Here is a 72,089-nt window from a genome sequence, read left to right on the forward strand (position 1 = left end):
TGTGATTATGACTCGCTGAAAGCTGAGATGATGGTTGGAATTTTTTAACAATAAAGTATTTCATAATTAAGGGATACGTATTGTTTCTTTAGTGAAAATGCTAGTGCAAGCTTAATAGACTACAGTATAGTGTAAACATAACATCTATATGCACTGGGGAACCAAAAAAATGCATTATGTGGGGAAACCTTGTCAGGTGCAAGCTGGGGGCATGGGAGGAGAAATAATTCACCCAAAACAGAACAGAGGAGATAGAAGTTTACTGAATACACAGCAAGGGAGTAATAGGCAGGACAGCGAAGGGGAGACTGTCTGTCAGGAGACTGTGTTGGGGAGCCATAGTTATAGGGGAGAGGGAAGAGAAATGAGAGCATATGGAATTTTCCTTTTTTGGGGTATCTGTGCCTGGTTGTAAGTAGCCCTATTGATCAGCTAGGGCCTTTGGATATTTTGAGGGAGGCCATGTAATGAATCTGTTTGCATTAAGTCTGGTGGCTGCTGTGGGCCCTTTTACCTTATTCAGTTTTCACTGTTCAAGACCGTTTGCCTAAAAACATTTGACTTGTTTTATTGTGATATTCGATCTGGTGTGGAACTGAACTCCCAAGATCTCCTATAATTTCCAGATTACATGGAAGAATGCTATACATAAAACAACCAAAAAAATAAAACTTTAGTGTGTGGGGAAGATCAAACTTGAAAACTACAAATGAATCATAATTGATTACATGACAAAAGTAGAAATCATCATGAGATAGAGGATAAAATGAACTCCACCTATTTTATTTTTCACATTTTTGAATAATATCCAACTTTAAGAAATGTGTGGTTTATCCTACTTTGAGAACCACTGATGCATTTATTTCTCATTTTCATATTGACATCAATCAAACATGATGTTATCTAGGTTTTAGATTTTTTTCAATAAAAATCCTTAAAGAGTATGACAATTTTGTTTTTATGAAATGAAAGAAGCTAATATAATGAAAATAAATTTAGGTTTCAAGTCAGGAACAACTGTTATTCTAGCCCTTAATTAGTATGATCATGAGCACATGGCTTACCTTCCCTGAGCTTCAATTGCCATATATCTAAAGGAAGGATTATCCTAAAGGATCTCAATATTTATTTTTTGTCATAAAATTCATTCCATGCTAAAGATAACTGCTTCATTAGAAAAGCTGATTGATTGTTCTGACTGGTTGAATAAAACAAAATCCATTAGTCCACCCTGGGAAAAAAAGAATCTTAGGAGAAAAAAGCAAACCTCTTTAAGTTCTATAATCTGTAATCTTCTTATGTATCAGAAAGAGAAAGGATGAAAAATTGGCAGGTGTTTAATTCTTTAAGACCTTTGCACCAATAATTCTTTCAAGACATTTCACGAGTTTGCTGTGACAGAGCCAATGTGCGCCTCAGCACTGTCTAATCAGACTGCTGTTCACCAAACTGAGACACGTATTTGCACTTTTTTTTTGCCCCTACAGTTTCCTACAGATGTGACACCAAGTTAGGGAAGACTTATAAACAGTTGCTGTAGAAAATCACAGAGCGATAAAACAAAAGTAAAGGTTTTCTTAAGCAGTTTCTCTTTATGAACTTAACTTTCCTAGCTGAAGTTTTTCTTGGCCAAATACTCATAGTTATAAATAGACAGTATGACACAGAGAAGTTGAAGGAGAAAGCAACTGATTCCCAGTGGACATAATTCAAAATGATGAGAGATTTGACCTAACAGGCAGGAGCCATGTCTTCAGTTTGCAAGTAATTTAATAACCATGAGTCCTTTAATCCATAGAAGCTGCAATTTAATATGTGTAAAGTAAGTAGTTCATTTGATTGTTCAGTAAGTAACTGTTGAGGACACAGAGGTGCCACACACCTACACTAGTTTCCTGAGATTACAAATGAAAGAAAGCTGTAATTCAGTAAACTTTTACAATAGAGTGAGGACAGTGACCATTGCAACCCGTGGGAAGGACTGTTACGATAGAGGTAAGTATGCTATTCTATGGAAGTAAGTGGCAAGCATCTAACCCAGGCTGGAGGAAAATGTTTTTGTTTGTTTATTTGTTTGTTTGTTGCTAAGTTTTTTTGTTTGTTTTGGTTTTGGCTTTGCTTTGGTGTTTTGTTTTTGTTTTTGTTTTGATTGGCATTTTGCTGAGTCTAGAAATATATGCATGGCCTATCTGACAGAAACCTCACAGGAAAGCAGATTAGTGCATAGAGTAACTGCTGGGAAAGACTGAGGTGATGCTGGGGTTCATATTTGTGTCCTCTGAGATTTCATTCAAAACTAACGTATTTTAAACATTACCAAATATGTATTTAAAGAAAAGAAACAAAACCCCAGGAGTATTTAGTCTATGAATACTTAGTTAAAAGAAAGGAGAGGAGTATTAGATAAAGATCTCCCCAGCTAGGCATTGGAAAGAATGCATTTTCTAGCCCTGGGCCCTTCCTGGGGTGGAGAGGGAGTACACTGTGCCAAATCTCATTGTGTTCTGTGTTTACCTCCCACCACTAAATATGTTTTAAATTTTCTGGTAAGGTAAATGGAAATAAATATTAGAAGGTACAGAACTCTCCCAGTTTTCTCTGATGTTCTACCAAACCTCTGTCTGTACCATGTGACCCACACCTTGATCTTCTCTACTCTGCCTGCTTTACTTTTCCCTACATAAACACTGGATGTGACCAGTTCACTCTTGGTAAGAGGACAAAGACAACAGAATGTTCTAGTGCTGTAGAGAGTAGTATTTTTCAGTGGGGAAGTGAATGAAGAGCACTGTTGAAGTGGTTGCCACTTACTTTGAGGCATGGATGGTAGCAGCGCAAGGAAAGGGTATCCAGGAAGGATAAGGCAACTCCATCAGAGTAGGTGTGACATGAAGCCACCTGTGCTTCTGCCTCAGAAGTTTTGGCAAAACCTCATGACTTTCTGAGAGAGATTTGAGTTTGAGTTTGGTGAATACATCTACCTTCACAAGGACAGAGTATTTATTGCTTGTAAAACATGATAAATATTATCATGGTTGGGGTCCCCGGCTGAGTAGAATTTTTTTAAGGGGGACAAGGGACAGAAGAAGCAGGAGAGAGAATCTCAAGTGGGCTCCCCACTGAGTGAGGGGCCCCATGCGGGGCTCAATCCCATGACCCTGAGCTCGTAACCTTAGCAGAAATCAAATCAGTTGCCTAACCAACTGAGCCACCCACCCAGGTGCCCTGAGAAACACATATTTTAACAGGGCTTCTAACCTGGCATAAATGGTTGGAAGTTGTCCTGTTCAGACTCCTAGCAGAAGAATTGAGAAAACAGGTTGGGGAGAATTTTCTTACCTGTGTTTGCACATAAGATCAATTAAACACGTGTTTATTTCAAATGAAAACCATTATCATTGGTGAAACCTAATTGATACAGATGAAGAGTGCCTTCTTTCTGTGTGGGGTGAAGGGGAGGGAGGAGGGAGGAGGAACAGTCAGGCAGATGGCTGATTTTTAAATTATTAGCCAATTATCTCCCTCCCCAACTTATATATCATGTCACATTATAAAGAATCCTCTGAATTCTAAGTCCTAAATTAGGTTTTAATTAAAAATCATTCTAAAAATACTCATGCTTGATTTCAAAATAAACATTTAAAATAATTTCCATGAAATGCTATTATTTTCCTTTGTATAGTATATTAAAATTGTTTTTATTCTTAATTCAAATATTTGATCACAGCAATTCAGTTATGTAGTGAACATCAAATATATCATTTGGATGTCACATGTAAATTATGATATTTTTTCCTTAAAAATCAGGGTGTAACTGACTCGATATTTATACAGGCAATAAAACAAGGATTATTTTAAGGAAGGGGAAATATACTTAATTAATTTGAGGATGATAACTACTATAGGTCCACTGTAAATATAGGAAATATGTTTTCTTAAACCCAGAATTATTTTCCTCTTCTGAAATTTATTTTATCTCCTTAAACAAAAGGATAATGCATCACAGTGAGATTTAGATGTCCTTGGAACAAGGCTGTTTTCTCAAATATTAACTTGTCTGCTTTACAAGAAGTTATTCTGTATGTACATTTGAGAATAACATTGACCTTTTTTCACAGTGGCACTTTAACTACCACTTCCTATTTAATTAATTAACACCTCTTGCCTTTCCCTGATTCCTATTTTTTTTAAAGGTTTCTACCCTTTAATATGAAACCATGTCTTTTGGTTTAAGAAATTGTCTGAAGCAGTGATCTACATTAACTTTTTAGCAGGTATGTGATTTCCAGTCTGAATTTTCTATTTTCTTTTCTCCTGGGGGAAAAAAACAAAAACAAAAACCCACAAAGCAATAAATTTGACTAAAAATAATTTCCAATGTTGGCATACACTTCTGAATTCTCAAGAGGTCAATGTCATTTGTTTCACATAATATCCAGGTACATAATTCAACAAATGTTTATATAGCTTGTTATTTAGTGAGCTATTGTCTTGTTGTAAAGAACATAACCTACAAAGATGTAGCACAAATACAATAGAATTATATGTATTGGTCTCTTACACAACACATTGTGGTGGCGTTTAGTTAAGGTAGATGCTTCCAAACCACAGGTGCACTGGTGATGCTGCCCTTACTGTCCTGTTTATACACCTGTCAGGAAAGGGAAAAGAAGGAAGTAGAAGGCAAACAATTCCTTAGGGATGTACATTCTGAGAGTATATACATCACTGTCATTTTCATTTCCTTTGTTATAATTAGTAGCATGGCCACATCAAACTACAAAGAGACTTAGAAATAAAGTCTTCAACATCATAGCTCCATGCCCAACTACAAAGAGGAAGTGGAATGAGTAATTGTGGAAAGCTGTCAGTCTCTGTTGCAGCACATAATCTCATGTGGCCCAGTGATTACAGGCTTTATAAAGAATTGCTAGAAACTTGAAAACAAGCTGTATTTTTAAACTAGAATTCTGAGTCTCCTTGGGCTGCTATAAGAGGGTGCCATGGACAAGGTGGCTTATAAACAATGGAAATGTATTCCTCAGAGTTCTGGAATCTGGGAAGTCCAAAATCAAGGAGACAACATAGTTGATATCTGATGACAGCCTGCTTCCTAGTTCATAGATGGCCTCCTTTGCCCTGTAACCTCACATGATGAAAGGGGTAAGGAAGCTCTCTTTGGCTGCTCATATGAGGGCACTAATCCCATTTATTAGGACTCTATCTTAATGATTTAATCACCTGCAAAGACCCCACTTCCTCATACCATCACGTGGGGGTTAGGTTTCAATATATGAATTTTGCAAGTACACAAATATTCCGTCCATAGCACATAGGACAGCAGATTTTGCTTAGTTATTTACGGTGGAAGTTTCCAAATAGTCAATGTTATTTTAATTAAAATGTCACTAAAGTAAAAATTAGCAGAAATAATCTTGAAATAATGTTTAATTTTTACGAACTGTATTGTTAAAATTCATGTAACTACAAGTCAAATTATATGGATAAATCTTGAGATAGTATTTTTGCTCACTTATCTGAAAAAAAGTTTGTTTTGCTATATACATTATTTCTATCTCATTTTCCTTTAGTAATGAATATTTTTCATGAAGAAACAATGAAGAAAATTATAGAAAATATTCACTTTTGTCTGTATTTACCTTCAAATAAAAAAGAAACTTGTACTTCTTCAATTAAAAAAAAGGTTTTTTTTCTTTAATAAACCAATCAGAAAAAGACAATTATCATATGATCTCTCTGATATGAGAAATTTGAGAGTCAGGGCTGGGGTTGTGGGGGTAGGGAAGGGAAAAAATGAAACAAGATAGGATCAGGAGGGAGATGAACCATAAGAGACTCTTAATCTCATGAAAAAAACTGAGGGTTGCTGGGGGGCAGGGGGTAGGGATAGGGTGGCTGGGTTTTGGACAATGGTGAGGGTATGTGCCATGGCGAGTGGCTGTGAAATGTGTAAGCCTGATGATTCACAGCTCTGTACCCCTAGGGCAAATAATACATTATACATTAGTAAAAAAATAAAGAAAACTGTTTTTCTTAAAAAATATTTTCTTGCACATTGTACCAATATATAAAAATACCTGAGAATTTATGGATAATAGGCCTATCCTCACAGCAACACTAAAGATAGGAATGAGTTAAATGAATTTTTTCTCTAGAAAAATTGCATTTCAGGTTAGATTGATATATAAATTCAAAAATGAAAAAATATATTAAGAATATATTCTAAGTAAGAATAGAATTGAACCATAAATAATAACTAAGTATAAACTGCTCAGTCTTTAGTTTCTTTACCCTGTATTTCACACAGCAAAAAGCTTCCTTCTCTGGTTTAATGCCAAGGTGTCAGGCAAGTAACTGAGACTGAACACATATGCTTTCACAAACATTAAATAGAATTGTATTACTTTCCCAGGGCTGCTGTAACACACACACACGCGCACACATTGCATGACATAAAATAAATGTATTCTCTCATAGTTCTGGAAGCCAGAATTTCAAACCCAAACTGTTGGCAGGTCTGGTTCTTTCTGGAGACTCTGAGGCAGAACCTGTGTTATGCTTTTCTCTTAGCTCCTGGTGGCTGTTGACAACCCCTGGGATTCTTTGACTTGTAGCTGTATGGCAGCAATCACTGTCTTCATCTTCACATGGCTTTCCCTTCTGTGCCTTCTTTCCTGGCTCTTGTAAGGATACCCTTCTTTGGACATCCTAACCCAGGATGGTTGCATTTAGGGATCCTTCCTTAATTACATCTGAAAATATTCTATTTCTAAATAATCTTACTCACAGAGACCAAGGGTTAAGACTTGGTCATATCTTTTTGGGGGACACTATTTAACCCACTACAAAGGGAAAGTTTATTTAAGATGAGATACCTCAGTTATTCTCCTGCCCTTATAAACTGATCTACAACACATCTACCGTAGTGAATTTAAAAGAATGGATGTTAATTTTCTCCAGGTTTCAATGCATAACCTAGATTTAGGTTGACATCCTTCTAAAAACCAGATTTAACTATCCACAACCTCTCCCAGTTACTGTCTCTATTCCCTTGGGCTTTGCCTCTAATCCCTCACTTTAACATAAGTAAACTATCAGCTCCAGAATTCACTTGGCTGATCATTTTCTACCCCCACCCCCTTGTACTTATACTTCCAAGGATTTTTTCACTTGTCATTGGCACTTCCTTAAATTGTCATGTGTCTCTCAGTCTGTCCACTGAGGCTTTCACCTTGCCATTTCACTGAAGCTACTACTGCCAAAATTAGCAGTGTCCTTCAAATTGCCCAATTCACAGATCACTTTTAGTGCTGATTTTAACTTGACCCACTAATGCTTAGGAGCTCCTTTTCTACACTTCCTTTCTTGGTTTCAGGGATACTACTCTTCTACTTTCTTCATGCTTTCCTCCTGTTTCTCTGTGGATTTCTCTCCCTTTTTCCCTTCTTTTTTTTTTTAAAGATTTTATTTATTTGACAGAGAGAGAGAGATCACAAGTAGGCAGAGAGGCAGGCAGAGAGAGAGAGAGAGGGAAGCAGGCTCCCTGCTGAACAGAAAGCCCAATGTGGGGCTCGATCCCAGGACCCTGAGATCATGACCTGAGCTGAAGGCAGAGGATTTAACCCACTGAACCACCCAGGCACCCCTCCCTTTTTCCCTTCTTAATTGCTACTCTACACTAACAGTTTTGGGGATTCAGCTTTTGTTATTTATACTCATGGCTACCACTACCACTCCTATGCTGTCCACTTACAGATATTTAGCTCCAGCCCAATCTTATAGTCTAAGGTTCAGGTCTACTATTGATCTTTCCCTGGATAAGATCCAGGCAACTGAAAACACTCTGTTAAAAACAGAACTCAACTGCAAAGAGTGAGAGTTTGACTTCTTCTTTGCAGATTTGGTTGCCTTTTATTTCTTTTTGTTGTCTGATTGCCCAGGCTAGGACTTCTAGTACTATGTTGAATAACATACTAGACAGCCCTGCTGTGTTCCTGACCTTAGGGGAAAAGCTCTCAATTTTTCCCTATTGAGAATGATATTCTCTGTGGGGTTTTCATAGATGGCTTTTATGATATTGAGGTATGTACCTTCTATCCCTACACTGTGAAGAGTTTTGACCAAGAAAGAATGCTATACTTTGTCAAATGCTTTTTCAGCATCTATTGAGAGTATCACATGGTTCTTATTCTTTCTTTTATTAATGCTTTGTATCACACTGATTTGCAGATGTTGAACCAATCTTGTAGCCCAGGAATAAATCCCTACCTAAAGCAATCTACACATTTAATGCAATCCCTCTCAAAATACCATCAACTTTTTCTCAAAGAAATGGAACAAATAATCCTAAAATTTATATGGAACCAGAAAAGACACCAAATAGCCAGAAGAATATTGAAAAAAGAAAACCAAAGTTGGTGGCATCACAATTCCAGACTTTAAGCTCTATTACAAAGCTGTCATCATCAAGACAGTATGGAACTGGCACAAAAACAGACACATAGATCAATGGAACAAAATAGAGAGCCCAGAAATGGACTCTCAACTCTATGGTCAACTAATCTTCAACAAAGCAGGAAAGAATGTCTAATGGAAAAAGATAGTCTTTTCAACAAATGATGTTGGGAAAATTAGACAGTCAACATGCAGAAGACTGAAACTGGATCATTTCCTTATACCACCCACAAAAATAGACTCAAAATGGATGGAAGACCTCAATGTGAGACAAGAATCCATCAAAATCCTTGAGGGGAACACAGGTGGCAACCTCTTCAACCTCAGCCACAGAAACATCTTCCTAGAAACATTGCCTAAGGCAAGGGAAGTAAGGGCAAAAATGAACTATTGGGACTTCATCAAGATCAAAAGCTTTTGCACAGCAAAGGAAACAGTCAACAAAACTAAAAGACAATCAACAGTATGGGAGAAGATATTTGCAAACGACATATCAGATAAAGGGCTAGTATCCAAAATCTATAAAGAACTTATCAAACTCAACACCCAAAAAACAAATAATCCAATCAAGAAATGGGCAGAAGACATGAACAGATATTTCTGCAAAGAAGACATCCAAATGGCCAAAAGACACATGAAAAAATGCTCAACATCCCTTGGCATCAGGGAAATACAAATCAAAACCACAATGAAATACCACCACACACCAGTCAGAATGGCTAAAATTAACAAGTCAGGAAATGACAGGTGTTGTGAAGGATGTGAAGAAAGGGGAACCCTCCTACACTCTTGGTATGCAAGCTGATGTAGCCACTCTGGAAACAGTATGGAGGTTCCTCAAAAAGTTGAAAATAGAGCTACCCTATAATCCAGCAATCACACTACTAGGTATTTACCCTGAAGATACAAATGTAGTGATCCAAAGGGGCACATGCACCTGAATATTTATAGCAGCAATGTCCACAATAGCCAAACTATGGGAAGAGCCTAGAAGTCTGACTTCTGCAAATTCCCAAACCACAGAATTGTGATTTTAAAAAAAGGTTGTGTTCTGGCCATTAAGTTTGTATCGGTTGGCTAGGCAATAATATGTAAGTGATGCAATTACAAAAGGAGATTTAGTAATGTCCTAAAGTATTTGCTTACTACTATGGTCAAAATGAAAACTATATTCTAACACATTTTAAGAATACTTTAACATATTCACTTCAAACAAGAAAAAAAGCAGGTGATGAAACATATCTACAATCCAAATATTAGCAAAATGATACTCCACTTATATCTATATGGACTTATACGATAGTGCAAAATGAATGATCAGGGAACAATTCATTTTCATAGTGTATGTCTAGTATACTGGTATACATTGATGGTCAGTACATTAGAAGAACATAAGTGTCTATTTCTCAGCCTAAGAAATTTCAATATTTTCACAAGGCAAAATAAGACTATCTATCTATCTACCTATCTATCAACATTTATCTTTCATCTCCATCATCTCTAAATGTACAGCATTGATACTGATTATTAATGGAAAAAGACACAAATAGCTTTCAAGTAACATAAAAAGCACTAAAAAAATTCAGATCCGGGGCACCTGGGTGGCTCAGTCGTTAAACGTGTGCCCTTCGGCTCAGGTCATGATCCCAGGGTCTTGGGATGGAGTCCCGCTTAGGCTCCCTGCTCAGCAGGAAGCCTGATTCTCCCTCTCCCACTCCCCTTGCTTGTGTTCCCTCTCTCACTGTCTCTCTCTCTCTCTCTCTGTGTTAAATAACATCTTAAAAAAAATTTCAGATCCATTTTGCCTTATCACAGTGCCTAGAATGTTCAGTAACCTTTCAATAAATATTAGTTATCATTATCAAGAATATTATCACACTATCAAAATTTCCAAATGCGCTATAAACTATTTTAGTCAATTTCATCTGTACCTAATTCTAATTCTATTCCAAATGTAATTGACTCTTTTATTTATTTTATTCATTCTTTGGCAATCAGAATATGTGTCTGATGATGGTCCTTAAAAACATGACTATTTTTGTAAAAGCACTCTGCAAAGTATGTAAAATGCATTGACAATAATAACTTCATAATAGTGCTTCATTATAATTAATTTGCAACTCAGAAATGCTTTAAAGACAGCTTTTTAGTGATAAATCTCAAAGCATGGCAAGCTTACAATACAGTTTCTATGCTTGTCAAATAAAAACTGAGTCGATTATTGTGATGGTAGTTTTGAAATAAAGTACACCTGTGTGAAGCACTATTATAATGGTCTATCTCTAATTTGCATAATGCCAATCATTTAGCATTCAATGGAAAGTATTTATTTTAAATTGAAATATGTTTCTCAAACTTTAAAATAAGTAAGGTTGTGATTAAACTGGTATTTCCTGATCTGCAGAGCCCTTTTTATCCTTTTCAAAAGTCACTCATGGACATAGCTGCTTCACACATTTAATGTTAGGCATGTGTATCATAAAAAGATACTTTTATTTGAAATGTAGGTAAACACAGTGTTATGTTTCATATGAGGAGGTTAAATCAACAGTTTCTTCTTCTGATTTAACAGTCACAATTTTAACAATATTAAACCTATGCTATTATTTGATCATTGTCCCTTCCAGGGTGACCCACTTTGTTTCCATTCAAAATCTGCTAAACTTTTGCCATATTGGCTATAAGCTATGAAGATTGTTTGTATAGGATAATGCAAAATGTAGCTTATATTATAGAAGCATCATTATTGCTAAATTCAAAGAAAGGCTTAGATATTACCATAGTATGTGTCCTATTTGAGTATACTGATATTTAAGCTAATTCATAAAAGAAGCCCTGATTTTAAATAAATAAATAAATAAATAAATAAATAAATGTAATCTAACCCAAACTGCTAAGAAGCATTAGGATTATTAGTAAAATTTGGAAAAGACAAGAAGAGAATATATGACCACTGTTGTATAGAAACTGTTCTGTTGGTTACACCTAAGAAACTGTTTCCACTAGTTCATCTCTCCAGTCCTCAAATGTATTCCATCTACATAATAGTTTGTTTCATGTTGAGAGTGGATAAATAAGACATAATTCCCATCTTCAAAGCTATTGTAGTCAAAAACATTATGATCACAGTTCAAAGTAATGATGGCCCATAACAGACATATGAATGGGTGCTATGGATTCTTAGAGGAAAAGATTCTTTCTCTGACTTGATGATCAAGCTGTCTTTCCAGAGAAGGTAATGCTTGGACTGCAGTTTTGGAGAACTGGTAAAAAGGTTGAAGAGGAGTAAAATCCCTCAGGCAGTGGTGGGAGAGTAGCACTGTGAATGCATGAAGTTATCCAGTTGATCCTAGTTAGGACTTTCTCTATGTGAAACCAAAGGTGTTTAAGGAGATGGAACACAATATTTTTATTACTCATGTTGTCCTTGCATATCTTTTGCAGTTTTTATTTTAGTAAATGTGATTAAATATATTGGAATTGAGAGAGAACAAAACATGTTACTTATTTTATTTCATCACATTAATAATCAGTGATGACAAATGAAATACATTATGCAAATTGATACAGGGTAAGAAGACAGGAGTTTATAGGGGGTCTGGAGAGAATTCAGAAGAATAAGGGAGAAATGGGCAAATCACGAGGGGTCACATGATTTAAAATGTCATCCTACTTTTATTTAGGTGTGTCACTGGAGAGATTTCGCTGGCTTTAACACTCTGCTTATGTTTCTTGAGTGAGCAGACATCCAGACAAAAGCATTCACACTAATACTTTATATTTTAATAGTGCCTCATTTTTCACCCAAGTAGTCTGTTTCCATTTGGTTGGTATTCATGATTATTTCTGCAAACTAACAGATTCCTTCCATAAAGTGGGTTGTCTTAAAGAATTACATTTGTCCTCCCAGTATAGATAAATATCCTGTGTGAGTCTTCTCTTCTTGACTGCTTCAGGTGATTTACAGATACTCAGAAAGTGACCAATACAGCTAAGAAACTACATTACAGTGAATTCCTTTAATAAACTATCTCCCCCCTCAATATGCTCTATATTCTACATGATAGGGGTAACATATCAGGTCTTCTGTCATTATAATAGATTAATGATATTCAGTAGCTTGATGCAATTTGTATAAGGTTCAAAAACAAGCAAAATTAAATAAGTAGACAAATACAGATATGGTAGCATTAAAAAAAACAAGGTGTTAGTAAAATTCAAGATAGTGAAGATGTTTATCGGGAGGAAGGGGGTAACTTCAGTATTATTGAACATACTCTTTTTAAAATTTGGTCATGAATCACTGGTATTCATTTTCAATTTATTATGATACTTCAGAAACCACATATATGTTACGTACTTTCTCTTAATTGTTTCAATGTAACATCATTTTAAAGTACTAAACTGGGAGTTAAAAGCCCTAATTTCTGGTTTAAATTCATCCATTAGCCAGTTTTGTGATATTTGACATGGAACTGAATATTTTCTTGCTCTAATGTCCTCATATGTAAAGTAGCAGCTAAGGTTCCTATACACCCAACTGTATCTTTTGCATAAAAATTCTGACTTTATGTATTATAGTTAAAATATAATAGAAAATCTATTTCATTAATAATGAGTTCCTGGAAGAAAAATGCAATGTTTAAAATAAGGACTCTGAAGTCAGAGAGATAAAATTTTAGTCATGTTATCTTTTACCTTTGTGGAAATGAACAAATAACATAATTATGCAAAATCTTGGCTTTGCATATGATATTAATGAATAACATTTGCTGGGACCTAGGCATATACCAGATATTATGCTAAATGTGTAGATTTCTGGGTCACCTGAGGGCCTCAGTCGGTTAAGCCACTGAATTCTTGATTTTGCCTCAGGTTATGATCTCCTTGCCTTGAGATTGAGCCCTGCATTGGGCTCCATGCTAGGCACTGAGCCTGCTTAAATCTCTTTCTCCCTCTTCTTATTTCTCTCCCTGCCCCTGTCACACTCTCTTTCTGTCTCTAAAATAAATATACACATAAATACATAATAAATTAATAAATTAGTTAATTAATTAATTCTGGTTTACATTTAAATATCACAAGACAAATAAATAAATATTATCACGAGGCAATGGAATAAGAGCTACAATAATTTCCATATAAAAATAAAAACTTAGAATGGTAAGCTCCCATCAGGAGGAACAATTCAAACCCAAATTTTTCTTCTTCCAGAAACCTTAATTAATATAATGGTTCTTTCTCAATGGTAGTAAGATGCTTAGAAAAGTGTGTGGCACATAGCACTCAGAAATATTTGATATTAGGTTTGCCAATTATTCTGATTGTAATTGATGACAGTGAAGCATTGTCTGCAGGCAGTGGCACTAGAGGTCATCACAGGAGCAATCATGGAAGTATGACATCATCCTGTGTGATGTAATTACTCACCCATGCATGTAATTACTGTGCGTTTGGCCAAATAAACAATTACATGGCAAGATATGTTTAGGAAACTAAAAAAAAAAAAAAAATGTGAGCAGAAAAGGGAGCAACAATTCAGCATTGTAGCGGACATTAACTGTTTTGTTTTCCCAGAACAGTATTTTCCCACTTTGGGAGTAAGATTGTTTCTATATTTCGATGGAGTTTAACCTGCCTGACGCCTTGGTTTCAGCTGTGCACACATGACTGTGATGGGGCCATTCACTGTACTCTGACTTGGGGGAGGGGGAGGCATGTGTAAGCCAAGCTTGTCTAGGCCTATTTCTCAGAGATTCTTGACATTTGAAACAGTTTGTGTCATCACCATAGTACTCATAAAACTCGTTTAATAAGATAGAACAAATGAATAAAAAAACAAATAGCAGAATCAGACCTATAAATACAGAGAGCAAACTGATGGTTGCCAGACAGGATGAGGTAGGGCAATGGGCAAAATGAGTGACGGGAAGAGAGAGATACAGCTTTCCAGTTATGGAATCAATAAGTCATGGAAATGAAAGGCACAGCATAAGGAATGCAGTCATTGATGTTGTAATAGCTATATAGTGGGGCAGATAGTAATTAAACTTGTGGTGAACATAGCATAAGGCATAAACTTGTCAAATCACTAAGTTGGTTACCTGAAACTAATATAAGATCGTATGTCAACTATATTCAAAAAAATAAATAGAGATAGGAGATAAATGATAGATATAGATAAAATGGTATTTGGGAATTCCTAGTGTGTTTTGTTTTGTTTTGTTTTTATGTTAGTGTCCCTAAAATTGCCCACACAATCAAAAGACTGGATCAACAAATTGGGCTTGAGGAAGGAATACAGTTGACCCTTAAACAACACAGGAATTAGGGGTGCCAACCCCTTTGCAGTTAAGAATAAATTTTGACTCCACCAAAGCTCAACTACTAATAGCCTACTTTTGACTGGAAATGTTAAAAAAAATCTGCATATAAGTGGACCTGCACAGTTCAAACGCAAGTTTTCAAGTGTCAGCTATAATTAAATCTAACTGCAAATAATGAAACTAAGGTTAAGTAGCCATCAAACAGAGCACACCTCTCAGAAATACTACAGAACTAAACTTCCACCACTAAGACCCATCCATTTTATTTAATAATCAGAATTTATGGTGCACATTACCAGCCTTAGAAATGTGAATTTACATGGCTGTTCATATTTGCAAATACTTAAAATTGTGTTGAGAGATAACATTTACTATCGTGTATATGAAACCTAATAAATCCCTTGTTTTTCCAATCTTAAGTGACCTTATGTGACTCACCTATGTATTGAGAGAATTTTATAAAATCTTCACTTGTTTTCTTTTTAGACATTTGCATTAAAAAATAAAAACTAGCTTTAAAACAAAACAACAATAAACTAGACTGAAAAATATTTTTCAAAGTCATTTTGTGGCCAAAATCTATCTTCTCTTTATAATGATATCTGGCAATTCTGGAAATTCATTGTTAGTCTTTTACTAATAGATCCCAATCAGTAGAGATTTCTCAAACAGATATGAAATGCCAAACTTTGTCAAAGAAGTTGCACCTTTGCCTGAGATTTATGGGTGATGTGGTGACGAGCGTGGGCACCTGCCAGGATTTACTTTTTAATTATATGATCCTTTGCTATAAGAGTCTACAATGAAGAGCACCCCTGACTCCTGTTCTCTGTTCTTCAGCTATGGTTGACTCATTATATTTCTTTCCTGCATGACTATTGGCAGGAATAGGCATAATATTTTAACATGCATTGAGTCTGCTTCAAACATTTTAATTGGTTTAAAACTGTTGGTACCATCTTTTACTGTATTAATTTATTGCTTCAGCATCAGTCAGCTGAAGCCTTTGGCAGATGGTAATGCAGCCACTGCATACAGACCAGAAGAGTGAAGGTATTTATATGATGTAAATATCTTTCGTTAAGTATTCATGAACTTTCTCTTAATGATTATATTGTAAAAGTACCACAAAGTTTGAGACTCATTCCTTGGGAAAATTAATAGCCCAATTTTGCAAAATGACAGTTTTGTTTAAGTATGATGGAAGAGAGCTTTTGAGCAGATACTGACAATTATAAAGGAAGACTACCACTTCAGTGGTGTTGTTTTGTTCAGATTCAGTGAAATTCAAAAGTGGCAACCTTAAAAACAAATGCCCCTCATAGCATAGATTAAAAGACTATAATGTTGGTTTAAATGTTTGTTTATGCCGTTACTTTAAAGCATTGCATGTTTATTTATTTGTTTTTGGCAAACACACTGTGTAGTAGTTACACAATAGTCTGTGTGTTTCACAACAGTATTCACAGGTAGAATGTGATACTCTAAAATCACACATGCACATGTATACCCACACACAAAGGACACCAAAATAACATCAAAGCTATTTTCAATTTCAATCAAAATCCTGTGTCTTTTAGAACCTATTGTTCAAGGCCACATATGTAACTTAAATGCAAATTTTATTGGCAGCCCTTAAGGGAAGTAGAATGTGTACTTTTATTTTTTTTAAAGATTTTATTTATTTATTTGACAGACAGAGATCACAAGTAGGCAGAGAGGCAGGCAGAGAGAGAGGAGGAAGCAGGGTCCCCACTAGGCAGAGAGCCCAATGTGGGGCTCAATTCCAGGACCCTGAGATCATGACCTGATCTGCAGGCAGAGGCTTTAACCCACCTAGCCACCCAGGCACCCCGAATGTGTACTTTTGACTACCTTTCCTGCTGAAAGTAGATCTACCTAGCATCACGAAATCAAAAGTATGTATTCAAAACTGATCTATGTACAGATTTATATGCTGTACCCAGATGACCAGGGTCAAAACACTCCTGACTAAAACTCTACCTAAATGCTGCAAACATTCATGTATCCATCAATTCTTATTGTCTACCAATACGTATCTTTATGATATGGTCCATTAACTGTACATAGAGCAACACTGCCAGGATCTCTGCCTAAAGGCAGAAACTTAGCACGAGGTATTTGCTTACAGGTACTTCTACCTGTAAGCCTTGCCTTGTCAGGGGGAAAAGTAAGACAAAATTCTTAGTAATAGAAATTAACTTCCAGAGACCAAAAGAAACATGAAAAGTTTTAATTTGTAACAATGGATCAATTTTTCATTTAAAAATAGCAGCAGCATGTTGTATATAACTTGCATTAAAATGAGAACACAGGGGAACAATCCAACCTACTGACAAAAAATTTCATTATTAATAAAAAGAGGAAGAAAGAGAGGGAGAAAGAGCAAAAGAAGGAGAAGGAGATACATCTGAGGGGAGATGTTTTACAAAATTCATAATTTTCACAGGGCCATAATTTCAAGCTAAACTTGATCTTGTTGCTAGAGAGTTCACTTATTCTTAGTCAAGCATGACATGTTTTGAAGTAAAAACTTGTCTGGCTTTCTCTTATTACTCCAAAGGTCTAGCTATTCTTATTAATATTATTTGTATGTTTTCAAATCCAAAGTGATTATAAAGCAAAGAAAAGATAAAGCCTATTAATCTGTGTATCTCCCTTTTTTCTTCTGCCTCTGCTATCTGCCAATAGTGGCATCCTAAAAGCCTCAAGCTTCCAAAACTTTTCCATTAATTACAATATGTGAAACTAATTTTTAAAATTTTTATAAACTATGAAGTGTGTAAAAGTGTTTGGTTCCCTGCTAACATTAATTGTTTTCAAGCGTCCCAATTTATTTAGGATTTGTAAGATCACTTTGGGCTACTATGTGACAAAGAATTATAGCTCTGTACTTCACAAAGTCTGTTTTTTAAGATTGTCTGTTTTTTTTTATAATCCATTCATTGAGCTGATTTTCATAAAATAAAATACACAGATTTAAGTTTACAGATCAATATGTACTGACAGATATAAGCCTAATTTAAGTACCACCTCAACAAGATACATATTCCATCATCCCCAAAAGTTTCCTATACCCCATTGAATTTTCTCTCTCTGTCCCTCAACCCCAGACAACCACTGACTTGATACTTGTCTTCAAATCTTAATTCTCCTGACTGAGGACTTAACATATTTTTTAAAGATTTTATTTACTTATTTGACAGAGAGAAGAGAGAGAGCGAGGTATAAGCAGAAGGAGGGGGAGAAGTAGGATCCCCATTGAGCAGCGACCCTGATGCCCTCCTCCATCCCAGGACCCAGGATCATGACCTGAGCTGAAGGCAGACCCTTAACCAAGTGTCCAAGCCACCTGGACACCCGGAGAACTTAATATTAACTGTAAATATGTAGGGCACATTTTAGTGTGTGTTGGGTTTCTTTAGTATGTGTTGGGTTTCTTTTACTCAACCAAATTATACTCTTTCTTCATGCTTTTAGAAAAGCTTTAGTTTGCTCCTTTTGCTAGGTGATATTCTATTATATAAATGTATAACAACTTACCTGAAGATGGACAGTCTTTCACCAATTTTTGTTTTTTATGATTAAAGCTTCTGTGAACATTTCTGTACATTTTTTTCATTCCATTAAGGTATATACTTAGGAATGGAATTACTGGGTTATGTTACTGGTATATATTTAACTTTGTAAGGAAATGTCAACTATTTTCCAAATTTTTATGATTTCATACTCTTACATCCTCTAAGACACTTGGTATTATTAATCCCTTTGATTTTAGACATCCTTAGGGGTGTGAAGTATAATCTCATTATGGTTTTAATTTTAATTTCCCTCTAGACTAATTGTGTCAAGTGTCTTTTCATTGGCCATTTATACATTTCCTTTTTTGAAGTCTTTCTTTTTCCAAGTAATCCTCTGTGCTATTGGATTGTAATTTTGTCGATCATTTTCAAGATATCTATATCTGTCTATATATATTTTCTGGATATAAATATATCATTAGGGATATAAGTTTTAATTAGATATTTATATGGTAAATATCATGCTATATCCTAGCACATGGTTTTTATTTTCTTTTTATTAACAGTGACTTTTAAAAAGCAAATGTTTAGTTTTGATGAAATTTGATGCATTATTTCTGTTTCTATTGTTAGTACTTTTTATCTAAGATACTGCTTTTTAGTTTCCTGTGGGACCTTTATAATTTACATTTACCTATATGATCCATCTGAACTTAATTTTTTGCATAATATGTAAAATTTGTCCATATTCCTTTTTTTAACATATTGTAGATATCTAATTTACTTATCACCATTTGATGGGAAGTCTATCCTTTCCCCACTAAATTAGCTTGCCACATTTGTTTTTAAGAAAATGACCATATATGAGTGAGTTTATTTGAGTGCCCTTATGTTCCATTAGTAGATCTGTCAGTCCTTTCACCATTAGTAAACTATAGCTTTACAGGAAGGCTTGAAATCTGGTAGCATAATCCTTCAACTTTATTATTTGTCAAACTTTTCTTAGCTATCATTTTCATATATGTTTTAGAATCATTTTGTCGACTTCTAAAAAAGAAAAAGCCTGCTGAGGATTTTGACTGAGAGATGGAAGGAAACAAATCTGTTCCTGGAGCATACTCGCTCAAAAATTCAGGGAGGTTCAACTGAACATGCTCAGTCCATTAACATATATACATACATATATATATATATAATATATATATATATATATATATATATATATTAGATGTCACTCTTCTCACAATGTTTTTTTTTTTCCTTTGAAATCTGTCAAAAATAAATAGAATTCTTGGAATTTCTTTAGGTCAGACTACGCTTTAGTCTTTTAGTGGCTCTGAGCTCTTTGGCACCTTCTGACTTCCCTCCCTCTTTTGATTCCACACATTCATTCTCATTTTATCTTTATGGGGAAAATAAATAACACATTTCTGGACTTGCTACCTCAACCCCACTTTAGATTATGACCCACAACTCTATGTTCATGCACTTCAAGGTTAGGGAAGTAGTGTTTAATTCAGTTCTTAAGCCCTGCTCTAATTCCATGACATTTTCTAATATAGTTGATTATTTAAACATTTTACACTGGCCCTTATAAAACCACTTTTGATTCTGTATGTATCCCTATTATTTTGTTGCAACTTGTTTAAACCTAAATATCTTGCTGGGGGAGTAATGGGAGTCAGGAGGGAATATCATATTTTATTGAAATATGTGTGCTTATTTTTGATGCCCCATTGAGTCAAACTTTTTTTTTTTCCTCTTTCTGTGTGGTTCGCTTTTCATCTGTTCTACAAGTCTCAGTGTACTGTCAGTGTTTCATATAAAGTATCAAATATTCATTAACATGTCCTTCACAAAATTCTGACAGCACCAGCAACTGAGATACACAATATTTTCAATTACATTATTTTCTTTTTCTTTCTCATCTCTATCTTCCCAGTTCTTTACAGAAACAATATCCCATTATTCAAGCAAGTTCTCAAGGATTTTAGCTGTAACACTGCAACCAAATCTCACCCATAATTTATCCCAATTTCATGGCTCACTTTGTCTCTCTGACTGAGAAACAGATACAAAATATCCAGCATATCTCAACACAACAATCACTTCTCAACGACCTCCTTATAAAAAGAACACTCAGTTGGTTAGGCAGAATTAACTTCACATTCATTTTCAGAATGATGTGGAACCCCAGTCACTCAGATTCTGAGACAATTAGATTATTATGGTAACCAGACCAATCTAATTATCCCATATCATTCCATAGATAATAAGCATTGAATAAATAGTTTAGTAAAATCAAAGCCTCGAAACTTCTTTCCATGCTAGTGAGGATGGATGATTTCTAATCATCTTCAACTTTAAGGGATCCAGACTGAAAATGAAGCCAATATCCAAACAGAGGCAGATACATGAGAATTGGAGAAAAACAAAGCTAGATTTTAGATCAAATCAAGTCTGTTTTCTGAATTAGATCTAGCTCTTTCAGTTGAATGACCCAATAAGTCTTGATTATTTCAGATGATTTACTTGCATTTTCTGTTAGTTACAACTAAGAGCAATCTAATTGACAATAAACTGTAAATCAAAACACAGATAATATTGCTTAGCCTCCTCCATTGCCTTCAGGAGGAAAGTAACTCTTCATTTGTCTTGTTTTATCTATAAACATCAAACTGCTTCAGCATTATTTGCTGAAAAAAAATTACTGTTTTTCTCTAATGAACTGTGCTTTAGGACCTTTGTCAGAAATCACTTGGGCTTATTTGTGAGGTTCTACTTCTGTGTTCTCTTCTCTCCCACTGATCTCTAAGTAAAGTAATAAGAGTATAGAATAATCACACAAATATTCCTCAAAATTATCTTTTGGGATTTCTTCCAGACACCAAATGTTTAATATACCAAGATCATTGGTCTCAGTATTATTTTTGTTTGTTTGTATTCAGAATTGTGCTCTACCATGTTGCAGATAGTATGCTTATAATCTGCTATTTCCTCAGAAGTAAGAATATCAAAGGAGTTGGCAAATACATTTAAAGGCTATTATAATTTTGACAGTTTTGTCATACAAACTGTTGTTAGAAACTTATTTTAACTTTATAATTATTGGTTCCCATACCTATGTGTTCTTGAATTCTTATCATTAATGTAGATCTCAGGAGACTGAAAGCTGAAGATCAAGGAAGAGAGCCAGGAAAGAAAACAGTATGTCTTACCTGAAACAAAAATAATTTAATTTCTTTTTCTTTTTTATTCACACACAATTTTTCACATCTGATTCATTTACTCATAAGTTGTATTTGATGTATGTGTGTAAAATTAAATTCAAAAGTAGTTGGAAACTATTTTAATCCTTTTCTTAAGTGTACATTATAAATTTAAAAGGACAAATTTTCTTGGGACTTCTGTGATTTTATTCTCTTAGATTAAATTTAAGAGTTACATATATGATACTAAATTTCAATCTGTACTGAGCAGTATCACAATGGTGAATCATTTTAAAATTTGGTGTATATCTTCATTATTATAATTTTAAAAATATTTATTATTATTTATTTTATAAATAAATAAATTTAAATTTATTCATTGTTATTTATTGTTATTTATTTAATAAATAATAAAATTATTTATTATTATTTGTTATTAAAATTTGATGCATGTCTTCATTATAATTTAGTATCAACTTAGTTTTTGAAAATTTTTTAACATTTCATTTATTTATTTGACAAAGAAAGTGAGAGAGAGCACAAGCAGGCTGAGCTACAGGCAGAGGGAAAAAGCAGGCTCCCTACTAAGCATAGAGCCAAATGCAGGGCTCTACCCAAGGACCCGGACATGATGATCTGAGCTGAAGGCAGATGCTTGACTGACTGAGCCACTAGCAGCCTCTCTTTTGAATTTCATTATTGAAATATATAAATGGTGTCCTATAGTCTCATGACAGAGCCTGCAATGAGAAATTTTGGACAATTTCACTAGATGAAATCAGAGATAAAATAACAAAAAAGACAGTGAATTTAAAGACATTAGTACAGAGTATACTTAGAAGATATAATTAATCTTCTCTAGTATTTTAAAGCTTTCTGACTGCATAAATTAAGAGTTTCACCTGTAATGGGAGAATTTTCTCTACCTGACCTCAAGATATACTATAAATCTACAAAAATCATGAGTGTAATACTGTTTAGAGAACCCACACATAGATTAATAGAATAGAGTTAGAAAGTTATAAGATAAACTCAAATAGAATGGGGGAAATTATGTTATTTTAATTGATACATTTGTCTTGATTGTACAGTGAAACAATATTTGGCCTGTTGGATTAAATATTAAATTAATTTCATGTTTTAATTTATTTTTGCAATCTTTCTTTTTAGAATAATTTTAGATACACAGGAAATTTCAGAGACCCAATATCAAAACTGGGAAATTGACATTAGTACAATGTCTATGAATAGTTCCAAGTCATTTTACCAGATGTGTAAAATATTATCAGCCCTGCAATCAAAATGCAGAATAATTTCATTACCACAAAGATCTCTTTCATTATTTCTTCACAGTCATATCTATCTTATCCCACTATACTTGAACCCCAGCATTGACTAATTTATTCTTCATCTCTATAATTTTGGCATTTGGAAAATATTTCATGAATGAGTTCATACAGAATTATTTTTCTTTTAATCTTTACTTTTCTCCTTGAAAGATAATTTAGGACTTTAAGTTTGCTATGTTTACAAGACAATATTTCAGTAGCAGCTCATGTTTCCAACCCAGTTTTATTGAGAAATAATTGATATACATAACTATATACATTTAAGGTATATAGCACACTGGTTTGATTCACATATATTGTAAAATGATTGCACAGTAGGTTTAGTTAGCATTCATCATCTTCATACAGATAGAATAAAAGAAATTTAAAAAATTCTCCTTGTGATGGGAACTCTTAGGATCTACTCTCTTAATGGCTTTCCCATGTACCATGCAGTAATGTTAACTATCGTCATCATATTGTATATTATATCCCTAGCACTAGAAGTTTGTACCTTCCTTAGTTCTGCCTGAAGGCCAGGATTGCGGCGGGGGGGGTAAGGAGGGTGGGGCATATACTTAGGTTGCTGTCATTACTTGGTCATTGTAAATAATGCTTGGATGTATCTCAAGGGAATTTTATAGATAAGATAGATATGATATCTATATAGATATCTTATCATAGGATAAGATAGATATGAATTTTTATAATTTTATTAAAAGCCAGTGTCAAAAGTTCCCCCAAAATTAAAAACAGAACCACCATATAATCTGACAATCCCACTTCTAGGAATATATCCAAAGGAAATGACAGTTAACTTAGAAAAGATATCTGCAAACCCATGTTCATAGAAGCATTATTTACAATGACCAAGTGATGGCAACAACCTCAGTATGTGTTGAGGGATGAAAAGATAGTAATGTGGTATTCATATACATAAGGGAATATTATCCAGCATGCCTCCCACCAACCCTGGCCTTCAGGCAGAACTGGAGGAAGGTACAAAGAGAGTAGATCCTAAGAATTCCCACCACAAGGAGAATTTTTAAATTTCTTTATTCTATCTGTATGAGAAGATGGATGCTAACTAAACCTATTGTGTAATCATTTCACAATATGTATAAAACAAACCATCATGCCATATATCTTAAACTTATAGAGTGATGCTTGTCTGAAATTCTCTGTACTTTACACTCAATTTTTCTGTGAACCTAAAACTGCTCTAAAAACTAAGTTTATTAAAACAAGAAGTTGAGGGACACCTGGGTGGCTCAGTTGGTTGACTGTCTGCCCTCGGCTCAGGTCATGTTCCCAGTGTCCTGGAATTGAGCCTCACATTGGGCTGTCTACTCAGTGAGCAGCCTGCTTCTCCCTCTGCCTCTGCTCTTCCACTGTATGCTCTTTTTTATTCTCATATAAATATATAAAATCTTTTTAAAAAATAAGTTGAGGATATCTGTGTGGTTCTATTTCTGGATTCTCTATTCTGTTCTATTGATCTATTTCATTGGCAAAAATGGCATACTCTAAATTACTTTAGCTATGTAATAAATCTTAGAATCTTAAATCTCGATTAAGATATAGTCAATACTTCCATCTACTTGTGATCTCTCTGTCAAATAAATAAATAAAATCTTTAAAAAAAAAAAGGGGGGGGGGCGCCTGGGTGGCTCAGTGGGTTAAGCCGCTGCCTTCGGCTCAGGTCATGATCTCAGGGTCCTGGGATCGAGTCCCGCATCAGGCTCTCTGCTCAGCAGGGAGCCTGCTTCCCTCTCTCTCTCTCTCTCTCTCTCTCTGCCTCTCCATCTACTTGTGATCTCTCTGTCAAATAAATAAATAAAATCTTAAAAAAAAAAAAAAGATATAGTCAATACTTTCACCAAATGTTCCATGGATATTATGTCTATCAACCTTAGAGCTACCCAAAATAATATACCTAAACAGTGCATAAATGAAGACAACTTAGTATTGCCAGGTCTAATATTAATCAATATTATTAGCATATTTCATGCCATGTCATTTGACAGATTTACCCACAAGTAATAACATACCCAGATTTTAAGGTGGGCTTTTTATAACTTAATCATAAGAAAAATTACAACTTTATGAGTAATATAAGCCAACATAGTATGGAAGTAAATGTCCAAAGATTTCACATGTTTTTATCAGTCTCTGTGATTTTATTAGTCTTAATACTACTTACCTTAGAAAAATAACATTAGTATAAAGAAATAATATGAATTTTCTTCAATCACATGTCTCATATAATCAAATCTCATTAAAACGTAAGATTCTTGACTTCATCATAAAACTCTATTTATTCTAGAATAAAACTGCTTATCTAGATATTTACTGAATATCCAATATTCTCATTAAATACTCCCAATTGCCAGCTTCCCAACATGTCTTCATTATTCCTATTGTTTCAGTTTCCCAGCCATTTATGGCTCACATCTCCCAATGATATAATTTCCTCTGTCCAATATTTGCAATGTTGCTGATAAGTATTATATATTACAAGAGAAATGTCACTGATTTTTTACGGGGAGTCTTTTAAAAACTGGTTGTTCTCTCTAGGAACTCTGTGCTCATAATTTGGCAATAAAAGTACTCCTGTGGCAATTTGTTCTCTTTTTTTTTTTTCCTTTTTTTTCTTTTTTATAAACATATAATATATTTTTTGCCCAGGGGTACAGGTCTGTGAATCCCTAGGTTTAAACACTTCACAGCACTCATCATAGCACATACCTTAACCCCAATGTCCATAACCCCACCCCCCTTCTCCAACCCCCCTCCCCCCAGCAACCCTCAGATTGTTTTGTGAGATTAAGAGTCAGTTATGGTTTGTTTCCCTCTCAATCCCATCTTGTTTCATTTATTCTTCTCCTACCCACTTAACCCCCCATGTTGCATCTCCACTTCCTCATATCAGGGAGATCATATGATAACATATTGACTTATTTTGCTAAGCATGATACCCTCTAGTTCCATCCACGTTGTCACAAATGGAAAGATTTCATTTCCTTTGATGGCTGCATAGTATTCCATTGTGTATATATACCAGATCTTCTTTATCCATTCATCTGTTGATGGATATCTAGGTTCTTTCCATAGTTTAGCTATTGTAGACATTGCTACTACAAACATTCGGGTGCACATGCCCTTCAGATCACAATATTTGTGTCTTTAGGGTAAATACCCAGCAGTGCAATTGCTGGGTCATAGGGTAGTTCTATTTTCAACATTTTGAGGAACCTCCATGCTGTTTTCCAGAGTGGTTGCACCAGCTTGCATTCCCACCAACAGTGTAGGAGGGTTCCCCTTTCTCCACATCCTCGCCAGCATCTGTCATTTCCTGACTTGTTCATTTTAGCCATTCTGACTGGTGTGAGGTGATATCTCATGGTGGTTTTGATTTGTATTTCCCTGATGCCGAGTGATGTGGAGCACTTTTTCATGTGTCTGTTGGCCATCTGGATGTCTTCTTTGCAGAAATATCTGTTCATGTCTTCTGCCCATTTCCTGATTGGATTATTTGTTGTTTGGGTGTTGAGTTTGCTAAGTTCTTTATAAATTTTGGACACTAGCCCTTTATCTAATATGTCGTTTGCCAATATCATCTCCCATTCTGTCAGTTGTCTTTTGGTTTTGTTAACTGTTTCCTTTGCTGTGCAAAAGCTTTTGATCTTGATAAAATCCCAATAGTTCATTTTTGTCCTTGCTTCCCTTGCCTTTGGCAATGTTCCTAGGAAGATGTTACTGTGGCTGAGGTCAAAGAGGTTGCTGCCTGTGTTCTCAAGGATTTTGATGGATTCCTTCCTCACATTGAGGTCCTTCATCCATTTAGAGTCTATTTTCGTGTGTGGTATAAGGAAATGGTCCAGTTTCATTTTTCTGCATGTGGCCGTCCAATTTTCCCAACACCATTTATTGAAGAGGCTGTCTTTTTTCCATTGGACATTCTCTCCTGCTTTGTCGAAGATTAGTTGACCACAGAGTTGAGGGTCTATTTCTGGGCTCTCTATTCTGTTCCATTGATCTATGTGTCTGTTTTTGTGCCAGTACCATGCTGTCTTGATGATGACAGCTTTGTAATAGAGCTTGAAGTCCGGAATTGTGATGTCACCAACTTTGGCTTTCTTTTTCAATATTCCATTGACTATTCGAGGTGTTTTATGGTTCCACATAAGTTTTAGGATTATTTGTTCCATATCTTTGAAAAAAAAAATGGGATTTTGATAGGGATTGCATTAAATGTGTAGATTGCTTTAGGTAGCATAGACATTTTCACTATATTTATTCTTCCAATCCAGGAGCATGGAACATTTTTCCATTTCTTTGTGTCTTCCTCAATTTCTTTCATGAGTACTTTATAGTTTTCTGAATATAGATTCTTAGTCTCTTTGGTTAGGTTTATTCCTAGGTATCTTATAATTTTGGGTGCAATTGTAAATGGGATAGACTCCTTAATTTCTCTTTCTTCTGTCTTGTTGTTAGTGTAGAGAAATGCAACTGATTTCTGTGCATTGATTTTATATCCTGATACTTTACTGAATTCCTGTACAAGTTCTAGCAGTTTTGGAGTGGAGTCGTTTGGGTTTTCCACATATAGTATCATATCATCTGCGAAGAGTGATAGTTTGACTTCTTCTTTGCTGATTTGGATGCCTTTAATTTCCTTTTGTTGTCTGACTGCTGAGGCTAGGACTTCTAGTACTATGTTGAATAGCAGTGGTGATAATGGGCATCCCTGCCGTGTTCCTGACCTTAGCGGAAAAGCTTTCAGTTTTTCTCCATTGAGAATGATATTTATGGTGGGTTTTTCAGAGATGGCTTTGATAATATTGAGGTCTGTGCACTCTATCCCTACACGTTGAAGAGTTTTGATCAGGAAGGGATGCTGTACTTTGTCAAATGCTTTTTCAGCATCTATTGAGAGGATCATATGGTTCTTGTTCTTTCTTTTATTAATGTGTTGTATCATATTGATTGATTTTTGGATATTGAACCAACCTTGCAGCCCTGGAATAAATCCCACTTAGTCGTGGTGAATAATCCTTTTAATGTACTATTGACTCCTATTGGCTAGTATTTTGGCGAGAATTTTTGCATCTGTGTTCATCAAGGATATTGGTCTGTAATTCTCTTTTTAGATGGGATCCTTGTCTGGTTTTGGGATCAAGGTGATGCTGGCCTCAGAAAATGAGTTTGGAAGTTTTCCTTCCATTTCTATTTTTTGGAACAGTGTCAGGAGAATAGGAATTAGTTCTTCTTTAAATGTTTGGTAGAATCCCCTGGGAAGCTGTCTGGCCCTGGGTTTGTTTGTTTGGAGATTTTTGATGACTGTTTCAATCTCCTTACTGGTTATGGGTCTGTTCAGGCTGTCTATTTCTTCCTGGTTCTGTTGTGGTAGTTTATATGTCTCTAGGAATGCATCTATTTCTTTTGGATTGTCAAATTTGTTGGCGTAGAGTTGCTCATAGTATGTTCTTATAATTGTCTGTATTTCTTTGGTGTTAGTTTTGATCTCTCCTCTTTCATCCATGATTTTATTTATTTGGGTTGTTCCTCTTTTCTTTTTGATAAGTCTGGCCAGGGGTTTATCAATCTTATGAATTCTTTCAAAGAACCATCTCCTAGTTTCGTTGATTTGTTCTATTGTTTTTTTTGTTTCTATTTCATTGATTTCTGCTCTGATCTTTATGATTTCTCTTCTCCTGCTAGGTTTAGGGTTTGTTTCTTGTTCTTTCTCCAGCTCCTTTAGGTGTAGGGTTAGGATGTATACCTGAGACCTTTCTCGTTTCTTGAGAAAGGCTTGTACCAAAATATATATTTTCCTCTCAGGACTGCCTTTGTTGTGTCCCACAGGTTTTGAACTGTTGTGTTTTCATTATCATTTGTTTCCATGAATTTTTTCAATTCTTCTTTAATTTCCTGGTTGACCCCATTCATTCTTTAGAAGAATGCAGTTTAGTCTCAATGTATTTGTGTTCTTTCCAAATTTCCTCTTGTGATTGAGTTCTAGCTTCAGAGCATTGTGGTCTGAAAATATGCAGGGAATGATCCCAAGCTTTTGATACCAGTTGAGACCTGATTTAGGACCGAGGATGTGATCTATTCTGGAGAATGTTCCATGTGCTCTAGAGAAGAATGTGTATTCTGTTGCTTTGGGATGAAATGTTCTGAATATATCTGTGATGTCCATCTGGTCCAGTGTGTCATTTAAGGCCTTTATTTCCTTGTTGATCTTTTGCTTGGATGATCTGTCCATTTCAGTGAGGGGAGTTTTAAAGTCCCCTACTATTATTGTATTATTGTCGATGTGTTTCTTTGATTTTGTTATTAATTGGTTTATATAGTTGGCTGCTCCCACATTAGGCTCCCACATTAGGGGCATAGATATATAAAATTGTTAGATCTTCTTGTTGGTCAGATCCTTTGAGTATGATATAGTGTCCTTCCTCATCTCTTATTATAGTCCTTGGCTTAAAATCTAATTGATCTGATATAAGGATTGCCACTCCTGCTTCCTTCTGATATCCATTAGCACGGTAAATTCTTTTCCACCCCCTCACTTTAAATCTGGAGGTGTCTTTGGGTTTAAAATGTGTTTCTTGTAGGCAACATATAGATGGGTTTTTTTTTTTTTAATCCATTCTGATACCCTGTGTCTTTTGATTGGGGCATTTAGCCCATTAACATTCAGGGTAACTATTGAGAGATATGATATTAGTGTCATTGTATTCCCTGTAAGGTGACTGTTATTGTTTATTGTCTCTGTTCTTTTCTGATCTACTACATTTAGGGTCTCTCTTTGCTTAGAGGACCCCTTTCAATATTTTCTGTAGAGCTGGTTTCGTGTTTGCAAATTCTTTCAGTTTTTGTTTGTCCTGGAAGCTTTGAATCTCTCCTTCTATTTTCAATGATAGCCTAGCTGGATACAGTATTCTTGGCTGCATGTTTTTCTCTTTTAGTACTCTGAATATATCATGCCAGCTCTTTCTGGCCTGCCAGGTCTCTGTAGATAAGTCTGCTGCCAATCTAATATTTTTACCATTGTATGTTACAGACTTCTTTTCCCGGGCTGCTTTCAGGATTTTCTCTTTGTCACTGAGACTTGTAAATTTTACTATTAGGTGACAGGGTGTGGACCTATTCTTATTGATTTTGAGGGGGGGGTTCTCTGAACCTCCTGGTTTTGATGCTTGTTCCCTTTGCCATATTGGGGAAATTCTCTCCAATAATTCTCTCCAATATACCTCTGCTCCCCTCTCTGTTTCCTCTTCTTCTGGAATCCCAATTATTCTAATGTTGTTTCGTCTTATGGTGTCACTTATCTCTCGAATTCTCCCCTCCTGGTCCAGTAGCTGTTTGTCCCTCTTTTGCTCAGCTTCTTTATTCTCTGTCATTTGGTCTTCTATATCGCTAATTCTTTTTTCTGCCTCATTTATCCTAGCACTGAGAGCCTCCATTTTTTATTGCACCTCATTAATAGCTTTTTTGATTTCAACTTGGTTAGATTTTAGTTCTTTTATTTCTCCAGAAAGGGCTTTTAATCTCCCTCTTTAATCTCCCTTTTTAATTTCTCCCTTTTAATCTCCCAAGAGGGTTTCTCTGATATATTCCATGCCTTTTTCGAGCCTGGCGAGAACCTTGAGAATCGTCATTCTGAACTCTAGATCTGACATATTACTAATGTCTGTATTGATTTGGTCCCTAGCCTTCAGTACTTCCTCTTATTCTTTTTTTTTTGTGGTAAATTTTTCCGCCTTGTCATTTTGTCCAGATAAGAGTATATGAAGAATCAAGTAAAATACTAAAAGGGTGGCAAAGACCCCAGGAAAATATGCTTTAACCAAATCAGAAGAGATCCCAAATCGTGAGCGGGGAGAAAGGGGATAATAAGAGGTTCAGAAAGAAAGAAAAAAAAGAAAAAGAAAACGAATAAAGGAAAAATATAAAAAAGAAAAGAATATATATATATATATATATATTAGATAAACTAGTTAAAAACGTTAAAAAAGAAAAGGGTAAAAGTTAAAAAAAATTTAGCAGAAGAAGAGAGAAAAAAATTGAAAAAGAAAAAAAATTAAATTAACTTCAAGACTCAAGAATCATAGGGAGAAAGCCATGAGTTCCGTGCTTTGCTTTCTCCCCCTCTGCAATTCCGCCGCTCTCCTTGGTATTGAAACTGCACTCCTTGGTAGGTGAACTTGGTCCTGGATTTCTTGTTGATCTTCTGGGGAAGGGGCCTGTTGTAGTGATTCTCAAGTGTCTTTGCCCCATGCAGAATTGCACTGCCCTTACCAGGGGCTGGGCTGAGTAATCCGCTCGGGTTTGCTTTTGGGAGCTTTTGTTCCCTAAGCACTTTCTGTAGAGGTCCAGAGGACGGGAATGAAAATGGTGGCCTCCCGGTCTCCAGCCCAGAGGATCTGAGACCTCAGGGCCCCAATCCTCAGTGTGCCCTCAGAGAACAGCGCCCATTTACTCCCATCTGCCTGGCCTCCAGCCATGCTCTGAGTTCACGGAGCCTGCCACCAGTTCAAGGTAACCCCAAGCTGTGAGCTCACTCCTCAGCTCTGTCTCTGTAGCCAGCTTCCCTATTCTAATACCTGCAAGCTCTGTGACACTCAGCCACCCCCGATCCTCCTGTGACCCTGCGGGACCTGAGACCACGCTGTCCCCACGTGGGCTTCACCCTGGTTTAGCCACTGGAGTGATGTCCCTCAGCAGAACAAACTTTTAAAAGTCCTGATTTTGTGCTCTGTTGCTCTGCCGCTTGCTGGGAGCCGGCCCCTTCCCCCACAGTCTATCTTCCCGTCGCTTTGGATTCACTTCTCCGCCAGTCCTACCTTTCAGAAAGTGGTTGATTTTCTGTTTCTAGAATTGCTGTTCTTCTCTTCAATCTCCCGTTGGATTTTTAGGAGTTTGCAATCTTTAGATAAGCTATCTAGCTGATCTCCTGCTACCTGAAGTAGTCTCAGCCTGCTACTTCTCCACCATCTTGACTCCTCCTGGCAATTTGTTTTCTATACCAAGTATTTATTTGCCATTTTATTAAAGTTACTTTACTGATGTTACTCTCCAATGTTATCAGTCATGCTTTGTCATTTTGTACCCAGTACTGAGCTGTGAGGAAACACACTTCAAAGGTTTATTAAGTAAAGAATGAAAGAAACTGAGTACAGACAAGGAAAGATCTGATTCATTAGGTACATTATTGACTTCTAAAGGTGCCTTTTCTTAAGAATTGCCAACTGTATTGTTTTTCTCAAAACAAAATATTGGATAGAAAATTAATATTCATTAATTTATATTTGCATATGTAATGTATTATGGTATATATGTATTATATACATATATAGGACAACACCATAAGAAATGTCTCAAATAATATTTTCAAGATTAAATCAATTTCTGTGGAACTTTTGCACAAGTTATTTCCTTTGATTCCCCACCAACTTTAAACCACATTATGTACAAGTTCATGTCTGGTCTCTTCAAAGTTCATGAACATTTTTTTCTGTTCTCCCATGCCATTACATAAAGCCTTGTCAAGTCTACTCAACGTATTGATATATAAGGCATAATAGTTTTTCTAGGTGTCCCCATCACTACCAGCTGTTAATACTATGTGACCCAAAGAATACTGTTAATAGTACTAGGCAGTTAGTTGTTGTTACATTCTCTAGTCTTATCAATGTACTGAAATACACTGGGTCTTTCTCATATTGGGTCATTCTCAAGAGCTTGACCACTAACCCATCACAGTACATTATTCTGATAACAGTGATACTTCCTTTCACTTCCACCTGTAGTTCTCTCTGTTTAGAAGAAAAAAAATAAGATTAAGAGTATAGTTTGGTCCATGTAAATACATCGTGAAACAGATTCCCCAAACAGCTTTGTATTTTTTTCTGTTTCTTTTCTTATAAACATTGTCTTCTTTCCTCATATTCTGTTTGGCATAAAAGCTGTTTATCTGAGGGAAATTGGGTTACAATGGGAAATATTGTGGTATCACTATATTTTATTTTACGATCTTTGTCAGAGCTGGGTTAGGTACATCTATCAGAGATAACTTAATATGAGGATAATTTGAGAGGTCGACTGAAAATTAGTCATTAGAAAATACCACAGACTTTCCTGCTTATGTTCTTTATTCTGATTCCAGCATCATTACTTAAAATGAGATTACATGAATAAAACCAAGAGCAGCTCCTTAGTTCATCCTTTTATTGTAGCACCTGATAATAATCTTCATTTTCTTTTTATGACAAAAAGCTTTTTTAGGTTGAAAGAAAATATGGGGATGCCTGGGTGGCTCAGTTGGTTAAGCAGCTGCCTTCGGCTCAGGTCATGATCCCAGCGTCCTGGGATTGAGTCCCACATCGGGCTCCTTGCTTGGCGGGGAGCCTGCTTCTCCCTCTGCCTCTGCCTGCCATTCTGTCTGCCTGTGCTCGCTCTCTCTCACTCTTTCTCTGACAAATAAATAAAAAAATCTTAAAAAAAAAGAAAGAAAATATGTATGTTATATAATGTTCATAATGTGTTTTTCTAAAATGAAGCTCCAGTGAGAGGCCAAACACTTTTGTGTGCTTTTACCAAGAATAAAATGGTAATCAAACAAGGTGTCCCAAACCTTCTTTTTTAAAGATTTTATTTATTTATTTGACTGAGAAAGATTACAGGTAGGCAGAGAGGCAGGCAGAGAGAAAGGGGAAAAGCAAGCTCCCTGCTGAGCAGAGAGCCCAATGCGGGGCTTGATCCCAGGACCCTGAGATCATGACCTGAGCCAAAGGCAGAGGCTTAACCTACTGAGCCACCCAGGCACCCCCAAACCTGTTTTTAAAATTATTAATTTTAAATAATTTTAAAATAAAATAAAAATTAAAAATTAAATTAAATTAAGTTTTAATTTTAATTTTTAAAATTATTGCAATTGCAAGATGCCTCTGCTACAGATACCTCCACCCAACTGACTGTTATAAATTTATAACCAATATAGATCATATAAAAAAGAAGAAATTAAAATCAATACTTTTTTTCTCCTTAACACTAACAAAATAATAAAAGAGAAGTCCACTAACCACTTATACAAACTATTATATGTATGTTTATTTTGTTTCATTCATGATATTTTAACTTATGAAATTAAAACCTCAAGGTATGAAAGAAATAAAGAAATTATGGTTTTGTTTTGCTTTTTTTGTTGTTGTTGTTGTTGTTGCTGTTGTTTTTTGTTAGTTTGTTTTGCTGTTTTATTCATTTATTTGTCAGAGAGCACAAAGAGGGGGAACAGCAGGCAGAGGGAGAAGCCCGCTCCCTGCTGAGCAGGGAGCCCCACGCAGGACTCAATGCCAGGACCCTAGGATCATGACCTGACCCAAAGACAGAGGCTTAACCAACTGAGGCAGTCAGGTGTCCAGAATTTATGTTTTTGATGTGATTTAGTTTCACCAGGAGTTAAGATCCCTATTTCCCCAATGTGAAGACACAATGAGCAGCACACTTTTTTCCTTTTCCCTATGACATCCTCTCTGTCATACAAATGTCCTTCCTGAGTTTTTTTTTTTTTTTTTTTCTTTTTCCATGGTGGAGAGAATGCATCCCACAGGCAGAAGATACTCAAAGCTGGCTGACAGGAAGAAGTTTATGTTTGTTGAAGGATATAGAAAATAGCTCAATAGAGTTGAAGGCATATTTTTTTTGAATGTTAAAAAAAATAGTAACTTTTCTTTTTTTTTTTTTTTATTATGTTATTTTAGTCACCATACAGTACTTCATTAGTTTTTGATGTAGTGTTCCATGAGTCATTGTTTGCATATAACACCCAGTGCTCCATGAAATATGTGCCTTCCTTAATACCCATCACCAGACTCACCCATCCCCCCACCCCTCCTTCCTTTTAAAACTTTCTGTTTGATTCCTGGAGTCCATAATCTCTCATGGTTCATCTACTACTCCAATTTCTCCTTCATTTTTCCCTTCTCCTAATGCCCTCTGTGATGTTCCTTCTGTTCCACAAATAAGTGAAACCATATGTTAATTGACTTTCTCTGTTTGACTTATTTCACTTAGCATAACCTCCTCCAGTCACATCCAAGTTGATGTAAAAGTTGAGTATTCATCCTTTCCAGTGACTGAGTAATATTCCATTATGTATATGGACCACATCTTCTTTATCCATTCATCTGTTAAAGGACATCTTGACTCTTTCCACATTTTAACTACTGTGGAGATTTCTGCTATGAATATTGGGGATGCATATGTCTTTTCTTTTCACTACATCTGTATCTTTGGGGAAAATAACCAGTAGTGCAATTGCTGGGTCATAGTGTAGCTCTATTTTTAATTTTTTGAAGAACCTCCACACTGTTTTCCGAAGTGATTATACCAATTTGCATTCTCACCAACAGTGTAAGAAGGATCCTTTTTCTCAACATCCTCTCCAATGCACGTTATTTACTGTCTTGTTAATTTTGGCCGTTCTAACTGGTGTAAGGTGGTATCTCAGTGGGGTTTTGATTTGAATTTCCCTGATGGCTAATGATGATGAATACTTTTTCATGTGTCTGTTAGCTATTTGTATGTCTTCTTTGGAGAAGTATCTGCTCATGTCTTCTGCCCATTTTTTGACTTGATTGTTTTTTGTGTATTAAGTTTGAGAAGTTCTTTAAAGATCTTGGGTATCAACCCTTTGTCTGTAGTGTCATTTGCAAATATCCTCTATTCTATGGGTTGCCTCATCATTTTGTTGAAAGTTTCCTTTGCTGTGCAGAAGATTTTATCTTGAGGAAGTCCCAAAAGTTCATTTTCTTTTTTTTTTTTTCCCAAAAGTTCATTTTCATTTTTGTTTCCCTTGTCTTCGGAGACATGTCTTGAAAGAAGTTGTTGTGGCCAATGTTGAAGAGGTTATTGCTTATGCTCTAGGATTTGGATGGATTCCTGTTTTACACTGAGGTCTTTCATTTAGAGTTTATCTTTGTGTATGGTGTAAGAGAATGGTTGAGTTTCATTCTTCTGTATATAGCTGTCCAACTTTCCCAGCACCATTTATTGAAGAAACCGTCTTTCTTCCATTGGACATTTTTTTTTTCCTGCTTTACCAAAGATTAGTTGACCACAGAGTTGAGGCTCCATATCTGGGCTCTCTATTCTGTTCCATTGGCCTATGTGTCTCTTTTTGTGCCAGTACCATGCTGTCTTGGTGATCACAGCTTTGTAATATATCTTGAAATCAGGCAACATGATGCTCCCAGTTTTGTTTTTCTTTTTCAACATTTCCTTGGTGATTTAGGGTCTTTCCTGGTTCTGTACAAATTTTAAGATTGTTTGTTCCAGTATTTTGAAAAATGCCATTGACATTTTGATTGAGATGGCATTGACAGTATAGATTGCTCTGGGCAGTGTAGTCATTTTAACAGTTTATTTTTCTGATCTATGAGCATGGAATGTTTTTCCATCATTTTGTGCCTTCTTCAATTTCTTTCATGAGTGTTCTGTAGTTCCTAGAGTATAGATCCTTTGGTTAGGTTTATAAATCTTTGGTTAGGTTTATCCAAGATATCTTATGGTTTTTGGTGCTATTGTAAGTGGAATCGATTCTCTAATTTCTTTTTCTACAGTTTCATTGTTACTGTATAAGAAAGCAACTGATTTCTGTGCATTGATTTTGTATCCTGCCACATTACTGAATTTCTGCATGAGTTCTAATAATTTGTGGGTAGAGTCTTTTGTGTTTTCCACATACAGTACCATGTCATCTGTGAAGAGAGAGAGTTTGACTTCTTCTTTGCCAATTTAAATACCTTTTATTTATTCTTGTTGTCTTGATTGCTGTTGCTAGGACTTCTAGTAATATGTTAACAATAATTGTGGGAGTGGACATCCTCATCATGTTCCTGATCTCAGTGTGAAGGCTTTCAGCTTTTCCCCATTGAGAATGATATTAGGTTTTTCATAGGTGGATTTTATAAAGTTGAATAATGACCCCTCTATCCCAAACTCTGAAGAGTTTTAATCAGGAAATATGCAGTATTTTGTCAAATGCTTTTTCTGCATCAATTGAGAGGACCATGTAGTTCTTGTCTCTTCTCTTAATTTATGTGTTCTATTACATTAATTGATTTGCAAATGTTGAACCACCCTTGCATCCCAGGGATATGAAGGCATATTTTGATTTAATCAGAAGCAGAAGAGAAACACAAATTTTTCATCTTCTAACTGCATCTGTTATCACATCACTTTTAGGTAATCATCTTAAATAATTAAATTCACATATTAACTGTTCTTCGATAAGAAAATTATTTATTGATACCTATCAAAAATATCATAATATTTTATATAACTTTAATAAACCAACTCCATATTTAGACAATATTAGGGTTTCCTTTTTGCAATATCACAGTGATATTAGGTCATGCTGACTTTCTAAGTGGTTCAGAATAATAAATATAAAGAATATAATGAATCTTTTGATTTATGTACATTACATTTCCATTGCACATGTCCACTGAACATGTCGGATGAACATATTTTTTTATCACAATATATACTTGTTACATTAATCACTTGTATATGCTTGCTGAGGTTGTTTAATGGAAAGAGGCAGAGGCACTTTCAAGTGGTTTTAAAGGATTAAAAACTAATCAAAAAGCATACTTTCAAATTCCCTTGGTAATAAATATTGAAAATTAATCAGGATAAACTAGGCACCAAGAAAATTATGTAGCTTATCATAATACTATTGTGACGTATTGCCATTATTATCTCCATTATACAGATGGAACAGCTGTAGCTTAAAGAAACTAATAAATAGTACAAGGTCACACAATTCCTCAAAGGTACTAGGATTTGAACATAAGTAGTCCAAAGGGACCTTCCAATAAGAGTGTACCCATGTATTGCTTTTTAATTAAAAATAACGCCTTTAAAATAATGAATGATCATCATTATAAACAAATGTTTTTAAAGGACCTTTTGGTTATTTGAACCAAAAGTTATGTTCACTGTGGTTTTAATTTTCACTTCCTGATGGCATGTGATTCAAAGAATTTTCCAAATGCTCACTTGCCACCTGTATATCTTCTTCGGTGAGGTGTCTGTTAAGGTGTTTAGTGCATTGTTTAATTGCTTTTGTTGTTGTTGTTCTCTTATCATTGAGTTTTAAGTGCTCTTTGTATATTTTGTATAACAGTCCTTTATCAAATGTATTCTGTTGCAAATATTTTCTCCCAGTCTGTGGTTTGTCTTATTTTCTTGATATTGTCTTTTGCAGAACTGAGGGGTGTTATTGTTGTTGTTGTTGTTGTTGTTGTTGTTTTAAGTTTAATGAACTCTAGCTAATAATTATTTCTTCCACAGATTATGTCTTTGGTGCTGTATCTAAATATCATTTTTGGGGCGCCTGGGTGGCTCAGTGGGTTAAGCCGCTGCCTTCAGCTCCGGCTCAGGTCATGATCTCAGGGTCCTGGGATCCAGCCCCGCATCGGGCTCTCTGCTCAGCAGGGAGCCTGCTTCCTCCTCTCTCTCTGCCTGCCTCTCTGCCTGCTTGTGATCTCTCTGTCAAATAAATAAATAAAATCTTTAAAAAAAAATAAATATCATTTTTATATTCAAGGTCATCTAAGTGTTTTCCTGTTATCTTCTAGGAGTTCTATACTTTTGCATTTATATTTAAAGCTTTGATGTATTTTGAGTTAATATTTATGAGGGGTGTAAGGCCTTTGTCTAGATTCACTGTTTTGCATGTGGATGTCCAGTTGTTCCAGCAACATTTGTTTAAGAGATTGTCTTTGGGGACGCCTGGGTGGCTCAGTTGGTTAAGCAGCTGCCTTCGGCTCAGGTCATGATCCCAGCGACCTGGGATCGAGTCCCACATCGGGCTCCTTGCTTGGCAGGGAGCCTGCTTCTCCCTCTGCCTCTGCCTGCCACTCTGTCTGCCTGTGCTCACTCTCGCTTCTCTCTCTATGACAAATAAATAAATAAAATCTTTAAAAAAAAAAAGAGAGATTGTCTTTGTTCCATTGTATTGTTATTGCTCCTTTATCTAAGCTCAGTTGACGATATTTATGTGGTTCTGTTTTTGGGTTCTCTATTCTGTTCTATTGACCTACTCATCTATATTTTCACAAATACCATGCTGACTTGATTACCATAACTTTATAGCAAGTCTTGAATTTGGGTAGCATTACCCCTCCTACTTTGCTCTTCAATATGGTGTTGGCTCTTCTGTTTGTTTGTTTTTTCCATGTAAACTTTAGCATCAGTTTGCCAATACCCATAAAATACAAAGAATATTCTTGATATTTAAATTAAAAAAATATTCCTCAGGTAAGTTTTCCAAAAATCCTTTTATTTTGGGGTGTCTTGGTGGTTCAGTTGGTTAAGTGCCTGTCTTCAGCTCAGGTCATGATTGCAGGGTCCTGGCCTTGGGTGCCATAATGGGGGGGTTCCCTGCTCAGTGGGGGGTCTGCTTCTCCCTCCCCCTGCTCTTGGGGTCTTAATCTCTCTCAAATAAATAAATAAATAAAATCTTTAAAAAATATATATCGGATAATTGAATACTATAAAAATGAAATAAGATAATCTATAATTAAAAAATATTATGACTCAAATTAAAATACAACAGAAGCATTTACTGGCATATTAAAGATAGAAAAAAAGAAAGTAGGCAAGATGTGCCCAGATTACTCAGTCGGTTAAGCATCCATCTCTCGGTTTTGGCCCAGGTTCTAATCTCATGGGTTGTGGAATCAAGCCACACATCAGGCTCTGTACTCATCCAGGAATCTCCTTGAAGTTTCTCTTTCTCTGCCCCTCCCCCTTATCATTCTTTCTCACACACAAGTAAATAAATAAATCTTTAAAAAGAGAGAAGTAGGCAATTTGGATGACAGTCAGAAAATTTGACAAAAAAATGACATGTCAGAAATTCACAGAGAAACAAAACTTGAAAGTTCTTAAGAGAAAGAAAGAAATACAGAGTATAGTAAAATATCAAGCATATTTTGCTTCCAGAGATGATGAAAGTAAACAGATTAAAATCAACATTTTACTTTACTTTCAAAGAATTTTCCAAACTGAAGAAACAATGAAATATATATATATTTATATATAAACAATTGTTCATTATATATATATATATTAATATATATATATATATATATATATATATATATATATTAACAAAAGCAAAAATAAAGCAAACAGTCCCCCTCAAACACTATGAACCCCTACTGGCAGTTCTATTCCTATTCAAAATCTAACTTTAGAATAAGATTATTGTATCCAACACACTATTACCTATTTTATAGATGTTTTCTTATGTATGGAGTAAGTATTTGGTGAATTAACTTCTAGAATTATTTAGGTTAAATATTCTATCATATATATATATATATATATATATATATATATATATATCACATACTGCATTTTAGCAGTTATTTTTTTCCTCAATATTGTATGTTGACTTCTGCTTCTACATTTACCCTCTTATGTGAAACACCTAAAAAACTTTATAAAATAAATAAACCAACAGTTCCATCAATCAGTGAAAATTAGTGATTCTTAAGGAGCAGGAAACAAATTAAATGAGCTCTACAACTGCTTAAGCTTACACCATGAATTTTCAAGCCAAATTTCTAGAATAGGAAACTAAGGAAGGACTAGTAGGTGGATTGTCTGGGATGAGGAAATACAGATGAGAATTAGAGGAGATCAAGGTGGCTAGAGATCACATAGAAGAATATAGAGAGGTGTTAGAGAGGGTAGAGATGTACAGAGAACTGGCTAGCTCTAGATCTAACTGGATGAGTAAAGATAATTTGAAAAGATATACACACTCCTATGTTTATTGCAATATCATTTACAATAGCCAAGATATGGAAACAGCCAAAGTGTCCATCGGTAGATGAATGGATAAAGAAGATATGGTATGTATACACAATGGAATATTGTTTAGCCATAAAAAAGAATGAAACCTTGCCACCTGCAATGACATGGATGAATCTGGAGGGTATTACATTAAGTTAAGTAAGTCAGTCTGAGAAAGATGAAAACCATATGATTTAACTCACATGTGTAATTTAAGAAACAAAACAAAGAAAAAAAACCAACAACAACAAAGAAAAAAAAAAAAGAAAACAGACTCTGAAATATAGAGAATAAATTGGTGGTTACTGGGGGAGATGCGTAGAGAGATGGATCAAATACATGGAGGGGATTAAGAATACACAGTACCCTTGTCATGATGAGTACAAACTAACGTATGCAATTGTTGAATCATTATACAGCTGAAACTAATATAACTCTATATGTTAATTACACTTGATAAATAAATAAATAAACCATATCCTGAACTTAACACAGGATGAGAGCAGTGCTTAATGACACCAGCCAGACTGGAAAAACTGAATCATATATACAGTACTCAAAAGTCTTCTCTCCCTATTGAGGAATAATTAGCTCTAGAATAAACATTACCCAGTCTGCCTATAAACCTCAAAACAAAATCCAGAAAAACAAACTGTTTCCAATTTTCTTAATTTCATGTCAGAACAAAAATTAAAGAATATAGATACATATAAACTACTAAACATACTAAACTACTAAATATAGGAATATATAAACTACTAAACTACTAGTAGTTTGCATATAAACTACTAAACAAGCAAACATTAGCAATCATAGAATCCAATAAAAATTACCAGGAAGGCAAGGAAGAAGGAAAATATGCCCATAATGGGGTGGGGCGGTGGATTCAATAATTTTTTTTTAAGATTTTATTTATTTATCTGACAGACAGAGATCACAGGTAGGCAGAGAGGCAAGCAGAGAGAGAGGAGAAAGCAGGCTCCCTGCTGAGCAGAGAGCCCAATGCGGGGCTCGATCCCAGGACCCTGGGATCATGACCTGAGCTGAAGGCAGAGGCTTTAACCCACTGAGCCACCCAGGCACCCCTGGATTCAATAATTTAAAACCAATCTAGAGTTGATACTAATGTTACTATTAGGAGACAAGTACAATAAAATTATTGTAACTGAACCCCATATGCTGATGAATCTAGAGGAAGATCAAATATGTTAAATATAGACCCAGAAAATATTAAAAACATCTCATGATCAAACTTATTGAAATGAGATTTGTAATGTCTCTATACAAGGAATGGAAGAAAAAAAACAGACATTGCTGAAAAAAACTCATGAACTTGGAGACATAGCAATAGAAGCTATCAAAAAACAAAGACAGAATAAAGACCACCTCCAAAAAGAATTTTAACTGAGTTTCAATAAACTGGAAATGACGCCAAACAAATTATCTACATAAGTAATTTGAGTACCTAAGAGAGAAGGAAGGGCAAAATATGGAAAAAAATCATGCTTAATATTTTTCCTAATTAGATTAAAACTATAAACCCAGAGATCCAAGAATCTTGACAATCTAAAGCACTAGAAACACAAACACAAAAATTACATCAAGCTGTATCATAACTATAACCAGGTTTCACAAAATTAGTGAAAAAAAAGTCCTAAAGGGAATAAAAACAATGAGGTATTCAAGAATAAATATAAAGATGACAGTGTATTTCTTGTCAGGAACAATGCAAGTGAAAAGACAGAGGCACAATGTCTTTAAAATACTGAGAGAAAAAAATAAAAAAAAAAACTGTAATTCTATATTCAGCAAAAATATCTTTCAAAAATGATAAAATAAAAAACCCTCCATTTCTAATAAACATTAAGCAAACTAGAAAAATATTTAATTCTGATGCCATGATATAAGTGTGGAATTCTCTAAAGAGCCCATAATTTTCCCAGGTTATATCCTAAAAAAGTACAGTTCTCATTGACTATAGTAAAATCCACAACTCTTTAGTGTAGTCATTGATTAATTTTTACATGTACAGATATTCATGTAACAGATCAAGATATAGAATATTTACATTCCCTGGAGGTCTTCTTTACATATGCTAGTGTTAGTCCTTAGTAAACACTCAACTATCATCATAGGTCAGTATGACCTCTTTCTGACTCCGTATAGCTAGAATCATACAGAATAGATTCTCAGGTATTTGATTTCTTTAACTAAAATATTATGAATGTGAGTTTCCTCTTTGCTTTTACGTGTACCTGTATGGCTGTATGGTTGTATAGTATTCCTTTGTGAAAGAAAAAGAAAGAGAGGGGTGCCGGGGTGGCTCAGTGGATTAAGCTGCTGCCTTTGGTCAGGTCATGATCTCAGTGGCCTGGGATCAAGCCCCACATCAGGCTCTTTGCTAAGCAGGGAGCCTGCTTCTCTCTCTCTCTCTGCCTGACTCTCTGCCTACTTGTGATCTCTCTCTCTCTCTGTCAAATAAATAAATAAAATCCTTAAAAGAAAAAAAAAAGAAAAAGAGAGAGAGAAAGAAACAGGGGAGAGAGAAGGGAGAGAGAGAGAGAGAGAGAAAGAGAAAAAGAAAGAGAAAGGAAAGAAGGAGGGAGGGAGGGAAGGAAGTTTACCTATCCCAATGTTGATAGATTTGGACCATTGCTTAGATTTCCAAGCAATGGTATTTTAAAATTCCTGGGGATAACTAAGAGGCAGTTCCCTATACTTTGAATAATTTTGAGATCCATATGTAGCAAACTGGAGAGGAAATAGCAAACTCAATTTTTTTTAATGTATTTATTTATTTGAGAGAGAGAAAGAGCTTGTGAGTTGGGGGAGGGACTGAGGGAAAGAATCTACAAGCCAAATCCAGATAAGTCAAAGAGCCCCACCCAGTCTTGATCTCAAGATCCATGAGATCATGACCTGAGCTGACACCAAGAGTCAGATGCTTAACCAACTAAGCCACCCACGAGCCCCAACAAACTTAATTTTAAGTAAGTATTTTTAATATGGAGCATTATAATCTAGCAAATAATTCTTCTAAGCATGTGGCTTAATATCAAGAAATTAAAGAAAGAGAAAATTAGGGGCGCCTGGGTGGCTCAGTGGGTTAAGCCACTGCCTTCGGCTCAGGTCATGATCCCAGGTCCTGGGTTCAAGCCCCGCATCGGGCTTTCTGCTCGGCAGGGAGCCTGCTTCCTCCTCTCTCTCTGCCTGCCTCTCTGCCTACTTGTGATTTCTCTCTGTCAAATAAATAAATAAAATCTTTAAAAAAAAAAAAAGAAAGAGAAAATTATGACTAAAATGTAAAATATCCAGTTGTATTTCTTTCTAAGAAAGTAATGTTTCTCTATTTTCCATCTTAATTTTATTGTTTCCATAGTTTCTAACAAGAAGCATTTTATCATATTTCCATAAAACCATGTAATAATTTATTACTTATAAAGAAATTATAAATTAAAACCCCTATTGCCATAAATATGTGTACATCATCAGGTTCTCTGTGTGTGTGTGTGTGTGTATGTGTGTTTAAATTTATTTTTTAATTTTTTTTTATAAACATATAATGTATTTTTATCCCCAGGGGTACAGGTCTGTGGATCACCAGGTTTACACACTTCACAGCACTCACCATAGCACATACCCTCCCTAATGTCCATAACCCCACTACCCTCTCACGACCCCCCTCCCCCCAGCAACTCTCAGTTTGTTTTCTGAGATTAAGAGTCTCTTATGATTTGTCTCCCTCCCGATCCCATCTTCTTTCATTTATTCTTCTCCTACCCCCCAAACCCTCCATGTTGCATCTCAACTTCCTCATATCAGGGAGATCATATGATAGTTGTCTTTCTCTGATTGACTTACTTCACTAAGCATAATACCCTCTAGTTCAATCCACATCATCGCAAGATTTCATTTCTTTTGATGGCTGCATAGTATTCCATTCTATATATATACCACATCTTCTTTATCCATTCATCTGTTGATGGACATCTAGGTTCTTTCCATAGTTTGACTATTGTGGACATTGCTGCTATAAACATTCGGGTGCACGTGCCCCTTCAGATCACTATGATTTTAACTTTAGGGCAAATACCCAGTAGTGCAATTTCTGGGTCATAAAGTAGCTCTATTTTCAACTTTTTGAGGAACCTCCATGCTGTTTTCCAGAGTGGTTGCACCAGCTTGCATTCCCACCAACAGTGTAGGAGGGTTCCCCTTTCTCCACATCCTTGCCAGCATCTGTCATTTCCTGACTTGTTAATTTTAGCCATTCTGACTGGTGTGAGGTGGTATCTCATTGTGGTTTTGATTAGTATTTCCATGATGCCGAGTGATATAGAGCATTTTTTTCATGTGTCTGTTGGCCATCTGGATGTCTTCTTTGCAGAAATGTCTGTTCATGTCTTCTGCCCATTTCTTGATTGGATTATTTGTTCTTTGGGTGTTGAGTTTGCTAAGCTCTTTATAGATTTTGGACACTAGCCCTTTATCTGATATGTCATTTGCAAATACCTTCTCCCATTCTGACAGTTGTCTTTTGGTTTTGTTAACTGTTTCCTTTGCTGTGCAAAAACTTTTGATCTTGATGAAGTCCCAATAGTTCATTATTGCCCTTGCTTCCCTTGCCTTTGGTGATATTCCTAGGAAGAAGTTGCTGCAGCTGAAGTTGAAGAGGTTGCTACCTGTATTCTCTTCAAGGAATTTGATGGATTCCTTTCTCACATGGAGGTCCTTCATCCATTTTGAGTCTATTGTCATGTGTGGTGGAAGGAAATTGTCCAATTTTATTTTTCTGCATGTGGCTGTGCAATTTTCACAACACCATTTGTTGAAGAGGCTGTCTTTTTTCCATTGGACATTCTCTCCTGCTTTGTTGAAGATTAGTTGACCACAGAGTTGAGGGTCTATTTCTGGGCTCTCTATTCTGTTCCATTGATCTATGTGTCTGTTTTTGTGCCATTTCCATATTGTCTTGATGATGACGGCTTTGTAATAGAGCTCTAAGTCTGGAATTGTGATGCCACCAACTTTAGCTTTCTTTTACAATATTCCTTTGGCTATTCGAGGTCTTTTCTGGTTCCACATAAGTTTTAGGATTATTTATTCCATTTCTTTGGGAAAAAAAAAAGGATGGGACTTTGATAGGGATTGCATTAAATGTGTAGATTGCTTTAGGTAGCATAGACATTTTCACAATATTTGTTATTCCAATCCAGGAGTGTGGAACATTTTTCTATTTCTTTGTGTCTTCCTCAATTTCTTTAATGAGTACTTTATAGTTTTCTGTGTATAAATTCTTAGTCTCTTTGGTTAGGTTTATTCCTAGGTATCTTATAGTTTGGGGTGCAATTGTAAATGGGATTGCCTCCTTAATTTCTCTTTCTTCTGTCTTGTTGTTGGTATAGAGAAATGCAACTGATTTCTGTGCATTAATTTTATATCCTGACACTTTACTGAATTCCTGTACAAGTTCTAGCAGTTTTGGAGTGGAGTCTTTTGGGTTTTCCACATATAGTATCATATAATCTGCAAAGAGTGATAGTTTGACTTCTTCTTTGCTGATATGGATGCCTTTCATTTCTTTTTGTTGTCTGATTGCTGAGGCTAGGACTTCTAGTACTATGTTGAGTAGCAGTGGTGATAATGGACATCCCTGCCATGTTCCTGACCTTAGCAGAAAAGCTTTCAGTTTTTCTCCATTGAGAATAATATTTATGGTGGGTTTTTCATAGATGGCTTTGGTAATATTGAGGTATGTGCCCTCTATCCCTACACTTTGAAGTGTTTTGATCAGGAAGGGATGCTTTACTTTGTTAAATGCTTTTTCAGCATCTATTGAGAGTATCATATGGTTCTTATTCTTTTATTAATGTATTGTATCACAGTGATTGATTTGTGGATGTTGAACCAACTTGCAGCCCTCGAATAAATCCCAGTTGGTCATGGTGAATAATCCTTTTAATGTATTGCTGGATCCTATTGGCTAGTATTTTGGTGAGAATTTTCACATCTGTGTTCATCAAGGATATTGGTCTGTAGTTCTCTTTTTTGATGGGATCCTTGTCTGGTTTTGGGATCAAGGTGATGCTGGCCTCAGAAAATGAGTTTGGAAGTTTTCCTTCCTTCCTTTTTTTTTTTTTTTTTTTTGGAACAGTTTCAGGAGAATAGGAATTAATTTTTCTTTAAACGTTTGGTAGAATTCTCCTGGGAAGCTGTCTGACCCTGGGCTTTTGTTTGTTTGGAGATTTTTGATGATTATTTCAATCTCCTTACTGGTTATGGGTCTGTTCATGTTTTCTATTTTTTTCCTGGTTCAGTTGTGGTAGTTTATATGTCTCTAGGAATGCATCCATTTCTTCCTGATTGTCAAATTTGTTGGCATAGAGTTAGTCATAGTATTTTCTTATAATTGTTTTTCTTTGGTGTTGGTTGTGATCTCTCCTCTTTCATTCATGATTTTATTTATTTGGATCTTTTCTCTTTTATTTTTGATAAGTCTGGCCAGGGTTTTATCAATCTTATTAATTCTTTCAGAGAACAAGCTCATTGGTTTCATTGATTTATTCTATTGTTTTTTTGTTTCTATTTCATTGATTTCTGCTCTGATCTTTATGATTTCTCTTCTCCTGCTGGGTTTAGGCTTTCTTGGTTGTTCTTTCTCCTGCTCCTTTAGGTGTAGGGTTAGATAGTGTATTTGACACCTTACTTGTTTCTTGAGAAAGGCTTGCACCGCTATATATTTTCCTCTCGGGACTGCCTTTGCTGTGTCCCACAGATTTTGAACCATTGTGTTTTCATTATCATTTGTTTCCATGAATTTTTCAATTCTCCTGTAATTTCCTGGTTGACCCATTCATTCTTTAGAAGGATGCTGTTTAGTCTCCATGTATTTGGGTTCTTTCCTAATTTCCTCTTGTGATTGAGTTCTAGCTTCAGAGCATTGTGGTCTGAAAATATGCAGGGAATAATCCCAATCTTTTGATACTGGTTGAGACCTGATATATGACCCAGGGTGGTCTCTATTCTGGAGAATGTTCGATGCACACTAGAGAAGAATGTGTATTCTGTTGCTTTGAGATGGAATGTTCTGAATATATCTGTGATGCTCATCTGGTCCAGTGTGCCATTTAAGGCCTTTATTTCCTTGTTGATCTTTTGCTTGGATGAGCTGTCCATTTCAGTGAGGGGAGTGTTAAAGTCCCCTACTATTACTGTATTATTGTCAATGTGTTTCTTTGAATTTGTTCTTAATTGGTTTATATAGTTGTCTGCTCCCATGTTAGGGGCATAGATATTTAAAATTGTTAGATCTTCTTGTTGGACAGAACCTTTGAGTATGATATAGTGTCCTTCCTCATCTCTTATTATAGTCTTTGGCTTAAAATCTAATTGATCTAAGGAGTGCCACCAGAGCTTTGTTTTGATATCCATTAGCATGGTAAATTGTTTTCTACCCCTCACTTTAAATCTAGAGGTGTCTTTGGGTCTAAAATGAGTTTCTTGCAGGCAGCATACTGATAGTTTTTTTTTTTTTTAATACATTCTGATACCCTGTGTCTTTTGATTGGGGCATTTAGCCCATTAAATTCAGGGTAACTATTGAGAGATATGAATTTAGTGCCATTGTATTGCCTGTAAGGTGACTGTTACTGTATATTGTCTCTGTTCCTTTCTGATATACTACTTTTAGGGTCTCCCTTTGCTTAGAAGACCCCTTTCAATATTTCCTGTAGAGCTGGTTTGGTGTTTGCAAATTCTTTAAATTTTTGCTTGTCCTGGAAGCTTTTTATCTCTCCTTCTATTTTCAATGATAGCTTAGCTGGATATAATATTATTAGCTGCATGTTTTTCTTGTTTAGTGCTCTGAATATATCATGCCAGTTCTTTCTGGCCTGCCAAGTCTCTGTGGATAAGTCCGTTTCCAATCTAATATTTTCCCGAGCTGCTTTCAGGATTTTCTCTTTGTTGCTAAGACTTATAAATTTTACTATTAGGTGATGGGGTGTGGACCTATTCTTATTGGTTTTGAGGGGTTTCTCTGCACCTCCTGGATTTTGATGCTTGTTCCCTTTGCCATATTAGGGAAATTCTCTACAACAATTCTCTCCAATATACCTTCTGGAATAAAAAGTTATTTATTTATTTCTAGAATAAAAAAATATTCTAATGTTGTTTTGTCTTATGGTGTCACTTATCTCTCAAATTCTCTCCTCATGGCCCAGTATTTGTTTGTCTCTCATTTGCTCAGCTTCTTTATTGTCTGTCATTTGGTCTTCTATATCACTAATTCTTTCTTCTGCCTCATTTATCCTAGCAGTACAAGCCTCCGTTTTTTATTGCACCTCCTTATTACCTTTTTTGATTTCAACTTGGTTAGATTTTAGTTCTTTTATTTCTCCAGAAGGGGCTTTTATCTCTCCACAGAGGGTTTCTCTGATATCTTCCATACATTTTTTGAGCCCAGCTAGAACCTTGAGAATTGTCATTCTGAACTCTAGATCTGACATATTACCAATGTCCATATTGATTAGGTCCCTAGCCTTTGGTACTGCCTCTTGCTCTTTGTTGTTGTTGTTGTTGTTGCTGTGCTCTGAGCTCACCCAGCCTGTGACCGGTTCAAGGTAACCCTGAGTTGAGTGCTCCCTCCTCAGCTCTGTCTCTGTAGCCAGCTTCCCCGCTCTAATACTCTGATCCTTCTGTGACCCTGTGGAACCTGGGGTCATGGTGACCCCACATGGGCTTCAACCCAGTTTAGCCTCTAGAGCAATGTCCCTCAGTGGAACAGACTTTTAAAAGTTCTGATTTTGTGCTCCTTTGCTCCACTGCTTGCTGGCAGCCGGCCCCTCCCACCATAGTCTATCTTCCCGTTGCTTTGGATTCACTTCTCCACTGGTCCTACCTTTCAGAAAGTTGTCAATTTTCTGTTTCTAGAATTGTTGCTCTTCTTCTCTTCGATCTCCTGTTGGATTTGTAGGTGTTTGCAATGGTTTGATAAGATATCTAGCTGATCTCCTGTTACCTGATATAGTCTCAGCCTGCTACTTCTCTGCCATCTTGACACCTCCCCCATCAGGTTTTTTTTAATCCCACTTTTTCCCTTCAAAGGAAAAATAATCTCTTCTTATTCTGGAACTGGGAATGATGAGCCATGAATGAAAATATTAATATCAAATAGATTGAGATTAATAAATTTTGAAATGCATTAAATTAAACAATTATCTGTTGGTACTATATAATGCATATAATTTTATATCATATAATACTGTAATGATGGCCAGAAATAATAATTAATTAAAATAAGAAACAGACTTTTAATGTTTAAATTATCAATGTTCTATTTATTTTGAAAATATAAGATTTTTTGTAATTTACTTTCCATCTAGGAAATATTAAGATGATATGAAAAACCCTGTCCAGAAAACTCATAAATTGATAATTATTCCTAAATAAGTCAGCTATGAATTTTCAATTTGCAAAAAAGCTATAATAAATATGAGAATGATGGGATACTTGGGTGGCTCAGTCAGTTAAGCTGCTGCCTTCAGCTCAGGTGGTGATCCCAGGGTACTGGGATCAAGTCCCACATCAGATCCCTTGCCTGCTTCTCTCTCTGTCTCTGCCTGCCTCTGCCTGCTGCTCTGCTTACTTGTGCTATCTCTCTGTCAAATAAATAAATAAATATTTAAATAATAATAATACATAAATAAATAAATATGAGAATGACATCTGGAAATAGTAAATTTGAAAGTATAGTAAAATGGAGTTATATGAATTCCATTTATGTAAAGATTTATTTGGTAGATTAGAAATTTATTCATTTAAGCACAATTGAAATACTCTCTCCAAGATAATATTTCACAATTTTTATATCGATCTCCTCACAATTATATACATGTCCCATGAGAAAAGAGGCTAAACTAGTAAACTACTTTTTAACTTAAAGGAAATTACTTATATTATTTTAATTTATAGATGTATTAATACATGGAAGATCAACTACTACACTTTTTACATTATACAATTTATTTTACTGTTATTTTATATTATTTTACTATTATTTTGCTATTATGTTTATTTTTGTCTTCCCAACATTATCCGATAAAGTTGACTATGCTATCATCTCACTATATTTTCAGGACTCCATGCTTTGTGAACACCTGAATGGGTTCATCCTTTTGCCCTCTGTTGACATATTTATAATAAGTCCCTTGGAGAATTTGTGCACTCTGAGAACACACCTACCAAGAGACAATTCCAAAACCTGCCTCCAGTCCAGATATCCTCCTGTCACAATTTTATATTCAGTTCCATCTGTGACTTATCTAAGAAGTAAACTCATCATTTTTGCTCCAAAATATGTTTCTTTTTCTTGCCTACCACATTAATACCTCAAATATGCCAAGAACTTTTGTCCTCCCAAACTTCTTTTCAATTTATAGTTTCCACTTCTACAGCCAATTATCCTTGGCAGATAGTAATCTTCTCATGGCCAGACAATCACAGTAGAGTTCTTTGTAGTGTTACTGTTGCTTCTGTTTCTAGTATAGTCCCCACCAAACAGAATTTTTCAGATACGATTTATACAAATATCACTAAATGCACATCTCATAAAGTACAAAACATAAAAAATTGGATTTCGTACATTTAAGCTTTTCTGTAAGTTTGGTTGTTTTTTGTTTTGTTTTGTTTTGTTTTGTTTTTTCCCATCATCCCGATCCCCACGCATGTTTGGCTTGCCTTTTTCCACATTCCTGTCTTGGTTTTGTTTAACAAACCAGTCATTTCGCACAATCCATTATATTTGTTTTTCTTTCAAGAAATTTTGTTCATTCAGTTTTCCCATATACAAATGTCTCCTAGGTTTTGCACTTTTGGCTAGTGCTTCTGTTGGAATTTGTGCTGGTTTTTTTTTTTTTGCCTTTTGAAATAATTCTGTGACCATCTCTGCAGTACACTGAACCTATGAAATTGGTCCCTCCAGTGGCTTCAAGTGGACCATCTTCCCCTCAGCTAAAAGAAAGCCCTGGCAGGAAATCAGCTGTCAGCATGGAAGAGCTCAGGGTTTCAGTCTCCCCCACTTTCTCTCTGCCATGATGTAGAGTGAACATTGGCTGTGTTATTTTTGCTCACAGACACTACTCTTGTCAGAAAGCTCTTCTCACACAAACACAGATTTTTCCAATTTCTAATGGTACCATTCCCTCTATTGGCACATAGATGGGGGTAGCGATGCTCACTGGGCTCTTCCTTATTTCTTCTTGTCATCGTTTTGTCCTGAAGAATCATAGTTTAAATCAAAACTTACCTTCTTGGGTCGCCTGGATGGCTCAGTCGTTGGGTGTCTGCCTTCAGCTCAGGTCATAATCCCAGGGTCCTGGGATTGGGCCCTGCATCGGGCTCCTTGCTCAGTGGGAAGACTGTTTCTCCCTCTCCCACTCCCCCTGCTTCTGTTCCCTCTCTCGCTGTGTCTTTCTCTGTAGAATAAATAAATAAAATCTTAAAAAAAAACCAAACTTCCTTTCTTATTGTAACTTTTAGCTTCTTTTTGTAATAGTCATTTTCTTTTTTTCCCTGCCTATGTTTATGTAGTTTGTAAGAGCTTCGAGTTCTGTCATGTAAACTTCACACTATTTCACATCATACACCAAAACCAAATTCAGGTGAACACTGGAATTAAATAATGATAATGCAGGAGAATGGATATCTTCATCACTCTGGATAGGGAGAATTCTTAAACAGACCCCCCCAAAAAAGAAAAAAATGACTGCAATAAAAGAATATGTTTTGTATGCTTCATTTGTTTAAAAGTCAACATCAGGTGAAACTACACTGGAGTGATAGGACTTAGGAAAGCAGCTGCCTGTGGGGAAGAGGTGTGAACACTGACTGCTGGTCTGACATGCTGGCAGTGTTCTTTCCGTCTCATTATCTAGTGGCTATGCAATTGTTACCTTCGTATCAATCTCAATGGTTTACAAATACTTTTCGCGTGCTTTTCTTTCTTTTTTATGCCTCAACTGAAGGAAAAACTTAAAATCTATCTATTATAATTACTGATAAGACAGAGGGGATAATAAAACCATGTCCCTGGAAATGTTAAAGAGAATGCAGTCAAAGCAAGAATAGAAACAAACAAATGAACAAACTGGCTATAAATACAGGTAAATATTTTGGAGGCAGGAGGAATCAGATCTTTGTAGAGTCCTCATGTAGTAACTATTTTCTAAATGAGGAGTAAGTTGAAAATTCAGTTAAAGGATAGTGAAATTTGTAAAGAATGAGAAAGTTCTAAAAATAAATAAATAAATAAATAAATTAATTAAAAAAAGAATGGAGAATTCTGACCATTATGAGAAATAGAAAATTAAGCAGATAGTAGCAAGTGACAGTTGTTGATGTAATAAAGAGTTTGAGTTGTTTTTGATGTTTCACCACTGACCCTTTTAAGCCACCACTCCTCCCTCTTTCCCTTCTGCTCCACATCTACTAAGCTAAGAAGGAATCCTGAGTACTCCCTCCTTTGACTTTGTGCAGAAGTTTAATCATGCAAGTTCTGCCTAAAGTACATATGTGGAAGTGTCACCCTGGACCTCTTTAGCCACCATGAAAACCTCAGTCCAGTTTCCTTTCTTGATTTCCTGAAACATTTTCAGACCAACTTCAGAGGGCTGCAGCATTTTGTGAGTAATGAAACTTTCATACTCTCTTGGCGCCTGTCAAGCATCATCCACTTCAACATCCAAACCAAATTTTGGATGTGGGAGTGGGAATTGATCCCATCTCTGTGGGGAGATTATTATGATAGGATTGATGAGTAGCACTGACAGCCCATGCAACATATAACCATACAATGACAGCGGTCCCAATGGTACCAATTTACTGTATGGAACAAGAGTCATCTGTCTAGATTTGGGTAGGAAGGCAAGTTGAATACACCTGCAGTTGAGACTGTATAAGACAGGTATACCTAAAGGACAAGTAGCCCTCTGGAAGGTTAAACTAAACTTATATTTAATAACATCTAAAGATTGAGTAGAGTGAGTATAGAAATTGACTGATGGGGGTGCCTGTGTGGCTCAGTCTGTTAAGCACCCTACTCTTGATTTTGGCTCAGGTCATGAGATTGAGCACTGAGTTAAGCTCCTCACTGGGTGTGGAGCCTGCTTGAGGTTCTCATACTCCCTCTCCCTCTGTTCCTCACCCGACGCATACACACTGTCACTCTCTCTCTCAAAAAATAAAAAATAAATAAAAAATACAATAAATAAAAATTGACTGATGAATACAGAGAAAGTAGAGCATCAGTGGAATTAAAACCCCATGAGACAGAAAGCTGAAAACTGGAGTATGTGCTACAGCTAACAACTTCAAACAATGTGCTACAGCTACCATCATCCTGAAATATTTCTCTAAAATGTTAAATATAAGGGCACCTGGGTGGCTCGGTCATTAAACATCTGCCCTTGGCTCAGGTCATGATTTCCAGGTACTGGAACAGAGCCCCGCATTGTGTTCCTACTCAGCGGGAAGCCTATTTCTCCCTCTCCCACTCCCCCTGTTTGTGTTCCCTCTCTTGCTGTGTCTCTCTTTGTCAAATTAATAAATTAAAAAAAATCTTAAAAAAATAAATTGTTAAATTTAGACATCTGAATGTATATCGGCAAGACGAGATGACTTAATATTCTACACATGACATATTTGTAGTTATTGGCAGCTACAGCAGCACAGAAGAGGTCATAGGAGTTGAGAAAGAAGAAGCTGAGAGATGAGAATTTTGGTAGAGCATTACTTTGGACTTTGATGTCATATGGCATGATAACATATTTACAAAACAGATCCTCAAGTCTTTCTATGTATGAAATGAGCAAACAAAAATATGGGACATGAGAGTGGTCCACTTGAAGAAAAAAGGTCTTCAAAGCAGCGGGTTATGTGAAAATGGTGAGGGGAGGTCTTAAAGGGGAGTTAGGAAAGGAAGGACTGATGAATGAACGGATACATGTGTAGCATGGTAGGTAAAAAATGTGTCTTTGGAAAAGATGTGAAGCTGAAATTTGGGAAAAATAGTTTTCATTTGTGTTTAGGAATATTACAGAAGATTGTAAGAAGTGTTGAGAACATAGAGGAGTTATTAGTTGATGATGGGTAGTTATAGAGGGCATTAAAAGGGATTATGGAAGGTAAAAATGATTTGAAGGATAGGTCACAGGTGTGAGAAACACAAAGCAGTGTGGGAATGGCTTGTAACTAATTACAGAGGCTTACATGTGAAAGCAGATTGAAGAATCCAAGCATGTAAGCCATGAAAGGTTTAAGTGGTGAGTTACAATATGATTTAAATAAGTAATCCTGTTTCCTAGGGGATAGGAACTTGAGTGCTATTGAGAATTGTAGAGTGGCCACGCAATGTGCTTTGCAATGTGACACAGTGGTGTCATGACCTGGCATTCCTTAATACCCAGCATAATGGACGTCCTCAGAGAGTCAAGGCATATGCCATTATTTCCGGAATTGTATCAGGAAAAAAACTCCACCTTATTTGAAGGGATTATCAGTAGCATGTAGAGGCACTTCAGCCTGGGGGTTTATTGTGAAGCTGAGACTCCGTTTTTTGCTTTGCAGGATGGGCTCCTTGCCATGTGACATTAAGACAGGGTGGGAGAACAATAGATACATTGGAGGTAAAGAAGAGGCTTGACTGATCTATTTGTATTGCCAGAACCCAGCACAGGTCCATTTGGTAAACAAATGATCTGAGAATTCTAAGACACTTACAGATTAAAGAAATAAAGGAATGTGTATATCAGGCTTACGTTCATTACATTATAACAGGAAAGCTTTATTTGTATTTCAGGTTTGAAAAAAGAAAACTGTTAAAATATTTTTTTTAATTTTTAAACTTCAGTAGAAAGAAGAAAAAGGAGTAGACTGTAGTCTCAAATAGCAAGTATCATGCTAAGATTTATTATTTTATATATACACACGAGAGTGTTATGTATGTATCTGTGTATATGCCTGCACACACATATATGCGTATGGTTCAGAAAACGATAAAATAACATAATCTCTAAACAGTTTAAGAAATATTCTATAACCAGTGTCTTTGGGCTCCAAACTGTGCCTCAATCAGATCTTATTCCTCTCATTTTTCTGTTCTGAATAATGTGTGAATGATTCCAGCTTGGTTCTAGCTGGCATCTTAGTTTTACATGAAAAAGTAGCAGCTGTTCCTTTGGGAGAAACATGTCCCCCACTAAATTGCCTGAACCAAAGCCCATGATTCAATAAGTTTTCTCCTAAATGCCTGGTCCTTATCTGGAAAATTGACTTTTGAATGTGTCCACTAGGCGGCTGTGGCCAGCTATGCAGATCTGAAAGGAATGTAGTTGCTTTGCTCTATGGGCATAACTCAAGCACATTCTCATAGCGCTGACCTATGTTCCCCTTGATGAATCTGGTGATACTTTCATTGGATCTCGAAATGTTGCCAGTAACCTAGCTAGCTCTTTGGTCTACTCTTCGGAAAACAACAGAGTAATGATTAAAAACATCCTTTTTTTTTTTGGATCACGTGAACTGTGGGGGGTAAAAATCAGCAGATACTGATTGAACCACATGAATCTCTCATGTAGATGCTCACAGAATGGACCTTTCCTATGAAAGCATCAACTGGAATCAAGCTGTGGATGGAAACTGAATGACTCATATTGCTTCCACAACAGCCTGAATCTATCTTTGTAAGGTATGTGACAATACATCTACTATCATAGACTGGGCACAGAGTAAAGGACTGTTGGTTTCAAATGTATAGGTTACCACTGCATGCCAGACTTAGGATTCCTGTGGAAGTTGACCTGGGTGTCCTGCAGTGAGGGAGGCTTCATTGCACAGTGTCTATCCTTGCCTGCTTCTGACAGATTGACCTTTGATCATTTCTCAGAATTATCAGTAGTATGTCACTGCTGTTGACAGCTTTTCTGATTAATGTTGCTGTTTTAGTCTGATTAGTCAAATTGATAAGGAATACTTACAGGAATGATTTTTGGTAGGTATTATTTTAGATAAATTTTATCAGTAATAACTTCCCTTTGAGTCCAGGTACACTAAGGGTAAAAGGACTCCTTCATGTCAATCTGTATTGCCAGTTATACTACTTATCAGTCTGCTAAAGGAAAGATTTGGATAAGATTATGTGTACAACCAAGAAACATTATTTTACTCTACATATATTAAAAACTTCATTAATTTTTCATATGTAATTTTATTTTTGCCTTTACTTTTATTCCATATAAGCAGAGGCCATATTTCAGGTGATTTCCCCTCTATTCGGAAAAAAGCTCTATTGGATTGGGGTGCTCATGGGTCTCCTTTGTACTAAGTTCTCCTTTGCTAAGGTAAATCAGCAAATAGTAACATCCTACTATCTGATTTTACAAGGATGAAATTCAGACTCAAAATCCTGATTTTGACTGCTACTCACCTGTGGTCATAAGAGTGGCTCCAAGTAGAATGATCTTCTTTAACAGCTATCTCTTCCTAAAATAATGACGCAAATCAAATTACCATTAAGTTTTGCTGACATAAAACAACAGAAAGTTATTTAGTTCATGAGTCAGTAAGATTCAGTAGATCTGGGTTAGATTTTTCTAACCTGATCTGTGCTTTCCCATAATCAGCAATAGTCTATTAAGGCAGGTACACTGATATTAACTGGGTTTATTCACATATGTAAAGCCAACTATCTCTTGCTTGGCATAGGATGGCTTTGACTGTAACACTTCTATTCCACATGTTTTCATCCTTCACCAAGATAGCTCATACATGTTATCATGGAAAAGGCAGAAAGCTGGAGTGAAAGCAAATCCAATCACTGAAGTGCTTCGTAAATGTTGCTTGTGTAAAAATCTACTAACATCCTATTGACCAAAGCAATGCCTAAATAGCAATATTCGTAAAACTGGAGTCAGAATTGTAGGCACTACAAAATTACACTGCGTCAGAGCTGCTTCTGAACTCTATTACACTCCCTCTCAGACATAAATGTATATTCTTAAGAATCCGTGTTATAGATTGATTGACCAACTACATAGGCATTTATTTATTCATTCACTCAGTGAACATTTATTGAGCTATTAGCATCTACTAGACATCTTTCCAGGAAATTAAATACAGTATTGAACAAAAGATTTCTAAAAACCAAAAACTTTATAGTACATAAGTTTTATTAGATTGTCACAGATAATAATAATAATAACAGTCATAGTCTCATTACTATGAGAAAAATAAAATAGAACAAAAAGTTTGTGTGGAAGAGTTGTAACTAAAGTAGTGTCAGTTGCTCTTACCTATGCAAAGCAGTACAGAAAATGAAGAAGTGAAAATTGAATTTGGGAGAATGAAAATGTTATTTACAGAAATGTGAAAAACTTGTCAAGAAGGAGGTTGTCCATTCTTCTAATGGCCACAGCATTCTGATTTCAAGGTCTGAAAATGCCAAGAGTTAATGACAGCAAATTTTATATATTGCACGTAGGCTTGTAGGCATGTAGGCATGCATTTGTATAATAACCTTGGAAAATATTTTGGCACCTATCAAAGCTGAAATTGTTTATAACTGACAACATACTAAGTCCATTCCTGGGTTAATCCCAGGAGATATCTTGTATATGTATCCTAGGAGCAGGGCCAGCTTCTAGAGTGTTGTTGGTTCACAACATATGGAATTCTCTGACTTACATATGAAATTGGCCTCCTCACACAGAGGGCAAAAAGAGAATCAAGAAAAAGGTAGTCCACTCTGGATAAGAGAAAGAAATGAAGGGACAAGAAGGAAAGGAAAAGGAGAAAAGAAAATAAAGGAAAAGACCTTAAGCCAAAGTAGAAAATGGTGTATCTCCTATAACAAGTTTCTATCCCTCCTCAAACCAGTTTGAATTTCTGCCTTCTTTCTTGTCTACTCACTGCCCCCTTCCTCCTGCTGGGCAAAACTCCATCACCTGTGAACTATATCCTAGCATTTTATACTGATATACTAGTGTTAAGAGTATAATCATATAGCACTTTCCCTTGGAATTTACAATAAGCTCCAGCATTCAAAGCTTTTAAGAGTATGCTTCTTAAACAAATTGTTGCTAGTTAATTTAGAAATCAGAGCTCGCCATTTAATATGACTATTATTTTGCAACTAGCTTTCTACAAAACATAGTTTCCATTTCCCTGAACTGAGTACAGTAAAAATCTCTTCACAGGTTTGTTCTAAGAAATAAACAAGACAATGAAAGTTTATTTCCTGGAAAATTCTAAGGTAATATGTAAATGCAGTGACTATCTATGGGAGTTTTATGACTGTGGATGTATATGTAGGTTATATGTGGATGATGTAAGCATGTGGAGTATATGATCATGATGTGAAATGAGAATTTCACTGTGAATTTGTAGATCTATATTTCATAAAATATAAACAGAGAAATGCACAAAGATGTTTTTGGGCAATGTGATTTTTTTTTTTTTTTAATTAATACTTGAAAGTCCTTTGGAGAAATATAGGGTTAGAGAACTCAGTAAAAAAATAAAATAAATAAATAAAATAAAATAAATGCTAAAACTGAGTCAAGATTTAGATATAATAGTATTTGCGTGGTATGAAAATAATGACTTAGTCTTATGAAAGTATTTCATAGAGAATCAGATCCCCGACTTACAGTTAAGCTGTCTATTCTGAAGTCATAAGTAAAAGTGTTACCACCTTAACCAACCCTTTAAGCAGAAAAGTTGTTCTGCTCTTTTATCTTTTGTTTCTGTTTCTTTCTCTTAGAAAGAGGCTTTACAGAATTTGGGTACCTTAAAAATTAGTTATTTTGGGGGGATATCAATATTCCAGCAGACATTAAATGTTAAAAATGTAACTCATAACCCTAAAGAAAAGGCCTAAGCAAAATAAACAAGCACACAATATCTACTTCTCTAACTTTTTATGCAAAGTGACATTATTAATTTATATTTAGTATCATTATTTGTGTTTCCCCTTGATTATCCCAACTTATACACAGTCTGGTCTAATTTACTGATAGTGGTCTTTAGCAGAAAATCTTGCTAATACATTCCCATCTGTAGGTACATATGCTTTCAGACATTTCTTTCAGACTACAGAAGTTTAATATATACTGCTAGAAAAAAAATTGCCTTTTTTTTTTTTTTTCATTTTCAGGGAAGACAGGGAGATAAACACCTATAGGCAGATCTCTACCTACAGGCATGAATATGTTTTAAGAGAAAATCTCTTAAGTTTTGCAAGATGCTTTCAGAAGAAATTCTTTAGTCTGTTAGCTAATTACTATTCTGCTCTGAAAAAATGTTTACTTTGAATATACTTGGAGGTTTTCCAATTCCTTTACTGTATTGCAGTCTGTTTGCTCACATTTTCAAGAGATAAAAGGAATAAATGGAACATATTTTTAAAAACATTATTCTAAGGTTTTATTAAAAACAGTATCTTTACTCTTGGTTTTAAATTTCAATTGATGGTTGGAATAAATGTGAGTTTTTAAAATCTCTGTGCAATCTGTTCAAAATAATGATCAAATAAAATGTAACTACATGGCTTTTATTTCAGAGTGTTTTTAAAAATTTGTTATTGAGGGAATAAATATTTATAGTAAAAATAGTTTATTTTGACTCACATGGAAAAAATCACAGAAATCATGAGAAAAAAACTGAGTCTTACCATTAGTCCAAAATATTGGTATGATCAAGACTCAACTGTTTTTAAACAATTCAACTAATAAAAAAAAAAGTGGTAGAAATATTAGAGGCAGGCCAAAACATACACTTAACATTTAAAAATTATAATTGCATTTTCATCCTTCAATTATCTGATGATTTCAATTTAGAAGTAAAAGGAAATAAGTGAGAAAAATAAGTAATCGGGGCGCCTGGGTGGCTCAGTGGGTTAAGCCGCTGCCTTCGGCTCAGGTCATGATCTCAGGGTCCTGGGATCAAGTCCCGCATCAGGCTCTCTGCTCAGCGGGGAGCCTGTTTCCCTCTCTCTCTCTCTCTCTGCCTGCCTCTCCGTCTACTTGTGATCTCTCTCTGTCAAATAAATAAATAAAATCTTAAAAAAAAAAAGTAATCCATTTCCAATATTATGGTTCTATTCAACCTTAAAATAGAACTCTGATCCATACTCTCTGAATCTCAATATCAGATTGACTTACAATGGATTAAAATATGCAAGTATTTGACTTTTTTTTTTTCCACTTGAATATGACTCTCATTTTAACAACTTAGGTTGGCTGGATTTCTCATTTGTAATGCATTTCCCGCCAACACCCCCCAAAAAAGCTCCTCCTATCAAGAGTCAGAATGTTCTAATACTCTCTAAATACATTGTATTTTGATTTAGAATGTTGTTTCAATCGTAAAAAGTAATACTTTCAAGTATTTTTATAAGTAATTAACATACATAGTGGTATTGTTAGCCTCAGTCAGGAAACTTAACTAGCTCACAAAGATTACTTTGTAACTACTCTATGTCTTTGGGAAGACTATTTCCTCTTATTTTTGAAGCAAACCATTAATATGTTTATCCATCTATAATACTCCAGTGACATTAGGAACATTTTCACTATTGGCTGGGGCATACAAAGTGTGATATGTCTTAGTATATTTAGGCTTCTATAACAAAATAGCACAGTGTAAAATACTATTTCTGTTTCCAAAAATAATAGAAATTTATTGCTCACAGTTCAGGAGGCTGGAAGTCTGAAATCAGGTTATCAGTGTGGTTGAGTGAGGACCATCTTATGGGTCATATACTTCTCATTGTATCTTCACATGACACAGAGATTAAGGATCTCTCTGGAGCCTCTTTTATAAGTCATAAATGAATCACATTCATCAGTGCTCTACCCTTATGATTTAAGCATGCCCCAAAAGCCCCACCTCCTAATGTCATAACCTTTGGAAGTTAGGATTTTGCCACATGAATTCCGAAATACACTCAGACCACAACAGTAATACCAACTGCAGGGGTAAGAGGTTGCAAAAGTGAAAAGTTGAAGGATTTCCTAAAATCTCTAGCCAACTTTGTCCTAAATGAACTTAAAGAATCTTCCAGTGAGTTAGAATACCAAATCTTAAATTCTAAGCATTGTTGAGTTTTGTTTTTTAAGTAGAGATCAGGTGGATGGTACTGTATAAATTCATAAGTATTTACCAATTTGTAAATGAAATAGAAGACCCCAGATAAGAAAAGCCTGACCATATGGTACTAGGAAGAAGAAAGATTAGTACCCAGGGCCAGGGGTAGATGGAAGTAGTGCCAACTAAAACAACCTACTCTAAAAGTTATTGAATATAACTAAGTCATTTATTCTCAGCTTTTGATTTCTTTATTTCATTTGTTTTTCATGTATTAATCTTGCTAAAGTCTCAACTAAAGAACAAAAACATACTTTGGAGGCATAATGACTAGTTGGCCAAGATCCTAGAAGTACTTCAAGTGAGAAGATAGCAAATAAATATAAGTTATAATAGCAGATTCATATGTTCTTTAGAAACAATAAAGGTACTTCCCTGGAATCCCACCAAGCAAGAAGTGGTTGTCATTCAAGGAACTATCAGTATACCAAAAATGAGGCTTCAGTGTGAATTATTATCATTATTCCCATGCATTTGCAGGAAGATTGTACTATGAAAAAATAATTAAGATCAGAATCTAGAAGACCTTAGGCACTATTAAGAAAAAGGAGGGAAGGGGGGAGATGGAAAGGAGGAAAAAAGGAGAGAGAGTGAAAGTAAAAAGAGAAAGAAAAGCTCAAACATAGACTGTCTCAATATAGACTTCCCCTCAGAATCTCTGTGGATTTAAAGTGGCGTGGGAGAAACAAACAAACAAACAAACAAAAAAGTAAGGATCTTGGTAATCCTTAGATGATGGGTAATAAGAGACTGTTTTCAGCTTAATCTCTGGTGAATAAATGATGTAATTATATTTGCAAAGAGTAAAGGATCCGGCTGTAGTGACTTAAGGTACAGAGCCCATGGATCTTGTAAGGTGAATATATTGGAAGTTTCCTGGGAGATTTTAGGATCATGAAAAAGGCAGACATATGTCCAGGGCTTGGTAATATGCCAAAAATGTCAGTACTGATAAGAATAAATTTGAGTCTTTTAAAAGTTCTAGGCCACTACTGTCTACTACTAAAATGCAACACATATCTAGTATCTAAGAATACTAGTAAACACCATTGAGAGGGTTTAAGGAGTCATAATGAGCAAACCCTATTCACAAGATTAGAGAAAGCTTCCTTTCCCTCACCCTCACATCACTGTCACTATCAATAAGCCTTTCCTATGATACAAGGAATGACAGCTAAAAGAACTTCAAGCCCCAAATCCTATTTAAGGAGTATCCAAGGACAACTAAAAACAATGGTATGGGTAGGGGAGACAAGACACTAGAAGAAATTTTAGCCTTGACACCATAACAACAGCAAACAGTAACCACAGAGGAATTCCTAGCCCAATGACATGAAACATCACAGTAAAGACCTATCTATCTAATATATGTCTGATTTTCAACAAAAAATTATACAGCATGCTAAAAGGCAATAATCACAGTCTGAGGAGACAAACCAAGTATCAAAACCAGACACAGATATGACAAAAATTCTGGAGTTATCAGACCAGGAACTTAAAAGAACTATGATTAATATTCTACAGGTTCTAATGGATAAGGTAGACAATATGCCAGAACATATGGGCAAGGTAAATAAAGGATGGAAATGTTAAAAAAAAAAAAGGAAATACCAGAAATAAAAAATGCTGTAGTAGAAATTAAGAATTCCTTGGATAGGTTCATCAGTTTGCTGGACACGGCAAGATAAAGAATCAGTGAACATTGTTAAAATGCTTATACCAGGGCACCTGGGTGGCTCAGTGGGTTAAAGCCTCTGCCTTCAGCTCAGGTCATGATCTCAGGGTCCTGGGATCAAGCCCCGAATCGGGCTCTCTGCTCAGCGGGGAGCCTGCTTCCTCCTCTCTCTCTCTCTGCCTCCCTCTCTGCCTACTTGCAATCTCTGTCTGTCAAATAAATAAATAAAATCTTTAAAAAAATGCTTATACCAGCCAAAGCAATCTATACACTTAATGCAAACTCCATCATAAGAGTACCAGCATTTTTTCACAGAGCTAGAACCAACAATCCTAAAATTTTTGTGAACCACAAAAAACTCTGAATAGCCAAAGCAATATATATGTTCATTTGTTTTACTATTTAATCCATTTTGAATTATTTTTTGTGTATGGTATAAGATAGTGGTCCAGTTTCATTCTTTTGCATGTAACTGTTCAGTTTTTACAGTATTATTTATTAAAAAGACTGTCTTTTCCCATGGCATATCCTTTCTTCTTTTATCATAAATTGATTAACTATATTAACATTGGTTTATCTCTGGGCTCTCTATTCTGTCCCATTTATCTATGTGTCTGTTTTTACGTTAATACCATACTGTTTTGGTTACTATAACTTTATAATATACTTTGGAATGAGGGAGAGTGATGCTTCTAGTTTTGTTCTTCTTTCGCAATATCGCTTTGGCTATGTGGTATCTTCTGTGTTTCCATACAAATGTTAGAATTATTTGTTCTTTTGCTGTGAAAAATGCCTTTGGGATTTTGATAAGGATTACACTGAATCTCTAGTGTGAAGATTTCAACAATATTAATTCTTCTAATCGATAAATGTGGAATATATTTTTGTTTATTTCTGTCTAATTTCTTTCATCACTGTCTTATAGTTTTCAGTGTACAGGTCTTTCACCTCCTTGCTTAAGTTTATTCCTAGACATTTTATTCTTTTTGATGCAATTATAAATTATTTTATTTTCTTAATTTCTCTAATAGCTCACTGTAAGTTTATAGAAATGTAACAGATTTTTGTATGTTAATTGTGTACTTTGAAACTTTACTGAATTCATTTATTAGTTCTAATAGTTTTTGGTGAAAATTTTAGGGCTTTCTATGTATAAAAATATGTCTTACTTTGCTAACCTCCAGACCAGGCAATCTGGGTGACAGTTGCAATTACTGGCGTTTCAGATGAGTGTTAAGCTCCTTTCTAGAAAGTACCAACCAACTGTAGTGATGCTTATAAGGGATGGAGCAAAGATGGCCCCCCTTGCATATGTTCCCTAAGAACTCTGAGGCCTCTAGATATATGGCAAACCTGATGTCTTCCCCTCAGGCTAAAGCTCCAAGGCAAGTAAATAGGCTTTTTTTTTTTTTACAGAAAGATCAGATTAGTCTTTAGAGTGCCCTGAGATTAGTAGCCTGCCAAAAACTGTTTCTCTGATAGGTACAGTTCTGTGGGATCCAGAATAAAAGCTCCATGGCTGCTGGAACCAGGCAATCAAGGAATGTCCCCTATATGGACTGCACTCTCCCCTAGGCTTTCACAAGGCAGGGGAGAACAAAGAGTTGGAGTGTGCCCACTGGCTTTTGTGGGGTTATGGGAGAGTATAGAGTCAGGGTTTGTCTGATAGCACTATCAAGATAGACAAAAAGTACAAAAAAAAAAAAAAAAAACAACCCTGCCAGCACCTCTGTTCCTGGAGACACCAAATAGGCCCCTGCCCCTCCAGCAGATGCTTTAAGATTAGCAAATTAGTCTCCCTCACTATAGTCTAGGTGCTTTTTAAACTGCTACTTTTGAGACCATCTCCAGGAAGAGTGAGTCTGTCAGTGAGCCCTCCAAAAGAAGTATCTCAGTTCCCTCCAGCCCTTGAGGTTTTATGATCCCCATGTGTCTTCCAAGCCACACACTTTGGTGGCTCATCTCTGTATTGAAGATCTCAAGTTGCAGTGCTTGATGTGGTCATTAACCTTTGACTCCTCAGGGGGAAACCCCGTATTTGTGAGTCTTTCCTGATTGTGTGTGGTCATGCCGATGGTGTGGTGTTTGGCAAAACCAAATCTTTGCTTCTCCATTGTGGCCACCTTACCATTTGTTGTGAAGGAGGAACTTAGCTGTTTTTCAGGCCTTTTCACAAGGAATTATTCCATATGTAGCTGTAGACTTGGTGTGTCTATGGAAGGAGCTAATTTCAGGATCTTCCTATACTACCATCTTGGACCACACCCCAACACATATCCCTTTAAAGAGCAGAAAATCACAGAAACAGATAAGCTTACATTATTTTTCCTGTTTGGGAATCAGGGCTCTGTCAATGTTCCAATAATATTCTACTTAATAAGATATTCAATGGTACGTGTAAAATAGAATGAGCTAAAAATAAACTCTTCTGCAATTGTATTCATACATCATTTAATCAGTAATACATTCAATGATGTCAAGCTCTGTTCTAGCCTTTATGATTCACCATTAAGCAAAACAGACAAAATAATCCTTGCCCTAGTGAAGCTCACATTCTAGTGTATAATGTCAGATAGAGAACCATAAACATAATACATTAACAAATTATATGCATAAGGTGATAGTGCCAGGAAAACCAGATAATATTTATGAGCATGATGTGTTTTAGAGAGAGATTGCAACTTGAAAAGAGATAGAAAACAGCTTCATTGAGAAAGTAACATTTAAGAAAAGTTTTAAAAGAAGAGTAGAAGTGATCCATCAGGAATATCTGATATAAGAGCAAGCACTTCAGGTAGAGAAACAAGCCAGTACAAAGCCCCAGAGTTGGGAGCATGCCTGCCATGTCTCAAGTATGATGAAAAAGGAGATGACTATAGCTGGAGTAGAGTGAACTAGACAAATAGTAGAAAGGAGTAAGATCAGAGAGGGAATGGGGCTCAGATCACATTGGGCCTTGGATGTCATAGTAAGAAATTTGTCTTTTATTTGGAAAGAAATGAGAAATCATAGATGGGTTTTGGTCAGAGGAGTGACAAGACTTGTTTTCCCTTACATCAGGGTGTTCTGACTACACTTTTAAGAATAGACCAGGTAGAGTTATGGGTTCCACTTAGGAATTCATACTAGTTATAATAGTCTAGATTATGCTGATGTACCAAACAATCCCATAACTTCACTAAGTCACCCCAATAAATTTTACTTCTTACACATTCATGCCCAACACAGGTTTACAGGGCTCCTCTGGCCATCATGGCCACTAAGAAGCTCAAACCAGAAAGAGCTCTGTCTTGGTGGTTTCTGCAGGATATAAGATAGAAAAGTGTACTGGCAAAACATGCATCAGTTCTCAAACCATCTTGTGTCACTGCCATTTACATTTCATTAGCCAAAACAAGTTACTCTGTCATGTCTGACTTCAAAAGGAATAGAGAAGAGCAATCTTATCATTGACTTAGAAGAAGAAAAATATCACAAAGAATATTACAAAAACTCCACAATAGGTAATGTGTCTTGGACTAGGGTGAGAGTGGTTGAAGTGGTGAGAAGTCACTAGATTTTGGACATTCTTGGAATACATAGTCAGAGTATTTCCTGACAAATGGAATATTAAATGTAAGAGAAAGAGAAGAGACAGGAGTAACGGCTTTGGAGGTAAACAACTAGAAAGAAAGAGCTGCTATAACTGAGATCAAGGAAACAGAACATTAAGAACTGGAGGAACTGGGACGCCTGAGTGGCTCAGTTGGTTAAGCGGCTGCCTTCGGCTCAGGTCATGATCCTGGCGTCCTGGGATCGAGTCCCACATCGGGCTCCTTGCTCGGCGGGGAGCCTGCTTCTCCCTTTGCCTCTGCCTACCACTCTGTCTGCCTGTGCTCATGCTCTCTCTCTCTCTCTAACAAATAAATAAATAAAATCTTAAAAAAAAAAAAGAATTGGAGGAACTAACGTATTAAGTTTAGACATTTAAGTGGAGAACTCAAGTCACTGAACACACAAGCTGAGTGCAAAAGAGATAGATGTCTGTATTGGAGATGAAAAAGAAGGAAGTCAGCAGTGTGTAGGTGACATTTACAGCTATAAGATTGGATGAGAACACCAAGGGAGTTGATAGAGGTCCAAAGACAGAGCCGTTTCAATAGATGATACAAGATTGTAGATTTTAATACCTGAATTCAGAACTAAATAGTGTTTTTCTAGATAAATTTGATATAGGTAAGTCTACACTGGTATCCATGGACTCTTTTTATCAGACTTGAGTGCACTTGGAAATATCCACACATTTCCTGTAATGAAGTGATATATTTGAAGTGTACAGGAATTATTACTATGTGGGCCCTGATCAAGCACAAAGAATGTTTGCTAGTAGACAGCCAGTTATAACACTAATTTCTACCTTTCATTCCAGAGCCTCTCTACCTAAATGTGAAACTCAACTTCACTTCTATAGGCAGCATTAATTATTATTGTTTTCTCATTTTATATCACACTGTACCAAAAACATATTATAGAATTTGTTATTTTATGCATTTTATTTTTTCTCCAAAGTTTTATTTAAATTCTAGTTATATGTTTACATTTTAAATGTCTTTTTTCTTCATAAGACACTAAGTTCAGAGCATCTTTATAATATTTTTGTAAGATCATGAAGCAGAGGTCTTGAAATAGAGAAGAACTGTAAAATAAGAATATTGGAAAAACAAATTTAAAATATAATAACTATATAAGTTAGAACTTAATCCTACTTGACTTAATAATTCATTTTATCCCAAATAATTCTTTTAATTTTTATTTTTATCTTAAGATTTTATTTATTCATCTGGGAGACAGATAGAAAAAGCACAAACAGGGAAAGAGGCAGAGGGAGAGGGGGAAACAACTCCTGGCTGAGCCAGGAACCCAACATGGGGCCTGATCCCAGGATCCAGAGATTATGACCTGAGCTGAGGTCAGGCTCTTAACCATCTGAGCCACCCAGGTACCCCAATTCTTCAAGATTTTTAAAGAAAAACTGAAACAACTTGATAGTGTTTTGCTAGGTTAAAATTTTAAGTACAATAAAAAGAAGAAAGTATATAATTAATTGTTTTGGATCAGGATACCCTGCTAGGTATGACCTCCTTCAAGAACCATATGTCATTTACTCATAAAATAAGCATATAGCACAGAACATGTGACATAGGAAGCATATAATTATTTTATTCAACAAATATTTTTGAGAATCTATTTTGTGACAGGTCTTGTCCAAAGATAGGAGAATAAAGGAATAAACTGGCACATTATGTGTTATTGTTTATAGTTCATATTCCAGTAGAAGATACAGGAGATAAATACACACTTAAGTTATAGTTTCAGGTTAATGCTAAACGGCATACACAAAATTAAAGCCAGATGCAAGAATGCAGGGTGAGGGGAAGGGAGAAATTAGGTGGTAAGGGTGCTGAGGGATGACATCACCTTTCTGAGAAGATAAAAAAGGGAAATAGACAAGAATAATATAAAGGAACTAGCTAATAGAGATTAGGGGAGAACCATTCCTAATTAAAAACAACAACGAAGAGACCTGTGAACAGGAATGACCCTTGTAGGATTAAGGATAGTAAGGCCAGAGGAAGTGAATCAGAATCAGGAAGTGAACAAAAGATAGGAGATAGTGTCAGAACTTTGGCAAATAAAATCTTAAAAAAAAAAAAAAATCTTAAGTAGAGCCTTATAACCTAGAGAATCTAGATTTTGCTCTGTGATAGAAAGTCCCTGAATGGTTTTGAGCAAGACAGAGATATGATTTGATCTATGTTTCTGAAAGATTACTTTGGTTCTGTGTAAGATATAGGTAGTGAATCAGGTTAAATTTCAGAGACCAGTTTGTTAATAGGTTTTAAAAGTAATTTGGGGGAACACCTGGGTGGCTCAGTGGGTTAAGCCTTTGCCTTCGGCTCAGGTCACGATCTCAGGCTTCTGGGATCGAGCCCCACATCACATTCTCTGCTCAACAGCGAGCCTGCTTCCCCCCCTCTCTCTCTGCCTGCCTACTGTGATCTCTCTCTCTGTCAAATAAATAAAAAAAAAATCTTTAAAAAAAGTAATTTGGTAAATATATGATATTTAGACTAGTGGCAGTAGAAGGAATTAGGAGAAGTCCTATTTGAAAGCTATGGTTAAGCTACAGACAGTCAGCAACCAGCTCAAAGATGGCTCAGCAACCAGTGGTTGATGGACTGCATGTGCAATTTCAGAGAATGAGACAGCAAGGATAAATCCTGGGGTTTTGGTATCACCCACTGATAACAGAGTATTAGAGGAGCAGACTTTTGAGTCAGGAAATCAACTTTGACTATGTTAAGCTTGACATGCTGAATTCATACTTAAGATATTTAGAACTGGAAATATCAAATTAAGCCTCAATATATACATTTGAGTGTTGTCAGTGTATAAAATGAATTCAAATCCATGGGATTGTGTATAGTCAACACAAAAGAGAGAAGAAAAGATCTGACAGTGAACACACAAATTTTGGGAATTGGAGAATAAGTGATTAATTTGAATGAATAGGATTAATTAAAAAGGAAAATAGCCAGTAGAGGTTTTTATTTGGGAATCCACAGAAGAAAACTTTTCATGAAAGAAGGAATAGTGTATTGTATAAAAAGATTCTTAACATCATGCATGTTGGTTAACATTAATTACTGGGGTTAGCCAGTGAAGGTTCTGATAACATTAGCAATAGCAATTACTTGCTAGTATTTAATTTATCAGTCAAAATTAGTATTTTGTTAAAAATACTGTTAGAAAAGGACAGGCAGATGTGAAGGTGGTAGCAACCAGTTATGTGAGGGCACAGAGTATCAAAGAGGTTTTTGTTAGTTTGTTTTAAGTTGGAAATATTTCTATAGATCTGATTGTTTGTAACATCGAAAAGGAGGATATGTGAGGGCAGATACACTGACAGGTTTATTCATGGAAAGATGAGCAGGTCTGTTTTTATTTCTTCTATTTTCTTAGTGGGAAAAAAAAATCACCAGCATTAAGAGAGAAAGGAGAGATGTGAGGAGAAAGAAAATTGAGTAAAACAGTCTTTTGAGGAATGATAAGCAATGTGACTATAGAAATGTGAACTCCTATTCAAACTATTTACATGATTAGGGAATGAATCTGTAGAGAGACTGAGAGTGACATTATTGGATGTGATGGGGGTCTCCAAACAAATATGATAGGGATTAAAAAAAAAAAGCAATTAACCTCATTTGAAACAACAACAACAACAACTGATTTTTAAAAAATAAATCGAGAATGTGAAGTAAATAGTCCGATGGAGCTTTCCCTAAACACATGCACAAAATGATATTTTGATGAAATATAAGTTTCCATAAAGAGCTATCAATGGTCATTTAAGTTTGAGACTTGGACAAACTGACACAAGGTTTATTTGATGGTTTGTTTTGTTTTATTTTATATTTTAATTCAGGACCCATCAGAGCCTGTAATAAGCCATTGAACATTGTGAATCTGGTGATTTCGAATGCTGTATTTGAGGATATCCCCCCCCCTTTTTTTTTTAAGATTTTATCCATTTATTTGACAGACAGAGATCACAGTAGGCAGAGATGCAGGCAGAGAGAGAGGGAGAAGCAGGCTTCCCGCTGAGCAAAAAGCCCGATGTGGGGCTGTGGGGCTGCGGGCCTGTGGGGCTGTGGGGCTGTAGAGCTCGATCCCAGGACCCTGGGATCATGACCTGACCTGAAGGCAGAGGCTTTAACCCACTGAGCCACCCAGGTGCCCCGAGGATATCCCTTTTTGTGGAGGGAGCAGAACACTGGAAAAATCTGATTATTTTCCTTTCTCCAATGCACGGTCACCCTGGTAAATATCTACAGATCCCTTGAGGGAAGGCTAAAAAAAGATTAAGGTATGTATTCCAGTGTTATTTTGAGAATACAGTTTGGGACGATCTGCCCTATTTCTTCTGAATTTCGAATATTTTAACACATTCCCTTTACATTTTACTTCCCCTTCATGAAGGTTTCACATTATACTTTATACCCTTTCTTATTTTGCCTTAAGATTAATAAAATGTTACAAGATTTATATTGTGAGATATGCACAACTAACATATCACTTTTCCTATGAGAGTCAGGCACTAACCACCTGTTGTTTTATTGATTGTAATATTATACTTAACTATGGAAAAAGTAGAAACAGCTTGTCTATTTGAATATGATCTTAGATTTCAAAGAATGCTTTCCTCTGAAGAGTGCTACAATTTAAGTAAACACAAGTAAAAAAAAAAAAAAAAGCAAAACAGCCAAAATTTCCAATTGCTTCAAGGTGTTGCTAAAGACAAGGAATAAAATGCAGCACATTGTTGATGGTAGCAGAAGAGAAAATGTGCAAAATTGAGAATGCTATTTTCATAATTCAGAGGCAGACAAAGACAAAAAGAAAATCTAATTGCATCA

The 72,089-nt window shown here is 35.7% G+C and overlaps 1 long non-coding RNA gene across 2 annotated transcripts; it reads right to left on the bottom strand.

Annotated features, from left to right (window-relative positions):
- Positions 1 to 4,565: 4,565 nt before the first annotated feature.
- Positions 4,566 to 58,437, bottom strand: LOC125094301 (uncharacterized). 2 transcript variants are annotated; one of them, XR_007125446.1, is made up of 4 exons: positions 58,387 to 58,437; positions 58,106 to 58,244; positions 57,241 to 57,296; positions 4,566 to 4,651 (listed from the first exon to the last, which is right to left on the bottom strand). It is a non-coding gene; the product is annotated as an uncharacterized LOC125094301 (long non-coding RNA). The 2 variants fall into 2 exon arrangements; XR_007125447.1 differs by having other exon boundaries at positions 58,350 to 58,412.
- Between the last annotated feature and the right edge of the window lie 13,652 nt (positions 58,438 to 72,089).

The sequence above is a fragment of the Lutra lutra genome, chromosome 2 (genome assembly GCF_902655055.1).
Source record: "Lutra lutra chromosome 2, mLutLut1.2, whole genome shotgun sequence".
NCBI classification, from domain to species: Eukaryota; Metazoa; Chordata; class Mammalia; order Carnivora; family Mustelidae; genus Lutra; species Lutra lutra.